At 38.8% G+C, this 72,089-nt stretch overlaps 2 protein-coding genes across 2 annotated transcripts; both read right to left on the reverse strand.

Annotated features, from left to right (window-relative positions):
- Positions 1–29,619: 29,619 nt before the first annotated feature.
- LOC111921473 (uncharacterized) lies at positions 29,620–30,958 on the reverse strand. The gene is made up of 3 exons (XM_023917053.3): positions 30,821–30,958; positions 30,426–30,462; positions 29,620–30,286 (listed from the first exon to the last, which is right to left on the reverse strand). Exons 2-3 carry the CDS (start codon positions 30,440–30,442, stop codon positions 29,806–29,808), a joined length of 498 nt encoding a protein of 165 aa, XP_023772821.1. The 5' UTR covers positions 30,443–30,462; positions 30,821–30,958; the 3' UTR covers positions 29,620–29,805.
- A 10,161-nt stretch (positions 30,959–41,119) lies between these two features.
- LOC111921416 (metacaspase-1) lies at positions 41,120–45,468 on the reverse strand. The gene is made up of 5 exons (XM_023916997.2): positions 44,942–45,468; positions 44,284–44,614; positions 44,033–44,153; positions 41,912–42,148; positions 41,120–41,382 (listed from the first exon to the last, which is right to left on the reverse strand). Exons 1-5 carry the CDS (start codon positions 45,315–45,317, stop codon positions 41,323–41,325), a joined length of 1,125 nt encoding a protein of 374 aa, XP_023772765.1. The 5' UTR covers positions 45,318–45,468; the 3' UTR covers positions 41,120–41,322.
- Positions 45,469–72,089: the final 26,621 nt, after the last annotated feature.

Below are 72,089 nucleotides of genomic sequence, written 5' to 3' on the forward strand. Positions count from 1 at the left end.
GCCTTCTTCTTCTCTTCAAAACTTCAAGATTCACACAAGAAATGCACAAATAACCAAGGAAACGATTAGGGTTTGCTAAATGATGCTCTGAGGGTGAAGGGGACGAGTTTGGGGGCTCATAAGGTTGTTTAAATAGGGTGCAAACCCGGGGATTTAGGGTTTCTACCTGGTAGGAAGACTCGCCGAGTCCCGAATACGGACTCGTCGAGTCTCCGACTAACACGTGCTCGAAATCCCGTCCCTACTCGACGAGTTGGGCCATAGACTCGTCGAGTCCCTCACAAAACCTCAAAACAAATGCCACGGAAGCAACGTACCAGGAATGGGGTGTTACAATTCTCCCCCACTTGTCTCAGACTTCGTCCTCGAAGTCTGCTACGTCTGAATCTGCAAATAACTCCGGGTAGTGCTCTCTCATTTCCTCCTCAGCCTCCCACGTCCACTCAGACCCCTTCCGGTGCTTCCACTGCACCTTCACTAGCTGAATTGCCTTGTTCCTCAAGGTCTTTGTATTTCGGTCCAGAATCGCGACCGACCTCTCAATATAATTCAGGCTGCTATCAACCTGAATATCTTCTAGGGGAACAACTGCTGACTCAATCACCAAACACTTCCTCAACTGAGACACATGGAAAGTGTTGTGGATCTGGCTAAGCTCTACCGAAAGATCCAACCGATAAGCAACCCGACCCACCCGGGCGAAAACCCTGAAAGGACCAATGAACCTGGGACCCAACTTTCCCCTCTTCTGAAACCTGATGACACCCTTCCAGGGTGAGACCTTCAGAAGGACCATATCGCCCACCCGGAACTCCAAGTCTGAACGCCTCCTGTCGGCGTAGGTCTTCTGCCGACTCTGCGCAGTCTGCAGTCTACTACGGACCTGCTGAATCAACTCGGTCGTCTTGAGCACCACCTCCGTGCTCCCAACGACTCGCTGACCAACCTCGCCCCAACAAATCGGGGTCCTACACTTCCTCCCATAAAGCATCTCAAAGGGAGGTCGATCAATACTCGCATGATAGCTGTTGTTATATGAAAATTCCGCTAACGGAAGATACGTATCCCAACTGCCACCGAAGTCTAAAACACATGCCCGGAGCATGTCCTCGAGAGTCTGAATCGTCCTCTCACTCTACCCGTCCGTCTGAGGGTGGAAAGCGGTGCTGAAATGAAGACGAGTACCCATCTCGTCGTGAAACCGCTTCCAGAATCTGGATGTAAAACGGACATCTCGGTCTGACACCACCGATACCGGAACTCCATGACGAGCCACGATCTCACGCACATAGATATCGGCTAACTTTTCTGTCGATATACTCTCCTGGATCGGGACAAAATGAGCACTCTTCGTCAACCGATCCACTACTACCCATATCGAATCTACTCCTCGTGCGGTCCTGGGAAGCTTGGTGACAAAATCCATGGTGATGTCCTCCCATTTCCACACGGGAATGTCTAACGGCTGCATCTTGCCGTGAGGTCTCTGGTGCTCCGCCTTGACCTTCCTGCAGGTCAGGCACCTCTCAACATATCAACCAACATCCCGCTTCATGCAGGGCCATCAATAATCGGGTCGAAGATCTCTATACATCTTCGTCGCCCCTGGGTGGATAGAAAATCGAGACTTATGAGCCTCATCCATCAACACCTGCCGTACCCCACCCCAGTACAGTACCCACACTCTCCCATGAAGTGTCAGCAATCCCCGACTGTCATAATCAAACGATGACACTCGGCCCACTATCCTCTCACACTTTTGCCTCTCCTCCTTGAGGCCCTCAACCTGAGCCTCCCTGATCCGTTCCAACAACGGAGTAATCACTGTCATCCTCAAACACAAATCTCTGATAGGGGCTGCCGACACCTTGCGGCTTAGAGCGTCGGCCACCACGTTGTCCTTCCCTGGATGGTAAAGGATCTCACAATCATAATCCTTCACCACATCCAACCACCTCCTCTGCCTCATGTTCAGACTCGGCTGATCCATAAGGTACCTCAAACTCTTGTGATCCGTGTAGATAGTACAACGGACCCCATAAACATAATGTCTCCAAATCTTGAGGGCAAACACAACCGCCCCCAGCTCTAAATCATGGGTAGGATAATTAGCCTCGTGAGGCTTCAACTGCCTCGAGGCGTAAGCTATCACATGGCCTCGCTGCATCAACACTGCTCCCATACCTGTGATCGAGGCATCACAGTAGACTACGAAGTCCTCTACTCCCTCTGGCAAGGTAAGGATCGGAGCCTCGCACAATCTTCGTCTGAGGGTCTCGAACGCTGCCTGCTGCTCAGGCCCCCAACGAAATACCACCGACTTCTTGGTCAGTCGGGTGAGCGGCACTGCTATCTTGGAGAAATCCTGAATGAACCTCCGATAATACCCTGCCAACCCTAGGAAGCTCCGAATCTCAGATGGAGACTTCGGGACCTCCCACTGCATCACAGCCTCTATCTTGGCCGGATCCACCAAAATACCCTTCTGGTTGACGAGGTGACCAAGGAACTGCACCTCGCGCAACCAGAACTCACACTTGGAGAACTTTGCGAAAAGTCTCTCTCTCCTCAAACCTTCCAGCACCTCCCTCAGGTGCTCCTCGTGCTGCTCTTGCGTCTTGGAGTACACCAAGATATCATCTATGAATACTATCACTGACCGATCCAGCATCGGCCTGCACACGCGATTCATGAGATCCATGAATGCGGCTGGAGCATTGGTGAGCCCAAATGGCATCACCACAAACTCATAATGACCATACCTGGTCCTGAAAGCAGTCGTCTGCACATCCTCATCTCTAACCCGCATCTGATGATACCCGGAGCGTAGATCGATCTTGGAGAACCAATACGCTCCCTGAAGCTGATCAAACAAATCATCTATCCTTGGAAGTGGGTAACGGTTCTTCACCGTTACCTTATTCAACTCCCGGTAATCTATACACTTACGATGCGACCCATCCTTATTCCTCACAAACAGGATCGACGCTCCCCTAGGCGAACTACTCGGCCGAATGAAACCCTTGTCTAGCAGCTCCTGCAGCTGCGTAGACAACTCCTGCATCTCAGGGGGAGCTAGACGATACGGTGCCTTGGCTATCGGAGCCGCACTAGGAATCAGGTCGATCCGGAACTCAACCTGTCTCTCAGGAGGTATTCCCGGTAAATCCTCCGGAAATACATCCGGAAAGTCTCGCACTATCGGAACATCATCAACTGCCATTTTTCCCTTCTCCCAGGCATCCAAGACATAAGCTACATAACCCGCGTAACCCTGCTGAAAATAGCGCCTCGCTCTCGCGGCGGAACAAAAGGTTGGTCCGCGCTGTGGCCTCTCGCCCTGAATCACTAACTCTCCCCCACTGGGAGTGCGAACCCTCACTAACTGCTGCTCACAATCAATCACCGCCCCATTGGGGCTCAGCCAATCCATGCCTACTATAACCTTATTCCCTCGCAGGGGAATAGGAACCAGGTCCACCGAAAGCTGCTCGTCGAACAACTGAAGAGAACACCCTCTATGCACTCTGGCGACCCTCACAGTCCTGTCATCTGCTATCTCAACCTCTAGTGGACAATCCAGCTCCCCTGGAGCTTTGCTAAATCTCTTGCTAAGCGCAAGTGATACAAATGATCGGGTAGCCCCCGAATCGAACTATACCATAGCAGAAATGCCGTTCACAGAGAACGAACCTATATAAAACATACAATCATAATCAATAATCAATCAATAATAATAAAGAGATGAAGGGAAGATACACACCCGTCACCACATCAGGAGTCGCTCGCGCCTCCTCTGCTGTCATCTGAAACGCCCTACTCTTCGCCACTGGCGCCTCGGCTGGGCCTTGCCGGCCATCGGTGATCTTCAAAGTAGCAGGGGCAGGTGCAACCACCTTCCCTACTGCATCTAAACTCGGACACTGGGACTTTTTATGTCCCCTCTGATTGCACTGAAAGCAAATCAGATCTGATGCTGCAACGGCAGTAGCAGGGGCCGTACAATCCCTGCTCAAATGCCCAGTCCGACCGCACTTGTAGCAGCCGGAACTCCCTGCCTTGCACACCCCATCGTGCAATCTCCCACACTTGCCTCATCGACCGTGGCTCTGCTGACTCCTGGATCTGTGATCAGAAACCTTGGGCTTTTTGCCCGAACTGCCTGCACCCGAAACCGCCTCCGGTTTCCTCTTCTTCTCCATCTCGAGATCAATCTCCCTCTCCCGAGCCCTAGCAATCATGTCATCCAGCGTTTTACAGCTGGACCGGCTCACAAACTGGCGGATATCGCTCCGCAACATCTCATGATAACGGGCCTTCTTCATCTCCTCATCAGCTGCATACTGGGGAACAAGAAGAGCCCTCTCCCTGAACTTGGCGGTGATCTCCGCCACGGTCTCTGTAGTCTGGGTGAGATCCTGAAACTCTCTAGCTAACTGTTGCACCTCAATAACTGGTGCAAACTCCGCCCTGAACCTGGTAGAGAAATCAGCCCAGGTCATGGCATCCAACGCTGCATCATCTCCAATGGTATGCCCGACCTCCTCCCACCAATCCCGTGCCCTGTCCTTCAGAAGACAGGACGCCAATCTAACCTTGTCCCCCTCGGGACACCTGCTCGTGCGGAACGCGTTGGCCACATCCGCCAACCATCTAGTGCTCGCTATGGGGTCCCGCTCCCCGTGATAGTCTGGAGCTCCACATGCCCTGAACTCCCTGAATGTAAGTGTGTGCGACCCCATCATGGCCGCCACCTCGGCACGGAAGGTGCCCAACCTCTTCCATCAGCTCTAGGATACCCTCCTTGATCGAACCGAAGATCACAGGAGTCTGCTCTAAAATGATACGAGTAATCTCTGAAGAAAGAAACTCTCTGGTCTGCTCATCCATGCGCTCGCTCCCCGAGCCTGATCCTGATCCCTCCCCGGCACCTCCACTGCCAGCTGCTGTCCTCGGACACAAAACCACCATTCTGAAACACATCATAACAACATCAGAAAACTGAAATATCTCAAGGGATCATTGATACTACTACTAGCTTCCTGGTCTTGTCTCGGCCTTCCTTGATTCGAGTACGGATCCTCTGCTTTCAGTAGTATGGGCCCATACTACCTTCCACATCTATCCGTACTTTCCTCAAGAACTGGATTGACTCCACCAAGTCACTTCTACTACTACTGATCTCTGCTGCTCTCATCCTAGGCTTGCCTTAGGGAAATCTCTGACTCAACTCAAACCAGTCCTCAGCTGCTGAAGGCCTCCTCGTAATGCTAATTAGCCACTACCTGAATATCATCACATGCAATGAGGCTCGGATAATCCTTCGAGTAATAGACTCGTCCCTACAATGGTTGGACTCAGACAAGAGCTGCGCAATAGGGCCAAATCCAGCACTCTGAGATTATTCAACCCTGATCACATGTGATGTGACGTATTCACCTAATGGTTAACTCCCACCACTCAGAGTCCCACAAATCACAGAGCAAGCAGCATTCGGATAAGGAAACATACTCAGGCAAAACTATTCTCATAACGAGAAACTATACTAGCATGCAATGCTAAGCTCGCGCTACCAGGCATAACCTAAACAGGCTATCCTACTACTGTCTACTCAATATTAGCATGCAATTCTCATAAAGCTGTAACACATATAGCAGGCACATAAGGCATCCTCCTAGATCCTTAGTCCTATACTAGCATGTTGTTCTACTGAAACTGGAACAATTAATCATAATAATAAAACTTGTATTGGTAATTTAGGAGTACTTACTTGAGCTCGGCTGATCACATGCACCACACCCTTTAAAAATTTTTTTTCTTTCTAAGTGCTTTTCAAAATTTCGTTCGTAAACATTTTTCTTTTTGAAAATCTTCTATCTTTCCCTTAGTTTGAGTCCAAATGCACCCGGAGGTGTATCCGAATCCCTCAAACCAAGGATCTGATACCAACTTGAAACGACCCAAAAATACTACCCAAAAATTTCGATTTTTATTATAACAAAACCATGAGACTGAGTATCACATAATAAAAACCATATGCTGCGTGTTCAAAAACCATAATAAAATACTGTGAGAAAGATGTATCACAACTGTATCCAAACATATCCAAAACTGAATCAACTCCCAGGACAAAACTATAGCTGTGGTGTGTGCGATGCCATCATCCCGAGCTCTTCCCTTTGCTTGTGGAAGTACCTGAAACCAAAACTGAAACTGTAAGCACGAAGCTTAGTAAGCTCCCCCAAAATACCACATACCATACAAAACATATAAAGCACATACTGGGCCTTTCCCACTGCATCGGACCGCAGTCCGGAACTAGCTGCATCGGACCGGAGTCCGGAACTGACTGCATCGGACCGAAGTCCGGAACTGACTGCATTGGACCGAAGTCCGGAACTGACTGGGACCTTGTCCCCTGCATCGGACCGAAGTCCGGAACTGACTGATCATAGCATAGCATAACACATATCAACTAACATAGACACATATACTGCATCGGACTGAAGTCCGAAACATATATCACACAAACATGCTCGAATCACATAGACATCAAGCATACTAGACTACTGCTTCGGACTGAAGTCCGGAACTATTACTAACTAAACGGACCGGCATTGTGGCCGTAGACCCGTTCCTACTGGAAGGAAACTCACCTCGTGAACTGGCTGTTGTGTGTATGGCTCTGGAAGCTAGCTGCTGCTGCTCCGGTATCTCCCCAGCTACAAATCCATAAACACACTCGATCAAAAGCTAATCACTGCACTGGGGTAAAATGACTCTTTTACCCTTGGTCAAAGTCAACTCTCCCGGTCAAAGTCAACCTACAGTTGACCTGACTCGCCGAGTTGGGCCGCCAACTCGCCGAGTCCCTAGTCTCACTTCTCGACCCTACTCGTGGCTACTCGTCGAGCATGGCATCGACTCGACGAGTACCCTCTCGATTCAAAAACTTAGATAATCTGCATCCGACTCGCCGAGTTATATGAACAACTCGACGAGCTGTTCTTTGATCTAAGAAGATTGTCTTGGACTCGCCGAGTTGTATGAACAACTCGTCGAGTCCCACCATAACTGAGTCTACCCTTCGACTCACTGAGTCCATCCTACAGCTCACTGGCCTCCACTCGGAATCACTCAAAGGGTCGGGGACTCACGACCGGACTCGCGGAGTCCGAAGAACGACTCGCCGAGTCACATGCATGCAGATCCTAAAAACTCGATTCTGATCAAAACCACCGCATACACTTTATAGATCTGAGCTTCCTTAGTCCGATTAACACGTAAAGATTCTATCTTTACGTGTCCAAAAGCATCAATGAAGATTATAAGGCTCAAAAAGCATGATAAAGGCTAGATCTAGGGTTCTTTTGCAAAGCAACCTCAAAAAGGCAATAGACCCGGGCTCTACAACTCATAAATGAACAGATCTAGGGATATCTCGACCTATTAAGGCATCCATACAACTATAAGGTTTGAAAATATATGAAACTAGCCCTAGAAATGATCTAATGGAGGTTTTAAGCATAAAGCAGGAGGATTCCGAGAAATACCTCAATGAACTCTGAAATGGAAGTAAGACCTTGGATCTTCTTCTTCTCCTTTGAACCTAGCCTCCTTCTTCTTTTCAAAACTTCAAGATTCACACAAGAAATGCACAAATAACCAAGGAAACGATTAGGGTTTGCTAAATGATGCTCTGAGGGTGAAGGGGACGAGTTTGGGGGCTCATAAGGTTGTTTAAATAGGGTGCAAACCCGAGGATTTAGGGTTTCTACCTGGCAAGCAGACTCGCTGAGTCCCGAATATGGACTCATCGAGTCTCCGACTAACACGTGCTTGAAATCCCGTCCCTACTCGACGAGTTGGGCCATAGACTCGTCGAGTCCCTCACAAAACCTCAAAATAAATGCCACGGAAGCAACGTACCAGGAATGGGGTGTTACACGAAGTGCAAAAGCTGGAGCAAGAACTGTGGAATCTCAGAATGGCAGGCTCCGACCTTACAACTTACACCAACCGATTCTGTGATCTAGCACTCCTTTGACCGCTATGGTTACCCCGGAAGACAAAAAGTTGGAGCGATACCTCTGGGGATTGTCCCCTGAAATTCAAGATAACGTACTAGCCTCAAGACCAACTACCTTCGACAGCGCCAAGGAGTTGGCACAACAACTCATCGACCATCGTGTCGGCCGTGGCACTACGACAACCACGCCAACTTTTGCTGTTCATGCTGCCACAACCCTCACCACGCCAACTCCCATGAAACAATACGCTGGAACCCTTCCAAAATGCAACAAGTGTAACTTCCATCACACTGGGGCTTGCCGGAAGATGCATTGCAAAAATTGCGACAGAGTGGGGCACACTGTCCGTTTCTGTAAGGCACCAGCACGACCCATCAACTAGGTCCCTGGATTTGGAGTAAGCCCAACATGTTAGAAGTGTGGAGAAACAGGACACTTTAAAAGGGATTGCCCAAGAACAAGAGATGCCAGTGGTGGTGGAAGGGTGCTTGCGATCACCGAGGGAGAAACCAACCCGGAACTGCCTGCAAATATTAGTACGTGTTTCTAACATCGACCTTTAAATTCTAAATTTTTTTATATGTTAAATCTAGCATCGATTAAAGCATGCATAGTAGTAATGCCAAGGATTAGACTGAGAGCGTAAATAATAAGAAATTCCAAGACCGTCATGTGACATCGGGCGAGTCATTTCTCACCATAATCAATTTCTTGTACTGCGAAAAGCTCCCCCATCTTTCCTCTGAATTCTTGGATCCCCATTCAAAGTGTAAATTTCGGGACGAAATTCCCTCTAACGGGGGGATGATGTGACAACCGTCAATTTTCTTTCAAGTCAAAGTCAACTAAAGTCAACAAGTCAAACCGGTCAACTCAATTTGCCCATGGGTACTAGAGTTTATGTTATGTAATTTCTAAACAACTCGCTATTCTAATGAGAGATCATAAATCGAAAAGTGCGTACATCTAGATCTCCTTAACCTAAAACTATGGTACGTGGCGAGCCAAACCGATAAAACAATGTTGCATACTCATCAGGAGTATGCAAGATCCTTAAACAAGGCTTAACGGGGTTTACGGACCTTGCATTGCGAAGCCGGACACTCACATTCGTCACACACGAAACCGCTCTCAATCGTTTTCACTCTATCTCTCTCTAATGTCAAATCTCTCGCAAATCTCTCTAAGTATGTGAAATCTCTCCCAAATATCTCTTTGTATGATAAATCTCTCCAAGTATGTCAAATATCTCCCAAATCTCTCTAAGTATGTGAAATCTCTCCCAAATATCTCTTTGTATGAGAAATCTCTCCAAGTATGTCAAATCTCTCCCAAATCTCTCTAAGTATGTGAAATCTCTCCCAAATATATCTTTGTACGAGAAATCTCTCCAAGTATGTCAAATCTCTCCCAAATCTCTCTAAGTATGTGAAATCTCTCCCAAATATCTCTTTGTATGAGAAATCTCTCCAAGTATGTCAAATCTCTCCCAAATCTCTCTAAGTATGTGAAATCTCTCCCAAATATCTCTTTGTATGAGAAATCTCTCCAAGTATGTCAAATCTCTCCCAAATCTCTCTAAGTATGTGAAATCTCTCCTAAATATCTCTTTGTATGAGAAATCTCTCTAAGAATGTCAAATCTCTCCCAAATCTCCCTAAGTATGTGAAATCTCTCTCAAATATCTCTTTGTATGAGAAATCTCTCCAAGTATGTCAAATCTCTCTAAGTATGTGGAATCTCTCTCAAAATCTCTCTCAACTTTCTATAATCACTCGGGGCATCCCGACCCTCGAATTTGGCGAAAACAGCCCAAAAACGGAAGTCTATGCGAAAAACGGACTTAAGGAGCCGAAACCCCTCTTAGGACCCGAAAGTCCTCTTAGGACCCGAAAGCCCTCTTAGGAACCGAACCCTTCTGAGTCGAAGGCTGCTGAACCGAACCCGAAAGGTCCTCTCGGGCCCGAACCTCGCATGCCTCACCCGAACCCGAACCTTCGGTCCATTTCGGGTCAAGGTTCCCTCGGTCTAGTTCGCTTCTGACTTGCTTCGGACCGAGCCTTCGGACTGACCGCTCGCCCTTCGCTTCTCGCTTCTGGTTCGCACCATTCGCTTCCGACTCGGCACCAGCAAGGACCGAACCTCGGCCTAGGACCGAGAGGTCTCGCTGGAATGGCTTTTTCTCCCGGTTTTCGACTAATTTCGCGTTTTAAAGCCCGTTTTTAATTGTTTTAACACGGGATTTTCACCCAAAACTTTATTTTAACATATAAGACCCCTTAATTAATGATTAATCACATTTTAAGGATAAAACCTTATCCAAAAGAGAGTAGCTGAAGTACAAGAGGTGGAGTGTTGACTTCCTTTATTCTATGACACAAGCAACCACTCCCATACCCACTCCATGTCACTATTCACCACCAGCCCATCCCTAGTTACTTCATAAGTCCTTTCTCATTATTTTGAACCATTCCCACGTTCTTAGGGCTGGAACATCCACCCTCTCTCCTCACACTTCATTCATTCTCTCATTTTCACCAAGAACCACACTCCAAACTCTCTCATCTTTCTCTCTCCAATTCAAGAACTTCAAGGCATACTCCAAGACTTATCTCCTTGAATTAGTAAGTATAATCATCTTTCTTATGATTATTACACATCCTCCTACTCAAAATCATAGATTGATTACACAAACATCATCACCTTCTTCTTAGATCTTCGAATCTTCAAGTGATTCTTCAAGTGTTCTTGGGTTGAACACTTCTCTTCTTCAACACTTACCTACTGAAACCACTTAAGGTGAGTTCATACCCCTACAATTTCATGTTTTCTCAAGTTTTTAGGGGGGGGGGGGGGGGGGGATACAAGTTAAAACACCAAGAACATAACTAAACTCTTCTAACAGCCTTCATCAGAAAAGTTCAACTCCATTCACGGACTGTTTTGGGCAACTTAAACATTTTTGTTTTCAAAACTGTTTTAGGTGAAAGTAGTTCCACTTCTTAGCTTTAAAATGACTACTTGTACATCTCCACACGATTTTTCTACAATTTATGGTGATTTTTACAAAACAGTCTGTCTTTTCAAACACAAATCCGGACCAGTCTGTGAATATGAGTATTTTAATATAAGTAAAAGGCTTCCAAAAATCATGATAAAATATATGAGTAAACTAGACTCATTTTAGGAACTCTCAGAATTTACGGATCTATTTTTCGACTTCGTATGATTTTTCTAAAACAGTGCAGAAAGGTTAAGAGTTAGTTAACAGCTTCTAACTCTCAAAACACTTTGTAACATGTTGAGCAAAGTGTTAAATCTTTGATAACTTCATATATTACGTGTCTTTCTTGTAGTGGTATATTTATATAATAGGAAATTACTTACTGAATTTATGAGAATCCTCCATTATAACCATTAGTACAAAACATAGCAAGATAAACATAGCTATATTGTACTATACTTTCGACTCACATAGAAAGGGTTCTTGTACACCACAAATAAATATACTAAACTATAATAAGTATAGTTAGGTTGCATATACATTTCAAACATCTTGATAAACTATAATAGGTATAGTTTATGATCATTTACATTATATAAGGTTTTCACATGAATAGGGTACATTCCAAAGTACCGGGTTTTCATATAAGGGGATACATTCCAAAGTACCGGGTTTTCATAAAAAGGGGTACAGATACAAAGTACCGGGTTTCCATACAAAAAGGGGTACAGATACAAAGTATCGGGTTTCTATACAAAAAGGGGTACAAATACAAAGTACCGGGTTTTATACAAAAAAGGGTACAGATACAAAGTACCGGGTTTTTATACAAAAAGGGGTACAAATACAAAGTACCGGGTTTTTATACAAAAAGGGGTACAGATACAAAGTACCGGGTTTTTATACAAAAAAGGGTACAGATACAAAGTACCGGGTTTTTATACAAAAAGGGGTACATATACAAAGTACCGGGTTTTATACAAAAAGGGGTATAGATACAAAGTACCGGGTTCACATAAAATAGTTATTATAATATTAAAACTATATTTCGTCTAGAATTGTTAGAATTCAACTATAATCGTTGAGCGTATATGCTTGAGTCATATAAGAATTTGGTCTTGATTGGCTTAGAATTGGTGGGGCCCGCCTCATCTTCTGTTCCTCGTTGGGTTGTGGACCTAGGGCAAACCCACTATATTCAACGTTTTATCTAACTTAAATCTTATATAACTTATATACGTTGGACGATTATAGGGGAAATCTACGGGTCATTCTAGGGTTCATTAACACATCATATATGAATATTCTGTTCACACTTAACTAAGAAAATATTGGATTTTCTGGAAATCAAACTCTATCGATTTGACAAGGAAAACGGTTTCTACTTCAAACAAAACTCTTATGAACTCACCAACTTAATTGTTGACACTTTTTCAAAACCACTTGTATTCTCAGGAAATCAGTGAAACAGGAAAAACTATAGCGCCTTGAGGATGGGACGTTAAACCGTCAACAATTTACTTTTGTCATCATAATGTAATTGATTTTGAAACATGTAAACATATACTTTGGTGTAACTTTTTCAATTATATTTATGATGGTTGTATTTAATTTGAGCACTATTATACTCGTTGTTGTGATACTGTACATGAAGTCCTCCACCCCCGGACGTTTCCGCCATCCTTGGTTTGGGGGTGTGACAGTGTCCTCTCATTTGGGACACACCCTCGGTCACTGCAAAGCATCTCCCCATTGCCTGTTCTATTTTTGCCATCATAGCTTTTCCGTGAGTAGGCTTCCTAACTTCATCATCCTCGAAATCTGTGGACCAGACCTCCACACCGCCAAACTCATCACTGTTATTTAAACCCTGCACAATTAAAGAATTCATGGTAGAGTTATTAACAACATATTTTCTTTTCTTTATTTCCTCCAATCTTCTCAGGAGGCTCGCTTCCTCATCATCTTCGTTTGTCTTTTCTTCTTTCTTTCTCAGCATGTAGTCTTTAGCAAAATGATTTTTGCCTCCACAGTAATGACAGTCGAATCCTGAGTCTCCTCCAACTTTAGCTTCCTTCTTTGACTCTTCAGACTTTGACCCCATCTTCGGTTCCTCCTTGATCCTTTTGGCGCTATAACTTCCCTGCCAGTTTCAGTTCTTGTTGGCTGGGAATTTCTTCTTGATGAATTTTCTGGGATTTGACACCATCATGGCGTATTCTTCGCAGGTTAGATCAAAATCTGCAAGATCTAATTCCTCTTCTTCTTCACCCGAGACCACATTTGTTTCCTTTGATAAGGCATTCTCATGGGATTTTAAAATACCCACAAGTTTTGCCAGAGAGTATGACTTGAACTGTTCATGAGCTTTGACAGTTGACACAACGGCCATCCATTCAGGTCTGAGACCGTTCATGAAGGTAACCTTTTGTTCTATTACCTTTCTTTCAATTCCATGCTTTATCATCTTACTCAAAAGATGATTGAAACGATCGAAAGTTTGGACAAGTTTTTCTTCAGGCTTTTGTTTAAAGTCACCAAACTCAGATAACAAGAGAGTTTGAATAGAGTGTTCCAGATCTTCATCTGTGGAATATAATTCGTTTAATCTATCCCAGATCTCCTTAGCTGTAGCATAAGAACTTACTAAACGAAACGTATCCGATTGCAGCGCAAACTTATCATTCGCAGAGCTTTGATGTTGCATTGAAACTTCTCTTTTTCATCCTGAGGAATGTCTTTGACATCATTGACAAGCTGATTGTATTCTTTCTGTGTTTTAACAATCTTTGATGTGCTTGAGTGAGCGAATGGGCCTGAAGTGATTGCTTCCCAGATTAGATACCCATTGTCCTCCGATCCAATCACGTAGTCTTCAAAGTGATGCATCCATACTTCATAGTCTTGCGTATACAAGATCGGTATTCTTGTTGTAGACCCTATGCTGTTGGAGATATTGATCGGATTGGTTTGTGAATCGTCCATATACATTGTGAATACTTTTGATCGATAACCTGTAAAAGATTAGACTTGTAATTTTTCGTTAGGGTTAGATTAACAATTAATGAGATACGCCAATAAAGAGTGACGGCTCAATAAATATCAATCAATGCGGAATTAAAACCCTATGAACTTCTTCGACATAAGAGGTGTGTATGGATTACACAGTCTCCTGATCTGATACCAATTGATAAGTTCAAAAACTCTTGGAACGATTAGATCTTTCACAAGAACGATAAAAGTAATGAAACAATTTAAGATTAATACGAGTATGAACACAAAACATAATTAAACTTATGCTTATGATTCAAAACTGTGTCACGCCTCAGCAAAGCTTGATGAAGAACTTCCGCTGTAGAGGCGAGCTAGGGTTTACAAACAATATCAAATAAAACAATGAAAGCGATATCCTCTAAGTATGCATGCATGCAACTTATATACTAAACCCTAATACAAACTAATGCACGGCTGGACAGGCCCAATACCGGCATTCAAACTAGGCTATGGACCGAGCCCATGATGCAATCCAATAGACTCTACAATAACTAATATATATATATATATATATATATATATATATATATATATATATATAGGGTTAGGTTATTTTGTTTTCACTATCTATTGTGTGCATGTATGATTGATTCTGAACCAATCATTTTAGTTATTTTAAGAAAGTAATTCATGCATATTACATGTTGAAGATATAATGGATATTAATTACATTTTCATCATTTAATATGCATTAATTACTTTCTTAAAATAACTAAAATGATTGGTCCAGAATCAATCATACATGCACACAATAAATAGTGAAAACATTTGAACCTAACTCTCTATATATACCATTTTTGTAAATTAAATAAGAAAAGCCCTAAAAGCTTTGAGGCTAGGCTTCATGCTTTCTCTTTGTCTCCCTCTCCGCAACTCTAACACTCTGTTCCCTAGTTGTAGCAAGGAAAAGAAGAGAAGAGAAAAGAAAGTAAGGAGAGAAAAGAAAGGAAAAGAAATTTGTCTAATGTGTTACCGCGATGGAGAGAAGTGGAAGGAAAGTTAAACATTTTGTTCTTTCTCTCCAAATCCTTCCAAATCGGAAGGAATGTTAGGAGGTGTCACAACTAGGAATTCTAATGTTTTTGTAAACATTAACAAGGATAACATCTGTAACTAAAACTTGAAAGCATGCATGATGCTTATTTAAGGACAACAAAATTCAATCAAACACTTTATACAAACACTTCAAATAGTCAACAAAGGATTTAAAAACCCTAAAAATCTCAGTTTAAGTCCAATATGGACTAGGATCTTCTTATTGGGCCTAATGGACCAATAAGCCTCCAATTGACTAATTTGGGCTTAGAACCCTTAATCGGGCTCTAATTCAACCCACATTCATTCGATTTGACATTTTGGGCCATATTGGGCCTAAAATGGAATAAACTAGCCTAATTAACCTTATTGGGCCATAACTAGCCTAATTAGCTTTAATGGGCCACAAACATATTCCATTATGCTAAATGGGCCGTGAACCATCCAAAGGAGCCTAATGGGCCGAAAACCTTTCTAGGAACCTCATGATTTCAAACCAAGGCTAGAAGTGGGCCGAATTAATCCGACCATGATTCTATTATTAAGCCCATTTCGGCCCAAGTAAAAAAAAAAGAGGAAATTAAGAGAATTAAGGAGGGTTAGCCACCTCCTTATTACATGATGGACTTCCATGCAACTTGACCGCTATGTAATCCCAAATCTCATGCACCTAGGTAACCATCACATCCTCTCTCTCTCTCCCTCTCTCTCTCTCTCTTTCTCTCTCCTCTCTTCTTCCTCTCGGCCGAGAATCACCAAAGACACACACATCTTCAAACATTCATCCCAAACACTCTCAAGCACATCCTCTTCTCCATCCAAATTTTCGAGATCTTGGAACATTTCAAGGAGGTTCTTTGTGACAACCGAAAATTTTCCGTTTGTTTTAACGTCGTAATTAAGTACGTCAAAAATTAGCCAAATTTATCCCAAAATATTTTTGACCGGATTTAAACCCGTTAGAATATTTTAAATAATATTTGTCAAGCGAACCAAAAATAAGGAGGTATAATTTAAAATTTGTCGTGTTTAACGGAAGTCGTGAAAAACCCCGTTTGCGTTTGGTGTTGGGTGGACCCCCACCCAGGCTGTAAACTCAACCCTATCTAAGGGTTGAGTGGGTTTCATCCCAACCTTTTTTCACACCTTAGACACCTCCTCTCTCTACTTTCTCTCTCTACAAATCGGTTTTTGGTCAAAAATCGCCCCTTTGAGCTTCAAAACGGTAAGTTAACCTTCCTAGCTTGTTGTTTAGCTTATCAAACTTGCAAATTCGTGGCTTAAACATCCAAAAACCCCAAGAACAAGAGTTTACGGTTTGGGAACATCCCAAAACCGTAAACACCTTGAAAGAGGTTTTTGATGCCCAAAAACCCTCCCAAAACCTTTCCAATGCTTAGCTAATGGCCCCGGGGCTTGCATGAATGATCTAAGAACCCCCAAACATGAATTTAAAAGGGTAAACATGTGTTTACAGTTTGGGGATCTCCCAAAACCTTAAACACCTTCTAAAGGGGTTTTAAGTGCCCTTAACACCTTCCAATGTTTGTTTAAGTGACTAGAACCTTGCCTACATAGCCTAGAACCACCAAAGCACAAAATAAATGGACTAACATGAGTTTACGACCGTAAAATCATGTGTTTACGGTCGTAAAATCCCCAAGGAGTGGTTCAGAAACCATAAACTCCCTAAAGTGTCCATTTTTAGCCTTAATCACTTCCATAGCCCTTGAATCAACTCTAGAACCCTCATTTGTCAAGCATGAAGCCTTAAAGCCCACAAATGCACCATTCCCATGAGTTTACGGACGTAAACTCATGGGGAATATGGTTCCAAAACCGTAAACACCCCTAGACACTACTATTTGAGGAGTAAACTCCAATGTGAGTCCATACTCTCCTTATATGCAACCCTTAGTACTCCTAGCACTTGTAGCAAAGTGTTTTCATGTAGTTGGACATCCTTACTTGCTTGATTAGTTATTAAATGACTAATTAGATACTTAAATGTATCATTACATGTTAATAGGATCCGAGTGTGTGTTCAAGTCCTCGCTTGACACCTAGCATCCTATACCGTCCATTCATCCGAATTGCCCACGACACGTGAGTTCATACCCCTGAATTAACCTTTTAAATGATTTTAACTGCTTTTATAGGGGGGAATACAAGTTGAACTGTACAATTATTAGATAAATCACATGTGATTAATAACTGTATAGCAAAATAGATTTTGCATGTTAAACTGTTTATCCAGATTAAAGGTTTCCAAATCATGTTTTCGAATCTTGTTAAAGTATGAATATCCTTTTTTTAGATCATTAAAGGTTATCCAAAGTTTTTCAAAGTTTGTTTACTTAAGAGACATCCAGCCGTGATTTCTTATCAAAGGTTTTCTTCACTTAAACCGTTTTATACAAATCATTTTTCAAAGTTGTTTATGAAAGGTTTTTCAAAGGATTTCCAAAGGTTTTCAAAGCTTGTTCTACAAAATGACATCAAGTCGTAAATTCTTATTTTTAAAGGTTTTCCAAAGGTTTTACCAAAGTTTTCTTCTATGCTTCTATTTCGTTAAATGCATGCCTATATTTGTATAGTTATATAAATAATGTTTAAAGGACTTAGGAAGGCTAGTTCGCTCTATTTCCTTTTACTCGTTGGGATGTGGTCTGGTGGGTATCGGTTATCCGTCCGAAGGTCGTTTAAACATTAGTTATATATCATGTATACATGTATGGACATAAAACCTCTCTCTCTCTCTCAGCCAATTCATCGCCTTGAGTAGTACATGCATCCTTCTATTATTCATGTTTCTGGAACCCTATTAACTATTATAGGAATAGTTAGGAGACTCTATCTCTATCTCTATCTCTATCTCTATCTCTATTTCTCTCTATCTCTCTCTTTCTCTCTCTCTTTCTCTCTCTCTCTCTCTCTCTCTCTCTCTCTCTTTTACTTTAGAATGTGACACACTATTTCCCTCTACGACGCTTCATTGTGCCAACGCCGTGTAACCAGAGTCTCCGGGAAGGAGAGCGAACATCATGTGTATAGATCTATACGGGACTGACACTCCCACACCCAGACTACTAGCTACAATCCGCACCGGTAAGGCCCATGGGTGACATAATGCCACTACCTCTAATGTCACTACCTCTACGCGTGACTTGGAGGGTCATCGGATGCTCTATCGTCGATCAGCATGGTTACATACGGGTTCACATTCACCCTTTTTGTTTTAGACTTTGCTAGCTGTATCGTTCACTCGATACTGTCTAGAGTCTGTATTTTCTTGTTTTAGACTTTGCTAGCTGTATCGTTCATTCGATACTGTCTGGATTCTGTACTTCCTTTTGTTAGACTGAGCCAGGCGTATCATTCATTCGATACTCTCCTAGAGTCTATGTTTTCTTTTGTTTTAGTCAGCAGTGTTACTACTGAGGTATATATATTATTTTCCCCTAGTATTTTCACTTATGATTTTCTCATTACTCCTTTAAAGTCAATTATGTATTTGGTAATGATAGTAATTTGGGGAAAACTACTCCTTAAAACATAAATCTGTCGGGTCTTGGTAGAAGACTGCTTTTATTTAGAAAATATAGGATTTTCTGGAAAAGACGCTAATACACCGTAGATTCTAAACTACTATCTTTCATAAAGTTATTTTGAATAAAAATGCGTACTTATACAAATGACACTAAATACTTATGGACTCACCAGCATTATAAAAATGTTGATACTCGCTTTCAAAATAACTTGTATTCTCAGGTCAGCGATAGACAAGTACATCCCGGGAGCTTTGTGAAGATAGCCTAGTACCAAGCTACATCTATATTATTCCTTGTATTACTTTGATGTTGCTACGAAATGTAAATTATGTAAAATTATTACTATTAATGCAATGATTGTTGTACTTTGATTACTATACTACATATGTTGTGATACTTGACCTGACGTCATCTACCCCAGAACGTTTCCGCCGTTCCGGTTTTGGGGTGTGACATTCTTCCATAAGAATCATCATCTTTGGTAAGTTGTTGTTTAGATCCATAACCTAGTTTCTTTATTTCATCAAAACCTCTTCCTAACTCATATAATTTTCGTGATCTACTCCTTAGAAGCTTCTTAAATTCGAAATCAACTCTAAGAGGCTTGCTAAGACCAAAAATGTTCTTTCATTCTTCTTCAAAACCGTGAGCAACAAAGCAAGGTGAGTTCATACCCCCTTGTTTTTGGTTTTTACTTTTTTTTTGGGGGGGGGGGGAGAGAGTAAAAGTATTATGTGATGATCTATGTGTGTTTGCATGCTATATGTGAATTCTTTGATTTTTGGTTGTGATAATATGTAATATTTGTTATATTTCAAGATCTATAACAAAAAGGGTCAAATAATCATAAACAAAAACATACTAAACAACGTACATCATAGATCTAAGGGTCCTTAAGTTTAAAAAGTGAAAAACAAAACCAAAGAACCTTACAAGTGTCATTTTTGCAAAAATAACAAAGATTGGGTGTAAATTATAAATTTTCGATTTTATGAGGGTTATAAGTTGTTTATTAGTATAAAATTTGATTTTTATGAAAACCATACTTTTCAAAGGGACAAAAACATAAAATTTGGCATATTGGGCTTTAAATTGGGCCTCACAAGTTTTTGGGCCCAAGGTTGCAAAAAAATGAAATCTTGAGGGGCTGAAATGGAAAACTTAACAAAATATGAGTCTAAAATGTAAATAAACTTTTTTAGGGGTTGAAAATGAATTTATTACTAAAAAGGACTAAAAATGCAAAGTTTTTGATTTTGGGGTCAAAATTGTAAAACTTACGGAAATTGGGCCATAAATATAACTTTTTGCAAATAAAGGCTAGAAATGACAAATACAATAGTTTTGGACTGAAATTAATATTCAAATAAAGTTGGGTGGAAAATGTCAATAAAAATGGTTTAAGGACCAAAAATGTCAATTTTCATAAAAATGGACTAAAACTGTCATTTTTATAGAAAAAGGTGCCACAATGGTTAATCTAAATGTTTTTGGCCAAATAAACGATTATAACTTTTGGGGTTAAAAATATAAAGTTTATAACGCATGGTTTTAATACATATATATATATATATATATATATATATATATATATATATATATATATATATATATATAATGAAAACTTCATTATAAATCAAACATTAAAATATTTCGTTATTGCGAATAAACATTTAGCATACCACGAATACCAACAATACGAACTTAAACTCGATAAAACATAAGCGATTCAAAAGTTGGGCTCAAATACCTTCTATATGTGCTATTGGGCCTTTGTGGCCCAATATCATGATTATTGGGCCCGATATATTCACACATGTTTATTGGGCCTCCTATGACCCAATTACATGCCTAAGGGACCCTCAATGGCTTTTACATGTTATTGAGCCTTAATGGCCCATTTGCATTGCTAGTAAGGTCCAAATCAAACATATGCATGATGGGCGAACGTGCCCGTCTCATACTTGACAGCCTATAATAACATACATGATTAGTGGGCCTTTGTTGCCCTCTTCTCTTCGTCTGTTAGGCTTATCTCTTTTATTCAAGTAAACATAAAATTAGGTTGTTAAACAAGGTTATTCAATTTCAGTAAGATTTAGTGGGAAATAACGGGTGACACTATTAAGTGTCGGTCGTAGTCTGTAGTTATAACCAGAGTCTCCTGGAGGGAGAGCGAGAGTTTGTGTGTAGATCTATACGGGGGTGACTCCCCCACACGTGAGCTGTTCGCTACAGTTAGACTCGGCCAAAATCTAGGGTGACAAAATCTTAATTTAATTCCGGCATTCGCTAGAATGCCAAGACAGACGAACTAGTCATTATTATGCATGGTTATAACGACTCACATAGAGATCCAATACCATCTAAGTAATCATGAGAAAGCATATTCAGACGCTGTGATGATACAATAATACCAAAACTATCATACTATTCATATCGGAAAACATTGGGGTTTCTGGGGGATCAACATTACTCACTCCTACTCTCAACAACTATAATACAAAAAATCAATTTTGAATAACAATCACTTTTACTTGTTTTGAAATCACATACACATGCACTTATGGAATCATCGCCTCTTTTTCGCAAACAATTTTTGTACAGAAAATATCGGATTTTCTAGGTTTTACAAACGATACAAACAAATTTTATATCAAACATGCTTATGAACTCACCAACATTATATATGTTGACGTTTTCAAAATAACTTGTATTCTCAGGTAACAGATAAGCTGAAGAACAATACCAAGTGTGTTAGGATGTTATGTTTTGTGATTCTCAAACAATTTATGTTATGGATATGTAATGTTTAAACAATGTACTTGATGTGAACAATGACAGTTGTACAATGTAATTTTGGTGATGTATGTGTTGTTCATGTATATTCATTGTGATGATATTTCAATTTAAGTCACACGAGCCCTCGGACGTTTCTGTTGTCTGGTTCGGGAGTGTGATAGGAGGGAAAGTGATCCTTCCACTTCCTTCCTTTAATGAATCTCGGGAACACCAATTTCTTTTACTTTCCTCTCACTTCCACTCATTTCCTTTCTGTTCTCTCCTTAAATTGAACTCGGGAACGGGGTGTAAACGTCAGCAACAACTAATCCACACTCCAAACACTAATAACACCTAAGCCGATTCCACCCCTTCTTTTCCCATATCACTATTTCCTCCACCATACGTTTCCCTGCTGGTGAAGATCACGTTCTAACCTTCCCTCTATCCCTTAACCATCACCAGTGGAGATCAAGGGAAATATTTAAGCGATCTCTGCCTTTCTCACGTTGGCATCTTCATTTTCAGTCTAGGGAAACTGCCACCCTTTCATCATCCGACAACCATTGCTCTTACCACCACAGGTCCATATTATCCTTATATTTTAATCTTTCATACACAGAGCTAAGTTAATCAAATCTGCAACAAGAATCAACAACAAAATGGATTGATTTGCAATAGATGTAATTTTGTGTTTCCAAGGATACCAAAACTCGAAGATTGAAATGGTTAGATTTGGGCATCAATGAATTAGTTTGATTTATAATAGTGGTGATTAGTGATGGGGTTGGTAGTGATGGTCGTAGGGTTGTTGGTGATGGTGGTGGGGCTAGTGGTGATTGGTGATGGGGCTAGTGATGACTGATGATGCGGTTGGTGGTGATGGTGGTGGGGTTGGTGATGATGAGGCTGGGACCGATTGAGATGGTGGTGATTGGTGATGGTAGTGGGGCTAGTGGTGATGGCGGTACGACTAATCATGATAGTGGTGATTGGTGATGGGGTTCGTGTGATGATGGTGGGGCAGGTTGTGATCGGTGTTGGTGTTGGTGGTTATATTTTATAATTTAATTAAATGTATAATAAATAAAAGTAAGCAAAGGATCATATGAGGGGAAATTTTGTCATTTCACATGTAATTAACGGAGCATCAACAATCTCAAGAATCATGAGTGTAAGTTTTGGAAACTAAAAATATCAGCCATGTCAAAATTCAAAACTTGTACTAAAAATACAAATTGGTGTAAACCACAAGAATAAAAACTATAATAAAGTTTTTATAGTTTCTACCCTACCAAATTTTATATAGAGTAAATTTCAAATTGGTCCATGTGGTATCCCAAAAAGTGAAGTTTGAGTCCATTTTCTTTCTTGTGCATGGTCGGTCCAAAATTGAAACTTCAATGCAGAATGGTTCCCTGACTGAACTTGAAATGAATCTTTTACCTTCACTAATTTCTTTTTCCATTCTTTTATTTCTTTATCTGTTTTTAGATTAAAAAAATATATAATAATCATGGTTGCAGAAATCGCTAATCGGTGGACTAGCAATTAGGGATTAATCGGCTAGGCGGGGATTAATCGGGAGATTAATCGGGGACCATTAATTATTAAGAAAATTATTCAAAAAATTATAAATCTAATTTTAATACTACAAAAAAAAGTGATTAATCGGCGATCAGGTCCGATTAGGTCTGACTTTGACCTGCGTTGACCAAACCTGATTAGGTTCGATTAGGCCCGATTAATTCCGAATTTGACCTGTATTGACCAAACCCGATTATAGTAACCAATTAACAATAAATCTCATCGGTGGAGGTCCGATTAGCGATTAATCGGCCGATTAGGCCGATTTCTGCAACACTGATAATAATAACACCACCCAACATACGACATTCTCTTTATAATACAACTACTCCATTTCTCTCTCACCCTTATTGCAGGAAACTACTTGCCAACGCTTGCAACCACAGACCACCTCCGAGAACCACTACCACTGTCGTTCTCGCCATTCATCTCTCTATATATTCAATGTATTGTTGAAAAATACTGCTATTCTCGTCGGGTACCATTTCCATCATCGAAAATACCACCTTCACCAGCACCATCAAGGAGGAATGTCGTGGGATTTGTAACACTGAAAAACTGTCGCCACCTTTGATCGATTTGGAACCACCAACACCATTGGAACATTGATGAATCGTTGTTGGATCTGGATTTGGAACATTGATATTGTAACTTAACGAACATGGTGGTATTATAATCGGCTGGATGTCAGAACCCTAGAATTATTTGGAGCTGACTTTGCCGGCAAATAAACAAAGAGCGGAATCTTAACTCTCTAGTAACCCTAATGTCGGTATGCTAGTAAGATCTAAAACCCTTGCTTGTGTTTTCATATCTAAGAGAGAAAGAAAGAAAGAGAAACAGAGATAGAGAGAGAAGGGTGGTGTTCCATAGAGGCGGGTGACATTTCGAAGAGGGTTTTCCAATCAGAAACAAAATTATAGGACGCATATTTGCTATCTACTGGTGGTGGTGTTGAAGTTCTTATTTTTCTGGCATGTGATGGTAGTTGTTCATATTTTCCCGACATATGGTGGTGGTTTTACGAAAATGGTAGTCCCACAACGATGGTGGCCTGACTGGAATGAAGAGAGAGAGAGAGAAAGAGAGAGAGAGAGAGAGAGAGAGAGAGAGAGAGAGAGAGAGAGAAAGAAAGAGAAAGAGAGAAAGAGATGTAGTCAATATGTTAAGAGTGAAGGGTGAGTGGATTAGTAGGAGGTGGCCAATGGGTTATTTTTTTTTAATTTATGTAATAAAAGAAATAGAAAAAGAAAATTTTTAAAGGAAAATTAGTATTTTCAAGTGTATTTAAATTTTTGATGGACCAAATATGCATAATATTTAAAATTTTGGACTTTTACACCAAAAAATGACTCAAAGTGCTCTTTTTTAAAAACCAAAAAAACAAACTTTATAGTTTACTCTTTTATATATTAACTTAATTTATAGAAACATAAAGAAGTTTAACTCAACATTACCTCGTAAGTGATAGTTTCATTTTATTTACTTTTTTTTGTAGTTCGAGCATATTTCATCTCATTTTAGTTAGTCTTCATGCATCTTTTCTCTTTTTGTTATTTTTCATCTTTATCGGGTACTTTCTAGTCTTTTGAGCTTAATTGTAGGATTTTTTTTGATGATTATTCAACACAGAGGATTGGGGGAATGCGGGGCCTTAAAACTAGAAGCTTATGGTATACTTGTGGACTTGAGCATGGAACACTTGGGCTTGGATTGCAAATAGAAGATGGAATTAAAACTAGGCTAATTATTTTAAACATGGAGCAATTTCTCTTTCAAGGATCAAAGAAGTTGTTGGATAATTTAGAGATGCTTAGAAGACATCAATTGGACTCTTGGTGGCCTAACTAATGGGCTGGACCAAAAGAAAAGATGAAGTGGAGGAAGAAGACAATTAAATGGGTTGATCATCAATTTAGGAGTGCTTGTGTGATTCGTGTGTCCTCGCAAACGATCTGCATGAGTGATGCAGTGGATAATCCAGATTTTTGCCTTGGCTTCTATTTGGGGAAAGTTGATTACCATGTTCCTGTCTCTCCCGTGAACTCGTTTTTTCTGTTTGATTTCCTTGGCGCCCGGTTTGATCATGAGTTTGTGCTCTATGACCTCCTTGTCTATTCCTACCATGTCCGTACTAGTCCAGGAAAAAACATGATTGTATTTCTTTAAGAGATTGATCAATTCATGTCTTGTCGTTGGGGAAGGTTGCCACCTATGCTGACTGGTTGGTATGGGTGTTCCATGTTGATGATTTCACTTCCGCTTGTTGGCTCCGCCTGCTTGTCGGCTGCATGATCTCATAACACTGTAATTCTCTTGGTGGCGTTGCCAAGACCGTCCCCGACCCTTCTATTGTACTAAAATTTATTATTCCATGCTTTCTCGATGGGATTGCTCCGAATTAGAGTAGGGTTATCCGTCCGAGGATGATGTTGTGTTCCGCTGGGTGCCAGATTACGACAAATCTATGAGGGTTGTCTTTTTCTTTTCCTTGTCATTACTGGTCAGCATGAACGGCAGGTGGATCGTGCCTAGGGGCCACAGCCTGTGCCTTGTGAAGCTTGCCATCTGCCGTGTTGCGGGTTTGAGGCTCTCCTTCAACCTATCTGGGAGGAGACATAAACAAGGCTCATATATAATATATGTTGAACTGTTGGTATCGATGTATATTCAGTTGATAGTAATGTCTCTGATGGACCCTTGGATTATGAGTAGGTCGTCTCCTCGCCAGCCTATCGGTCGGGGATCTTTTGCTGAAAACGTTAAGCCTTTCATGGATTTGGTGAGGCTGTCTACCCCGTCATGTTCTTCCTGCCTTCCCCGCTTTGATCTGATCATCATGATTTCATGAGGTTGGTCATGCTACCTTGTTGTATCCTTGGCATTCTCGGCATCGAACTTAGCACATAGACTCCATGCTACCTCTATGAGGTTCCCCTTTAGTTGTTTCTGGGACAGCGGTTCCGGTAGGAGGCCCCACGTAAAGGCACCTGCTATTAACCCTTCGTCATGCCCCAGTACGTCTAATGTGGTATTAACAAACCTACTGAAATATTCTCACGCCGTCTCTCATTCCTTCTATCTACAACCGATGATTGAGTGTGAATTTCCTTTGTATTTACGCAGTTGCATGAAATTTATCAAGAAAAGATACTTTAGTTGGCCAAGATTGTAAATGCTCCCTGGCCATAACGTCTTGAACCACGTTCCTGCTTGCCATCTAAGGTTGTCAGGAAATACTTACACCAGAATCACTCGTCCTGCTTTAATGAGGTCATTGTCCATTCGTAAGTATCGATGTGACTATCTAAATTTGTGGTTACATTGTAGGTCTTGAGGTGTGGTAACATCTTTGTATTTAGGAGCTCCTTGGCAAATAGAGATGTTACACTTCGCGATAGGCAATCTTGGTTTAGGATGGAGAAAACACCATCTAAGTTATATTGTTGGGATGTGAGGTATGGTTGCATTAGCATGTTGTTGTATGCCAAGTGATGCCTAGGGTTTGGCAGTAAAAGGTTTTCTGTTTAAATGGGAAGGTTAGTGTTTGGGTTGACAGGAGGGGTGGGTTTTGTACGAGTGAGCTGTTTGACATGAATGGCTGATGTTGTGGGATTGTGGTATAGAAAGGCATGTTTGCCACAAATGGAGGTGTTTGGAAAGCCATCGTTTGTTATCTCACCATTTGGTTTAGCGACGGTGTTTGGAAAGTCATCGTTTGTTCTATCACCATTTGGTTTAGTGGTGATGTTTGTGAGATAATCGACATGCCGCTGACGTTGTGCACCGTTGTTGATATGGTGCTGCTTGAGATCACCATCAGTTGTGGTGTTTGCATGGAGGCGCTTTGTGCCATTATGGCGGCGGAGGATGTTGGTCCTTCGGCGGTCAGCCCCTGTAATTCATTTGTTGGAGTAGTGGTCATCGTTAAGCTGCCTTGTTGTGATGTTTCACTGGTTCCAAATGCAACTAGACCAAGTTGTATGAGAGGATGTGGTGTTAGTATAATGTAAGTACAGAAGAATGACCAAGGTAAGACAAGTGAGTTATAGGGAAAGTCGTTGATCATTTTGAAGGATATGAAACATAAAACCTTGGGGGGGGGGTGATAATGATCACCTGCCTTGATGTTTTTTATTGATTTAAATCTGAGATTACAAAAATGATGAAGGTAATACGAGTACAAATGTAGTAATCCAGCTAATCATGTGTATGGTGTGCTAAGTACATGTGTTAATTATAGTCTAATGCAAGTAACAAGAAGTCTGATAATTTCGGGATCCTCTGAAACCTACATATGGACGATGTTTGGCTTGGTATTCCGGGTCTTTTTCCTGGTCGAGATGACTCTCCATTGAGAATGAGTCTCACGTTAAGTAGTTCTGTACATGTTAGAAAAAGAGAGATAAAAACACAACCGTTATAGGTGTTACGAAATATTAGTAATAATAATCAGGATCCTGCGATATATTTTAAGGATCCTGGGGTTTCAGCAATATTAAGGAACCTGAATATGATTCTGGGATCCTGGCCCTAACAATCGCCCCAAATTATACCTGCAAAATATAAATTTTAGTTTCTGGACATATAGAGGTATAATTTTAAAGTAAAAAATGAAGTAAAAAGTTCTAACTTATAGGGTAATTCAAAATTCAACGGATAGATTTTTAGCCGTTGGAATAGGTCAAATCACCCTTCTACCTTTCCATGATTCTTGAATAAATAAGGTATTTAGTCTTTCAATTTTGTCTCACTCTTTTAGCTATGACGTTGACTGAATATCATTGAAAGTACTACCCTTGTCTCTTTTTCTCCTTCTTCGTATTCTTTTAAATATGGTAAAAAAAAAACAGGAGCTCGCTCTCGCACAAACATCATTGCTATACCCGATGATGATTTCATGGATAAGAAAATCCTTTCCTACAAGGAAACGTGTACCTTTGATGACAGTATCAAAGCTTTGAATTTGCTTGGATCTTTTCCTGCTAGTATTTTTTTAAAGCTTTTGATGCAACGATTCAACTAGATTTCATTTCCCTCATTTGCGTTTGCTTTCCTAAGTACCCTTTCACCCTAGGCCTTTCTTATCCCTTTTCCGGGATTATCTCTGAATTTTTTGAAATTACCAAAATCTCATATATCCAGGCCATGCCAACGATTTGGAGGATCCTTTACTAGATTGATCATCTGAATCGTTCCATGGACCTTAACATTGGGTTAAACGAGTTAGCATACGTTTATGAACTTTTGACTTTCGGGAACTCTCGTTTCCTATTGAAATTCAAGACTGGCAAATCACCCCTTATCTTGAAGTAAAAACATAATGATGGCGCTTGGAAAGGAATATACTTTTTTCGTGAAACGTGATTCAATTCTTGGTGGAAATCTTTTACCTCAATCTTGGGTCAAAAGGGTAAGTTTTATGATTTCTATATTAACGATCCCGATATTCACACTTCTTATTTTGTTTGGTTTTTTGCAGCTTTCTTGTTCGACGAGCTAAGCCTTCCCGCTGACGATACTGAAGATAGGATCGAGAACTTCCTTGCTCTGCCCAAGATTGATAGGACATTTAAGCTTGATCCTTCCTGTCACCAAGAAAGTTCAACTGCTATTATCCCTATTGCTACTGGTAAGGATCCTTGACTTTAGTTCATTCCATACGAAGGATCCTAAAATGATACATGAATTCCCTATTATGCTTTAGGATCCAAATCTAACCGTTATGGCGCACGTTTTACTCTTGCTGACCTTGATTCCACCATGTACAATGACCAATTGGTGGTTAAAAAAGAAAAACCCTCTCTCCTTTCCAAGAAGGCTCCTATAGATTTACCCGTCAAGACTTCAGGATCCTAAAATATCAATAGAGAGTAAACCATATAACAAACCATCAACTATTATGAAAATGAAGTATGAAGGGGATAAATATCTACATTATATGAGTTTTGAAAACTAGCATCCAATTGTTTGTCTTTTTTGGGATTGGCTATCTATTAAGTATACTTCTATATTTTCTTGCTAACACATACTAACTGTTCATTAATATGTCATTGATGATTTAGAATTTAAGTTGGACTTGAAACTTCTCCTAACCACAAAATATGTTCATACAAACTATATTAAAATCCATCCATTTAATAGTGAATAAAAGATCTATAAAAATAGGCCCTTAAACCAGGAATAATTCACATGATGTTTCATAGTTGCAAGACATAAATCACCAATTATAGCAATGTACTTTCTACGTACATTGGTATAGATTGCTTTTATTATTAAATTACAGATTACCCTTTGAAAGTAGGATAATATTTAATTTTAAAAAGAAATATGTTAGCTTCTTTTGATTTTTCTTACCTTTTTTTTTCTTTTGAATTTGAAGACCAAACAGAGGTTGGTCACCCTGTATGTGCGATTCTCTCAAAATAGCTAATCATACTTGGTATGTTTTATGAAAAAAGGGTTTAAAGGAGTCTACTCCCCTTCATTTAACATGAATCTCCGAATAAAGTTGTAAATATCCTCCGAGTTTAGTCATTGCTAATGTTCCAGAGGTTTCAATCCAAATATTTTCAACCAAACAAGCAAAAGGATTTTAATTTCCTTAAATTCCAAATACATGCAATTCCATTTCATATTTTCATTTGCTAAATTCCAAAACAGTCAAAAAGAAAGTTTGAACCAAACACCCCTTACATTGTTGAGTAGTTTTGAATGCTAACTAGTTGCAACCAAATCAAAAGTATAATATGGTTAGTCATTCTTAGGAGGAGGAGACAACCGTGTCCTTGTTGGAAACCAAACAATCTGAAGAAAAAAATTGAACGATAAACATCTTCTTAATCTCTCTCCACGTAATCTTATCATTGTTATCGATTCGCTGGCTTAGCTTTTGGATTTGTTCCCACCATGGGAAATTCTTTGGGAATGTCTCGGCTACAAGTTGTCCTTGTATTTCGTATGGGATTTCACGACCCTCAAAACACGAATCTACACACTTCTTCCACTTACGAAAGACTTTAACATCTTTAAAATTCTCAGGGAAGTTAGGTAGATAAAAGTTTTGGTAGTTAGGTAAGCATATGTCTTGGGGCTCCTCATCTGAGATAAGAGGAAACTCAGGTTGATTTTTTTGAACTTTTTGGAACTCCTCCTCCATATGTTGTACACGACTGCTCAGATGTTCGAGCTTGTTTGACATGGACTCAGCCCCTCTCAGAATTTTGTTTATATCGTTGGCCACACTGAAAAATAAACCATTGATTGTCATTCATTATAATTATTAATTAAGGTACCTTACTTATAGGAGAATAAAAGAGTCCAATCTTGATCAAGTAAAAAATAACTAGTTATTTCCTCTAATGCCCAAAATATATACCTAACCTTTGTTGTTGATCCATGTCTTCTTGTATCAACTTCGCTGCATCAAAAATTTTAAATTCATGAGAAGTTGTGTAACTGGTTTAAGCTTTTTATGGTATGTATGTACACATGTGTGTAAACGTTTGTAAGTTGTTAATTGTGGATGCCATCACATGTTAAAGGGATGATTATGCATGCAAAGAATTTCCTACATAATTTAATAATAGCAGAAAACATATGTTAACCAGAATTTCTGCAATACACGTGTAAAAGAGATGTCTATCAATATATTCAGAATCAATGAATCATTAAAACTTATATCAGAAAAACCAAAATAGCTTTATGACAAACCCCAGAAAATAACTAAACACAACTGAAAACCAAGCAATCAAATAAGTTGAGTAAGAAGAAATTACCGGTATCAAGTGAAGCAATCGTCCTGTCTCCTCGTCCTCAAGGTATCGATTTCTGAAATGGCCTGAACCTGATTTGCTGGCTCCCTTCCTTTTCACCGCCTCTCTACGCTTACTGGACCCTGAGGTGGAGGTGGATCAATTTTTTTGACCCTAAAAAATTATAACATCAATGTAGACATGCATAAAAAGACCGATCTTGGATTGGATCCGAAAAATAACCAAGACCGAATCAGTCTAAAACGAGACCGGACCGGAAAAAGACCGGTCCTAAAAGGATCAGACCGAAAAAAGACTGGCTCGAGACCGAAAAAAAACCGGACCGTTTCGAGACCGGTTCCAAATAAGACCGGATGGTTCCGAGACCGGTCCCAAAAAATATCGGACCGTTCCGAGACCGAACGAGACCAGTTTGGAAAAAAGACCGGTAACAAAGCTTTATAAATATATCAAATTTTGTTAATTATACAATTTTTAATCACAAATTATCTAACTTATTTCATTTTTTTCCCTTTATTAAACTTAAATTGTCATATTTAATAAATCTTAATTTATCATTTTGGTGTTAATCACATATTTGTTACTGGAAAAAACTTAGAAGCGAAAATAAAAGAATCGAAAAATACCGAAATCGAACAAAAAATACTCGTAAATCAAACCGAAAAAGGTGCATGGAAAGACCGCGAAACCGGATCAAAAAAAGACCAGTTCAAATGAAGATGACTGGTCCGAAAAAAGACCGGACAAGAAAAAGACCGACGAGGACCGGTACGAAAAAAAAAACTAGACTGTTTCAAGACCAACCTCGAAAAAACAGGACCGTTTCGAGACTGACCCAAGACTTGTCTTGGACCGCCATTCTGCAGCTTATATCAATGTTGTCGTGGGTGGGCTGTGGCCCAGATCTTAATTGGTTTTTTTTGTGTAAGATTTTTATCTTATTGAGGTGTATATTAAAACTAGATTATAACACGCGTAAAACGTAGGAACATATAAAAAATATATATAAAGTTATAATAAGGTGACATAATAAAAAAAAAGAAAAAAAGATAAAGTAACATAGAGAGACTTCGTGTTATTGATTATATCGAAATGTCCAAAAAAAAAAATAATAACATAAATAGACTTCTGTGTTATTAATTATGTGGAAACCACGGGTAAAAGATCAATAATGAGAACAAAGTAGTTGTCAGAAAATTTACACAAGTATAGAATTTGTTTACATATACCAACCGTATATATCAAAATCAATATAGCAATGATAGTGACTCTCATATAAAAGGTGAGTTTCTGAATGATTCAATCATTCGTATTAATTACCATTATACCTCTGGTCATTTTTGACTATATAAAGGATGTAAAGATTAAATCAGCTTCACTGATATGGACGGAAATGTTTAGCGATATCATTTTGTAATAATGTTTTTTATTCTCAGTTGAAGTTGTAGATCCATGATTTTTCTTGGTTGGGGCCTAATATTTAGTTACATGAACAAATGTTCATGGTTAAAATTTTTCAAAATCAAGTCGGGTTGAATCAAAATATCTAGAATAATATGGAATGGGAAATTCTCCCATTGCCTTTCAAAAAGAGATACATGAACAATATATACAAGAGTAGATGGGTTAACCTAAGGGCCTAGATATACAATGGGCTATGAACATATATGGACAATATATATATATATATATATATATATATATATATATATATATATATATATATATATATATATATATATATATATATATATATATATATATATCACTGTTGTAAAAATCTCAATTAGGTCCCGATTAATCTCCAATTAATCCCTAGGCGCTACTCAACCGATTAGAGGGCGCCTAGCGATTAATCCCTGCATACATAATGAGTGAAACAATAGAACTTGAAGAAAATTTAACACTATGAAGAAGTTATATCTCAATAGAAACTATTTAAGGTATAATTAGTCTTTTATTAGTCATATTAACCTATTTTGTTATGATATTAGTGGTATTTATGAACTTTTATATGATATTACCCATATTTAATTTTTTTAAATTCAACAAATTAACAATTAATGGTCTCTGATTAATCCCCCGATTAATCTCCGCCAAGCCGATTAATCCCTTAACCCCAGTCCACCGACTAGGTAACGTCAAGCGATTTTTACAACCTTGATATATATATAACCCCACAGTTTGATCGGAAGATATAGATCTAACGTTCAGACTATATCGAAATCATAAAATAGTGAACTCTTGAAGCCCTTGGTGAAGATGTATGCGTACAGCGATGTGCCGATGTCGAAGGGACATGAAGAACTTGAATGTAATTGAGAGCCACCTTGCCACAAATAAAGTGTATGTCAATATCGATATGCTTTGTTTGTGGATGTCAATCATCATAAAATACTAGCTATTATATATTTGAAATTATTTTGTGTTGGGTTATTTATCTGAATTTAATGATATCAATGTGTTATGATTTATACTAATGTCCCTGTTACATGTAATTTTTATGGGTTTTGGTCAAAACTCTAAATTTTTTTCGGATTATTGGTTCTTTTAAGCTAGTTTCGTTGTGTATTTGGTCCCTTTGAAAATTAAAATGACTATAATATCCTTCGTGTATTTATTTTCCATTTTTCTTTCATTTTTTAATTTAATACTTATTTATTTATGTTAATAATTAAAAAATAAGAGAAGCACGCGACTCACATTTTTCGAATTATATAAAAATGAAATATTTTGTTTTATTAGTTGATTAATACTTTTAATCTTGAATGACAGAATCCAATTGAACTTTTTCAATAACTCCACTCTCAAAATATGAAAGGCGGTGAGGAGTAAGTGCAAAGCATATTAAAAATCAAACTCATTAGAAATCAAAAAGACGTCCTTAAACCATGCATTAGAGTGGATAAGTCTAGTCTTGATTTAGCGACACAAACTTTTATTAACATGTGAGGACACATGTGTTATTAACGTTTTATGTAAAGTAAATAATACTGTATAATAAATTTAAGCTTTTAATTTATATTCTTGTCTTATTAATTTAATTTCTTTATTAAATAAAGTTCAAGATAATATTCAAATTTGAATTTGATTTAAATAATATTCAAATATAATTAATTAAATATTCAAATTCAAGATTAGAATTAATTAATATTTCAAATTAATTATTGAATTTAAATATTCAGATTTATTCACTTAAAATTATTTTTTAAATTTGAGGTTTATCCCTCGATTTTCGAAATCGGCAAAAATCCTGAAAAACCTAAAAACCGGATAGGCATGCCACCCCTACGATTAACATATTTGTTTCAATTTTTGTTTTTCATGAAGTTTTGTACCATAAGTAAAGCAATTATGCTCTGATACCATAGTTGGGGATTTTAAGCATCAAGTGCACATTATATAGTTATCGGAAAAATCCAAACTGTTATACCTAAGTGCACATACAACCTAGGATCTATGTTTTACTATTATAGCATCCTACTTTGAAAAACGACATAAGTAAGGAATTACTAACCTCTTGTTGACTTCCTTGTAATCTCGTGCATGCCAACTTATTTTCAAGATAAAGGATCCAAAGGAGAATCCCTCTGATGGAACTAGACCAATACACCAAATAACAAAAAGGAAGAAACCTAAAAACTAGAGTTTATTCGAAATCAAGACCTTATGAGAGGGGATGAGAATTCAGTTATGGAGATGGAGAGACAGAGGTTGGATGAATTTGAAGAGACGAATAATTGGCACTAAGGTTCACCCTAGCAGTCTATTTTATAGGTAGCTCTTAGAATCTCATATGGATACAAACTCTAGGGTTTATCCTTATCTGATTCAAACCAACTCGATCCTTATCCATAAGGCATCAAGGAACGTCCATTCTAACTTCGAAGAGCCTCCAATATATTTTGGAATATTCCAAATAATCCATATGATTAATTAATACTCAACATCTTTTAATTAATTAAATCCTTTTAATTAATTTATTAATTTCTTAATAAATTAACACATTATTAAACTCCATTTCCTTATGTTATTGGGGTCATGAGGCCAACCCAAAAGGACTCTGCTATTATGAGAAATATTACCAAAATAGTTAATGACAATGGACACTATTTCCAACACTTTTGTAGTGGTTGAAGTAATCAGAGAAGAATGAAAGGCGACATATTTGTCTATGGAGATGAAGGTGGCGAGCATGAGGAGGAGGAAAAAGAAGGAAGACCTACAAGCCATTGATCGGAGATCGGGATGGAAATGCTTAAATCTATGATGGTAATAGTTGTGATTCTTCCTTTTCTTGATGATTGGAGTTGTTTTTCTTAACTGAGATGGGAAGACGATAAAGATACTAAGGAAAGAAAAGGGTATACATGGTTGGGGGTTCTTCTTTTATGCATTTCCATGGCAATTTATCATGATTTTTCTTAATCCGGGTTGGACTTCTATAAGTGTGTGTTTCTATGCATCATCATTATTATGTGTTAATTTAAACCTTAATTAGGAAGTTAATTTATGAGTTTTGTTAGGATTGGAAAATCTATTTCTAGGTTATAAAAAGGAAGTCGTTATGAGTTGTTTAAAACTTAGATCGGGTGACCAGAAAAGATGAACATGGACCTGAGACGTAGTTCTGGTAGGGATGAATTCGTACATGGAGAGAGAGAGAGAGAGAGAGAGAGTGAGAGAGAGAGAGAAGAGAGAAAAAGTGGGCCCTCTCTTATATTTTTAATTATTAAAATAAATAAATAAGTATTAAAATTAAAAATATGAAAAATAAATACACCAAGGGTATTACAATCATTTCAATTTTTGGAGGGACCAAATACGTAATAAAACTAGCTCAAAATGACCACCAATCCAAAAAAGTTGGGGTTTGGACCAAAGACAAGAAAAAATGCATACTACCGGGACATTTTTGCAATTTTGTGTATTATAAACTCTAACATTTTACATGTTATTTTTTAATGTTCTTAAGGTCAAATCTTAAGAACGGTCTTTACCGTGTGCTTAGCGTGCTTCTCCATGTTTGGACACGAGTACATGAATTATGTAACTCAAACTTACGGGAGACACGACACCACCTACTCTTTATTTTTCTTTTTCTGTCTAAGGTTATAAGGAGTGGAGTGGGAACCGGCTGTGGGGACAGAAACCCACCCATGCACATAACACCGGAGTTGCGGTTCGTCGAGTGTTGGATCAGAGTGAGTGAGAGGAGGCTACCTCGCCCCCCTCTCTTCATCTCATTGGTCCGATTTTTTTGTTTTTGGAAAAATCCTCCATAACGGTTATATTATGAAAAAAATACTTTTTCATTTTTCTTTTAAAAAAATTCTAATGGTTAGAATTTGAATATATATAAATATATATATATATATATATATATATATATATATATATATATATATATATATATATATATATATATATATGTGTTATTATGTTTTTACTAACTATTGTATGCCAGAATACATAAAGCTGGACCACCGGATGGAATAGAATCAAAGGTCATGATTCGAGGGTCTATAATATTACAATAGGGTAACATGTACCATATAATCATACAAATTTCAGCATAGGGACATTTTAGTCAATTAACCTATATTAAAAAAGGAAATTTTTGGATTTTTGGGGATAATTAATTCCTTTATTTTTTAAAATCTGAATATTTTAAATTAATTCAAATTTAAAAGTCTGATTTTATTCTGTCAGAATGATAGAATGTCAACCATAAACTAGTAAAATATATTTTCGATTTTATTCTTGCAGAATACATTTCCAATGTAGTTATATTTTATAATTGACCTGATTTATGAATAAGATATTATTCATATACATCCAACTTGGGTCTATGATTTTATTCTTAATATACATTCGAAATTAAATACAGATTCATACATATTCTTACAAATTAATATCCTTATACATTTTAATATAGTTATACATATTCTAACAGAATATCATCAAAAATGAATAAAATTCTTAAAAAATAGCATTCTTGAATATACAATTATTGAACAAATACATTTGGTCCTCTTTAATGGTCCATATAATCAACTTAATCTTCACATATATACTTGTTGAAATCGATTCCAAATATTTCTCTTGTATGATCAATATTGAATTCCTTCTCCATCCAATTCTGAAAGAATAAGATACATTACTCGTTAGTATTACCAGTTAAACAAATATACTTGTTGTTAACAAACATTCTCAAATACATTCTAACAGAATGCATTTATATAAATAAATTCTAACAGAATACATTACAGAATGCACTTACATCATAGTCTTTTTTTCTATATGTATTTTGTTAGAATTACTAGCAACACATGTATTATGTAATATTTATATTCTCATAGAATGAACATGTGTTTGCATTCTAATATGGAAAAAAATCCCCAGCTTAACCCTTTTCATGCAAATTCTGACAGAATGCCAGCTTAACCCTTTTCATCAAAGACAAATTTAGAACAATCAAGTATCAAGAAAAAATGGAAAATCAAGAACAATCTATCATTATTTAAGTCGGATTCTAAATTACAAAATCAACTTGAATGATGGATATTTAAAATTAAAGAAGAATGAGAGCACAGTGGGTATACTAGTGAAATCAGAAATCAACAGGAAGGATAATCGGAAATTAAAGAATCGAAAATCAGTAAATAAATCAAATGGAAAATCCATGTGAAGAATTGTAAATCAGTAGCATTCAGAGGAAGAATTGCAAGCAATCAAGAAGTAGAAGAATCGAAAATCAAATATTACAGTGAAAAAATCGCAAAACCTTTCATGGGAACGGGAAAGGTCGAGACGTATCCATTAGCTATCCAGGTTTTACCCACTTACTGTCTCATCCTGTAAATGAAATAGCTTCATAAACTTGATTTTGTATCGTTTTGATATGAAATTAGGGCTTCCACCTTCGTTGCCTTCCAAGTCGCCTTAGTTGCCTTCCAATTTCTACGGGGTTTGGTGCAGAGTGCATCTCTGCCCCTCATCTCTTCCAGAACCACAGGGGGATCACGGGGGAAACCACTGCAGAGGAGATCACACTGTGTTTGTTGGCTTTGTGTGGAATAATAGACTATGATGGGTCGATGAAGAAGACAACCAGCGAGACAACAGAGATGTAGAGGAAGAAAATTGAAGACGACAATTGAAGGGTTTTTTCTACAGGTTTTGACTTTGACATCCCATATTTAAAGGGATAATAAACATACTAATTATCTACCATAATTAAATATGTAAAGATTACTATAATACCCTTAAATTATTTATTATTTCCTCAATTCTCATTGGTGTATACATGCACGCAATAGTTGCTAAAAACATTTGAACCTAGTTCTCTCTCTCTCTCTCTCTCTATATATATATATATATATATATATATATATATATATATATATATATATTAAAATCATAATTAAAAGGGTTGGACCACCTATAAACTTTTAAAATGTTTATGAATAGTTGAGAGATTTTTTTAAACGGCAAAAAGGCGACATAAATTATGGCAAAACTAGCAAGGAGCTAGCCAAAACAAAAGAGTACAAACAGACAAAACAAAAAAGAAAAAGGGAAAAACACCAAAAGCAGCCAATAGGCTCAAAAGGACCACCAATCCAAAAAGTTGGGGTTTGGACCAGGAAAAAAAATACATACCACGAGGACATTTTTGCAATTTTCAAAGACATTCTAACAGAAAATAGAATTTTTCCAACAAATATATTTTTTGTTAAACAAATGGGTTTTGGACCAACAATATTTGTTTAACAAAAAAGTTGGGATTTGTATCAATAGGCTCGATACACCATTTTTCCCAGCAGCAAAGAGAGTTTTTCTTTCTCCTATGGTTTATCCAAGTAAAAGCCATTGCTATAGTTTGGTCGATAACTTTCACAGGATAAGGTTTCACCTTTTCAAAAAGTGTTTCGTTCCTTGATTTCTAAAGATTTCATAAAGTCGCCATTAGAATCGTATGATTGAGTTTTATTACCTTTTGGGTTTTGTCAAGAAAATTATCTGCACTGAATAAAGATCTCATATCCCTTGGGTTTAAACAAGTGAACTCACAGCAACTACGAATTCTATTACAAACCTCAATTGCAAAGTTACATACCAAGAGCATTGCATCATAAGCTATATGGATATTTATAAAAGGTAAAAGTTTATAGGGTGATAATGTTACATGAAAACTGGTGATACAACAAACTTTATATAGTGATTTTTAGTATACTTGTAATCAATAAATTTGAAAAGTGTCTAAAACTTATATATTTGTCTTTGTTTAAACATAGGTTTATATATGGTTGTTAATATTGTATGTACAAAAAACGATTATGTTCACATCAGGATCTATTTGAAACAAAATCTATACTAGTATTTCAAAATTGTGATTTAAATCATAATATGAAATTAGGGCTTCCACCTTCGTTGCCTTCCAATTTCTACGGGGTTTGGTGCAGAGTGCATCTCTGCCCCTTATCTCTTCGAGAATCGCAGGGGAATCATGGGGGAAAACACTGCAGAGGAGATAACACTGTGTTTGTTGGCTTTGTGTGGAATAATATACGATGATGGGTCGATGAAGAAGACGATCAACGAGACAACAGAGATGTAAAGGAAGAAAATTGAAGACGACAATTATAGGGTTTTTTCTACAGGTTCTGACTTTGACATCCCATATTTAAAGGGATAATAAACATACTAATTATCTACCATAATTAAATATGTAAAGATCACTATAATACCCTTAAATGATTTATTATTTCCTCAATTCTCATTGGTGCATACATGCACACAATAGTTGCTAGAAACATTTGAACCTAGTTCTCTCTCTCTCTCTCTCTCTCTCTCTCTCTCTTTATATATATATATATATATATATATATATATATATATATATATAAGTGGTTCAAATGAGAACCAAAAAAGGTTAAGAACCGTAAGAACCTCTAACTTTTGATGTTTATAAAGGGTTTAGGGTAACCCTAAACCCTAAACCCTTTATAAACATCTAAAATTAGAAGTTCTTACGGTTCTTAACCTCTTTTGGTTCTCATTTTGAACCTTTATATATATATATATATATATATATATATATATATATATATATATATATATATATATATATATATTAAAATCATAATTAAAAGGGTTGGACCACCTATAAACTTTTAAAATGTTTATGAATAGTTGAAAGATTTTTTTAAACGGAAAAAAGGCGACATAAATTATGGCAAAACTAGCAAGGAGCTAGCCAAAACAAAAGAGTACAAACAGACAAAACAAAAAAGAAGAAGGGAAAAACACCAAAAGCAACCAATAGGCTCAAAAGGACCAGCAATCCAAAAAAGTTAGGGTGTGGACCAAAGACGGGAAAAAAATACATACCACGAGGACATTTTTGCAATTTTCAAAGACATTCTAATAGAAAAGAGAGTTTTTCCAACAAATATATTTTTTGTTAAACAAATGGGTTTTGGACCAACAATATTTGTTTAACAAAAAAGTTGGGATTTGTATCAATAGGCTCGATACACCATTTTTCCCAGCAGCAAAGAGAGTTTTTCTTTCCCCCTATGTTTTATCCAAGTAAAAGTCATTGCCATAGTTTGGTCGATAACTTTCATAGGACAAGGTTTCACCTTTTCAAAATGTGTTTCGTTCCTTGATTTCTAAAGATTTCATAAAGTCGCCATTAGAATCGTATGATTGAGTTTTATTACCTTTTGGGTTTTGTCAAGAAGATTATATGCACTGAATAAAGATCTCATATCCCTTGGGTTTAAACAAGTGAACTCACAGCAACTACGAATTCTATTACAAACCTCAATTGCAAAGTTACATACCAAGAAGCATTGCATCATAAGCTATATGGATATTTATAAAAGGTAATTTATAAAAGGTAAAAGTTTATAGGGTGATAATGTTACATGAAAACTGGTGATACAACAAACTTTATATAGTGATTTGAAACAAAATCTATACCGGGATTTCAAAATCATGATTTAAATCTTAAAATCTTACCCTAATCCGATCCTACATCTTTCGTTTTTAAAATAATATAAGTCGAGATTCAAAAATTCGTCAAGCTAACTTAAAACGAAGCATGGTAAGGCCCAAAAAGTCTATCAGACCATTAATACTTCCCTCATTCATCTCGAATTAGACAAAGAACCTTTACAATCATGTTAGTTTATGATCTTACGTCTTTAGTTATACATACTCACAATTATTATATTTCTTTTTCTACTCAAGATAGTTTCTTTCTATAAAAATCAAAGAGTGTGTCTCGGGTTTTTACAATAAAATCATAAAATAAATTAAATTTACACGAAATCATCCAAACCCTTAAAACAATAAATAATCAAAACATATGAAATAAAATCCTTAACTATCACAAATTTTAAACCCATCACCAAAATTTTATAAAGAACCCGAACCTCTTTTTTCATAAATGGGTCAACTGTCAACTAATCAAATAATCACACTATCATAACTTACATTGAAAACGGTTTTGCATACACATCAAAAGGCTCACATGCTGTCAATTGTGGCTCCTACAACAAATCAAACATACAAAAAATTATCACTTACCAAAAAAAGTAAATTACACGAATGGTCCCTATGGTTTAGGGTAATTTGCACGTTTGGTCCCTAACTTATTTTTTTAACTCGGAAAGTCCCTACTGTTTGTTTTTGTTACGCGTTTGGTCCCTGTCTTACATAAAAAGACTATTTTGCCATTGATTTTTTTAATTTATTTAAATTAAAACACCCCCAACCCCACACCTTCACCTTACCTTACATACCCCACAATTTTTTTCTATTTAAATAATAGTCTTTTTAGGTAAGACAGAGACTAACCGTTTAATAAAAACAAACAGTAGGGACCTTCCGAGTTAAAAAAATAAGTTAGGGACCAAGCGCGCAAATTACCCCAAAGCATAGGGACCATTCGTGTAATTTACTCAAAAAAAATCATACTTTCATTTCCTCCTATTATAACATTGTATTTTGAAATATTGTTTATTGATTTGAGTTGTTTTAGAGTTTTAGAAGGTGTTAGAGATGAGATGAGATTGATACCTGGCTTAGGCCACCACCGGATAGACCTCCGGCGAGACTGCCGCCTGTTAGTAACATAGAGAGAAGAGAAGTCACCGCCCCACCACCACCGCCGCCGCCGCCCATGTCGGTTCTTGCACTACGGATGGCGTTACGCATAGAAGCTAATAAGTGTCCATAAGTTTGTGCATTTCCATGTTCTATAGCTTGAATAAAACAAAAAGTCATGGCTCCTGTTGATGTGATCTTTGATAAAGCCTGTTCCCAAAAAAAAATGTTACTTTAATTGTTTTTCTATTTTAATAATTAATAAATATGATAATGTCAGGACAGGACAGGACAAGACAAGACAGAACAGATTGTGTTGTATTTGGTATGCATTGAACAAGGCTAATGTCAATGAGACAAAAACTATAGCTTTTGTCTGTGCAAAAGACGTGAATGCCCTCCTCAACTCCATCATCAGTCTTGTGTCACATACGCCGCCTTAAAAGTTTCTTTCCTTTTTCTTTATACGTATTGAAGGGTAACATGGTCATTTACACATATTCTGACAATTCATTTATCCATACAAAACGTAATAGAAGAAAAAGAAAGAAACTTGCTTTAAATGCATGTTTCTTTTTGACTTAAAGGGGATAGATATATGGGGGCGTTTCTTTTTGACTTAATACATACAGAAGGGTAAAATGGTCATTTACACATATTCTGACAGTAAGTTTATCCATATAAAACTTAATAGAAGAAAAAGAAGGAAACTTGCTTTAAATGCGTGTGTTTCTTTTTGACTTAATGGGGATAGATATATAGAGGCGTTTCTTTTTTACTTAATACATATTGAAGGGTAAAATGGTCATTTGCATATATTCTGACAGTTCATTTATCCATATAAAACTTAATAGAAGAAAAAGAAAGAAAGTTACTTTAAATGCGTATTTCATTTTGACTTAATGAGGGATAGATATATAGGGGTGTTTCTTTTTTACTTAATACATATTGAAGGGTAAAATGGTCATTTGCATATATTCTGACAGTTCATTTATCCATATAAAACTTAATAGAAGAAAAAGAAAGAAAGTTACTTTAAATGCGTATTTCATTTTGACTTAATGAGGGATAGATATATAGGGGTGTTTCTTTTTTACTTAATACATACAGAAGGGTAAAATGGTCATTTACACACATTCTGACAACTCATCTATCTATACAACACTTGATAGAAGAAAAATAAAGAACTTGCTTTAAATGCATGCTTCTTTTTTACTTAATGGGGATAGATATATAGGGGAGTTTCTTTTTTACTTAATACATACATAAGGGTAAAATGGTCATTTACACACATTCTGACAGTTCATTTATCTATACAACACTTGATAGAAGAAAAAGAAAGAAACTTTCTTTAAATGCATGTTTCTTTGTGACTTAATGGGGGGTAGATACATAGGGGTGATTCTTTTTTACTTAATACATACAGAAGGGTAAAATGGTCATTTATTCTGACAGTTCTGGTTTATCCATACAAAACTTAATAGAAGAAAAAGAAAGAAACTAGCTTTAAAAGCGTGTTTCTTTTTGACTTAATGAGGGATAGATATATAGGGGCGTTTCTTTTAGACCTAATACATACAGAAGGGTAAAATGGTCATTTACACACATTCTGACAGTTTATTTATCTATACAACACTTGATAGAAGAAAAAGAAAGAAACTTTCTTTAAATGCATGTTTCTTTGTGACTTAATGGGGGGTAGATATATAGGGGTGTTTCTTTTTTACTTAATACATACAGAAGGGTAAAATGGTCATTTATTCTGACAGTTCTGGTTTATCCATACAAAACTTAATAGAAGAAAAAGAAAGAAACTTGCTTTAAATGCATGTTTATTTTTTACTTAATGGGGGATAGATATATAGGGGAGTTTCTTTTTGACTTAATACATACAGAAGGGTAAAATGGTCATTTGCATATATTCTAACAGTTCATTTATCCATACAAAACTTAATAGAAGAAAAAGAAAGTAACTTACTTTAAATGTGTATTTCATTTTGACTTAATGAGGGATAGATATATAGGGGTGTTTCTTTTTTACTTAATACATTCAGAAGGGTAAAATGGTCATTTTAAAAGTTTTGTGGAACTTACAGATGTATCAGCAGATGTTTGATCATCATCACAACCACTTATGGAAATGACTTCACCACCATTGGTACCTTTATATATACCTGACCGAGGTCGATGATCTTCCCATACATATTGCCCACTCCTATGACACCAAACATAAGGTAAAGATTATTCCTACAATCATCTTAACTCCTTAATTTCTTCAAGATTAATATGAATAACAAGATTTATGTCATAATTTACACTAAAAAACCAGAAACAGATAAACTAACCTGTTCATTCTGCAAAGGAATGGAAGATCCAATACAGTGCCACTATGGCAAGCATCAATAATTGCATGAAGTTTAACCCCAAATGGAAGAGGTTTAACAATACTTGCATTGATTTCATCATCAACAATCATACCCTGTGTCTCAAAATCCAGAGGGCATAAGGTTTCATCATATCCATCAACCTCGTCACCATTGTAGTTCCTTTGTCGTGAACCATGACCAGAATAATGAAAAACAAGTGAGTCGCCTGGTTGACATCCTTGAACTAACCAGAAAAGTGCCATCCTCATGTTTTGTTTTGTTGGAATTTTGTAAGGGTCTGTTTGTTCCTCTGCGATTATAATCCAAATATGTGTTGGGAGTTAGAAAAAATTTAACCTAGTGGTTGTTAAATCATAAATTCATAGATATAGTTCCCGGATTAAGATCAAAATCAGCTGCATGTAATACAGAATTGCATATTTTTCAGAGATTTAAGACGGATTTGTTGATGAGAATCTGTCAATCAAATTAATTGCATAAACGATCAAGCATAAACCAGATTGTCGGCGCTTTAATTGACTCTATCATGTAATGTGATTACCAGAAGATTCAACAAATGTAAAAGGATAACGAATTTTAACAGCTGGATAATGAAGGTTTGAATCAGGGTTCTTACCGGTAAGCATTATAATAGAAGCTTCAGGAAATTTAAACTTATTAATCAGAAGATATTTCATGCAGTTAGCATCATTAATGCATCCTTTAAGTTCATGCCTCGAGAATTTATACGATATGCCTACGATCACCGCCTTCTTCCTGCCATGTGCAGACGGCGGAGGCCCTGGCGGAGCGTGGTTGTAAGGCGAGGGTTGATGAGGAGCATAAGAGGATGGAGAAGGTCCCGGATAACCACCGGTATGAGGCCGCGGAGCTCCGACACGAGGATCGTTAAGGTGGGTGATGGCTTGACATATGGCGCATCTTATCGATGTAGCTCCCGGCGGAGGCTGCAACGGCGTGTGGCAATTTGAGCAAGACACGAGATTCATCATCGTTGAAGAATTGGAGGGTTTTTATAACGAAAATTGGGGGAAATTACAGGGTTTTAATGACGAGAATTGTGGGGGATTTGAGGGTTTCATCAGAGAGAGAGAGATTGATGAAAGAGGAGAAGCAGAGTCAAGGAGATAGAAACCGGAGAATGGATTAATTGACTTACAATTTTACAAAATACTCCATAATTAGCTCCTTGTGGTTATTAATAATGACATTTATTCCCTTTTAGTTTCGAAATGTGGCATTTTACGCCCCTGTAGTTCTTATATGATGCATTTGGTCTGGTTTAATTTATTTTTATTAAAAAAATATTATAGCATATACTTTTTTATTGAACACATTACAAATTAATTATATATTGTTAATTTAGTATACACTATAAATTAATGACATTTACTAATTTATTATAAATTTATTTTAATAAGTATTTAAATAGTTATTGAATGAAAATTAATGGAAATTAGTAAAGTTTAAAGATCATTGCAAATCGGACTTTATTTTGTTTAAAACAAAACAAAAGGAACAACAGAAAAACATTAAGAAGATCCTCTCCTTATTTGATTTGGTTAGATTAGACGAATCCAGATGCCTACATCTACTTTCAATTAAACTCAAATAAAATAACCTTTTAAATTATTATTTTTTTTCTAATTTTTGGTTCATTGTTGCAAACTTTACAATGTTTTGTGATACTTTTGCAAAAAAAATAGTGCTTAGCTTGCATGCCAAAAACTTTTAAAAGACCAACAACTAAAGCATTTAAAGACCTACCACCAAAATTTAATAAGTACATGACAAAAATAACATATATTTTTTATGGGAATAATTCAAATATATATATATATATATATATATATATATATATATATATATATATATATATATATATATATATATATATATATATATATATAAAGAAAAAAAATAGAAACAATGACACGATAATATTTCATCTAAAAAGAGGGAGAAATGACAAAATTGGAATCTGATAGGGACGTAATTACGTAAATATATAGACTTTTGGTATGAAAACTAAGAAAAAAAATATCTCAAATATCATTTAATGTCTAAGAATTTCACTTATAGAAACCAACTTGATTATAATTTTTAATTCCATAAATTTAAGAAACCAAACATTCAGGCCCCGTGCGGGGCAATTCGCAAGGACCATCGTTCCGAAAGGGCCCAGGAGTGGTTCATGTGCTCCAAGCCCTAGACGACAACAAAAATTAGCGAACGTGGGCCTCAGATACGGTGATTGATGGCATTTCCCTGCTCCGTCTCAAAATTTCTTCATTCTCGATTTACTGTTTACCCTTTTTTGATTCTTAACTCAGCTCCTTCAACCTCTCAATCACATATTCTTTCCAACCTATCCATGAAAACCCACCGTCTTCAGATCCAGTTTATGTTGATGCTTTACACTGCCTCTCGAAAACACTCTATACTCTTCCAAACGACTATTGTAACAACACGTTATTTTTCTAGTCAATAAAAGTCAAACCTTCTTGAATAAAATTTCAAGTTTTATTTATTGCATTAAGTCCACCAGGGTTTAAAATGATTTAAATTATATAAATGATACTTTTATATAAGAATTTAAAATAAAATACACTAAAAATCAAAGTTTTTCCTTTTGGAACCGAGAACCCTCGGACTGAAAACCTTCCCACCGAAATCAGGTCTCGGACGGAAACCGTTTTCGGCCAAGAACCCTCTTTCTGGCCAAAAACTCAACCGCAATATATATATATATATATATATATATATATATATATATATATATATATATATATATACCCCCAAACAATAAGTCATTTTCTCACTCTTTCACTCGAAAACACTCTCATTTTTCTCTCAAGTATCATACAAGGATCTTCATATCTTTAAGAAAAATCCTTCAAATCTTCATAATTTTCACCAAGAACACCAAGAACAATCTTCAAATCTTCAAGCTGGCCAAAAACATCTAGGACCGAGAACTTGTTTATGATCGAGAACACCTTAGAACCGAGAACCTGGTCCTCGGTTGAGGATTTAGGACCGAAATCAAGGATTGTGGTGGAGCCTTGACCGAAAACCCTCCTCTAACGCTTCAATACAATTTTCGGTAATCCTTGCAAGAAATTCCTTACATAAATCAAGTGTTGTCTAACACTTTAATGTACTATTTCGTTAATTTAAATACGATTACATGTTTAAACAATTCTAAGATATCATTCTTTCCACAAACGCTAGCCCGAGGATCATCTCCTCAAACACGCTATCCAAACACGAACACGTAACGGATGTGAATTTTACCCCTACATTTTCACTATTTTCAATATTTTTAGGAGGGGGAATAGAAGTAAAACACGATGACTCTTGTGTTAACATTCAAACGATTTCAAAACCTTTTTGCAATTGATTCAAAATGATTTATCGCTACAGGTTATAAAAATATATTTATGTATATTTTTAACCATTTTGTAACATGTCGAGCAAAATGGTACTTTTCACTACTTCATACATCCAGTTAAATTTGCAAAGGATTTCAATGCATCACAAAACATTACATTTAAAATATAATTGGTATAGTTTGTGAGCTCCTACACTGTTTTACTAAGTACAAGAAACAATACAAGAACATACATTCAAACTATAATAGGTATAGTTTGGGAAACACTACGCCCATACATTGATTCAAGGATACACTACTAAATAATTATTTAAGGATAATTATTTTACATTACAAAGTACACTACTACAAAGTAATACATACAGTTTCCAAGTACAAGAGAATTGTAACATCCATAAAATTCGAGCCCAATTTAAAACCTTTTAAATCATTTAAAGCCATTCAGTTATTACAATTTGTTTTCAAAATAGTTTAAACATCAGAGTTCCCAAAAATCATAATCATCAATCGATGAAGTGTACGATCACGCCTTCGCCTTCCCGCGGTCATCCGCTGAACCTGAAACAATAAACTAAAACTTTAAGCTCGAAGGCTTAGTGAGTTACCCTCAAAATACCAACGTCGTACCGATATAACCATAACATATAACATATAAGTAAACAGAACAACCATGCATCTTGAGTCTACAGTGTCATTGATTCGCCCGCACGAGCCTTCAGTCCACCTGGTCCACTCTCTGAGTCTACAGTATGCATAATGAGCCTTCAGCCTGATTGGACCACCTCGCAGGCCTTCAGTCTACTAGACCGCTCTCTGATCCTTCGACACATCTGGACCGCCTCGCAAGGCCTTCAATCTATTCGGGCCGCTCGTTGGGCCTTCGACCTGACTATGTGCCCTCCTAGGCCTGCAGTCTATCCGGTCTGCCCTGGGTATGTTGGCTTTCAACACATAGCAGGACCGCCTCAACCAAACCCTCAATCAAACAACCATCTGCACATATCACAGATAATCACATAACAGTCTATAGACAACAAACCGATCTAACAGATCAATAGCATAGCAACACCCTATAACCAGGATATCGACCTAACCGGTCACTAACATAGCATCATCCTATATACTAGGATACCGACCTAGACCAGGTCACTAAACATAATACCATCCTAACTACTAGGATGCAGATCTAACAGATCAATAAGCATATCAAGAAAGTACCAATTACAATCCAAAAAAGGGTCGGCCTTGGTGCCTTAGACCCTGTTGATATAGTGAGGATAACTCACCTCGCACTGTCGATCTAAACTGAAGAGTCGAACTCCCGAATCGTTGCCTCACCAACAATCCCGAATAGTTGATCTCTCGACTCCCAAAGCTATCAATACCAAAATATCACTTAGTTCAAAACAATAATCCTCCTTAGGGTAAAATGACCATTTTACTCCTAGTCTAACTTGGTCCATATCTAAGGCTCAAAATTATAATATAAAAAGCCCAACACCGGATGGGCTTTTCAAATCCACTAGTGGACCACTAATGGCCCAATTTGCTAAATTGGGCCCAATCCCTCTTATGGGCCTTAACCTAAGCCCAAACATCTTCTTGGCCCACATTATCTGGCCCTTGATGTCCCACTAACACCCAAAGGACCAAAATCCCCCTACATAGCCCAAACCGAGGCCTAATATCCATAAGGCCCAAAACTGATGAGTATGTTGGGCGTACTCCTATATACGCTAAGCGTACTAGCCAAATGGTGTGTGCATTGGGCGTACCTACTTGTACGCTCAACGTACTCCCCTGTTAAGTCATTTTCCCATTAAGTGCTTAATACTCAGATTCAGGAGCTACAATCACAGATCCAAGTCCTTTCTAACGTCATAATCCATAAAGTCACTAACTTGGTGAATTTGCATGCTCCAAACAAGTCCAAACTCCAAAAATGATATTCTACTTCCATGAAAGTGGTCTTAACTCTAGCATGAACCCATTAAGACCACCAAGATGACAACTTTCTATTTTAGGGAGTCATTTAGCACTAAGGGTGGCAACCCTTAGCCTAGAAGCCGGATTTGGACTAAAAAGCTTCAACCTTGGACCAAAATGACTTCAAAACTAAACCACACTAGATCTAAGCACTCTTAGATAAAGTTTATAGCTTTATACCTCCAAGTGATCTGAAATGGAACCCCAAACTCGGATCTACTGCGTCCCCTTTGATCCACCATCTTAATATACTCTTTACTTGCATGGAAATGGCTTCACAATCAAAAAATGCTCTTTAATGACCTCCAAATCTCCAAGAACACTCAAGGGAGGGTTATGGTTTCCTGGTGGCTGTATAAAGATGAGAGGAAGGCTAATAATTGGAGTGTTATATTCTTTATATAGCGGTGTGCTCTAAAAATTAAGGTTTAGGGTCTCTGAGAGTACGCAGGGCGTACTCCTCCCCATACTCGCGATCATTTACTCCACTACGTTGGGCGTACACCAGCTTATGTTGGGCATACCCAGCCGGACACGTGCATCCTTCTCTTGCATGCATGGTACTTGCTTGCCAAACATTTCCATTAGGGACCATTTATGCCAAACGCTTTAAAGTGCTATAACTTCTTCATTCTAAGTCCGTTTCCGACGAACTTTATATCCACGAAAAGGTGGTGAGAAGCCCTACGCTTCTGACCACACACCCAAGCCTTAAACCTTCTGAATAAATCTCGTGACCCTAAAAGACCGAATCGCTCATATCATGGGCCTCCGAGACCGCCACAAAGTGTTTTTCAAAACAGGGTGTTACAACTCTTCCCCACTTAAATTAGACTTCCCGTCGAAGTCCACTATGGCCAGCTACCCCGTAACCTCTCACGGTGCTACAATACGTTTGGAAATCCTTGGTGCTGACAGGATAAAGTGTCCTTCAGCTCCCAAAATATCACACTTAATCAATCCACTAATAAACACGAACACTCATTCCAGAGAAGACGATTCCACAATCCCATGCGGCACACAACCCTTTACCACCTAAAACCCGAAATCTGGAAACCTGGATTCGGTCTGACTCCCTAGCCGACCACTCATACTATCCATCACTATCTCTCTTCTCATTACTACAAACAAACTATACAGCCCTGGGAACCTGAAGTTCCTACCCGAAATAGAACAATGGGTCATAATCTATTGAACCCCTATCCCTACGAATCACCGTTGGCCCACACCGGCTATCTTGGCCTACTACATAAAGAAGGACCGCCTCAGCCCGATCAAGCACAACATGCCATCTAATTGACCATTAGAATAAGATGTCCACATAATACCGACGATAATTTACCATGTCGTTCCTTACCATCCACCACTTCCATAGAATACAGTCCTGCAAGCGATTACCATCAACAACATACCTACCACTACCGGCCAACCAGTACGACATTCATATCTAGCCCATATCACCCTTCGGGTGGGAATACTAATATGCCAAGTCCAAATGATCATAGGGTCCGGTCATCCTCGGGATGGAATACCCTAGATTGGAATACCAACATGTCGAATCAATTCAACAATCGTGCTGAAATTCTCAAGGTTTGTTGGCCTACCGCCTCAACCCTACCACTTCTCCTAAGCCTTCGTGCCTACGAATTTCAGTCGGCCCGCACCGGGTATCTTGTCCTACTGCATAGAGCAGGACTGCCTCAACCTTATCCACAAACGTGTCACTATAGACGATCAGGAGAAAGATCTAACCCGAACGCGCTTCTACAATAGACATGATCAACACAATCCCTATGCCCACATCTTATGACTGTATTACCCTTACATAGTCCTCAACATAGGTCTGGATTGCCTCTGAGCCCACATCACGAGTTTGGTATGCCCACTCCGCCCCTCAGCTCATGACTGGAATGCTCCCAATAACATCCATTAGCATGTTCAATAATTGTTGACAGACCTACTGATTGCTATAGCATAGTAGCATACTCAATACCCGTACGTAGATCTACAAACACATACAAAGTCTTCAGCATGATTGTTCTCACCCACCGGGGGTTCGAAACTCCTGATCTATTATGTGGACTCTAAACCCCGACCTAACCCTAGGCCTCATGTCGATCGTCCACCCTCTCGGAAATCCATGGTTTGTTCCCCGACCCGTGTGTCTACCATATATGCTAAATAACCTGCATAGTCGTGCTAAAACTACTGTCGAGCCCTGGTAGCCAACAAAACCCTCAATCTATCAATCCAAAAACCCTCAGAGTCGAGCACACCCTCGACCGAATACTCGAACTAAACTCAATTCATTACTAGAACTCCAACCTGTTTCCCCGACTTCTGCTATCAAGCACCAAGAAGACATGATGCACATGCTGGGGAGTTTTACCGAACTCCCAACTCACATAACCCTCAAACCAAATAGCCACTTGGGTTGTCTTCCTTCCTGACAACGATGCAAGACTTATCCCATTTGCAACACTTCTCCTGCTTCTGTATCCTGGAACAATTCTCCCCCACTTAGCTTTGACTAAGTCTTTAAAAGACATGACAATTTGGATAATTCCCAATCCTTCTCACTTTTCGACGGTCAATCCGATGACAACCATCTCTTCCCAACTAGTGCTCCATTACTAGCCAATCCCAATGATCACACACTTCATAAGAACTGGATGAACACTTCCTGAATACCAGTAAAACTAACAGCCACTAATGCTTGAATGACCCCACACTCAAGCCCTGAAGACCAAAAGATAAATGCTCCAACTAATACCTCGGTGACAAATTACTTCCCTTGGCGCTTTCGTTCGTCAATCACTAACGGTTGTTGAAACCACTGAATCCTGACAATGTCGGATAACCCTTCTGTGGGACCCTATCCGCAGACCTCCCACATAATACCCCTTTTCCCAAAGGTGCTCCAAACAAGTTTCCCACTCTCGGGCTCTAGAAATCATTCTATTCAGGGATTGCACCCTGACTCACTTACCAGCTCAAATGCCCACAGCTAAACTGTAGCAGCTGAAGCAACCTCTACCTTAAATCGGGCTACAAACTACTCCTAAGACATAATCTACAATCCCAAAAGTGCAATAGATCGCACAATAAATCCTCACCACCCGATACAAGAGATCCAAGGCAAACCAGACATCACAAAATACTTATGCCACATCGACCCACCTGCGCTCAACGGCGCTAAAATAATATCGCCAATCCCTACAACCAACTGACCCCGAGTTGGAATACAAACTGATCCTGGGATCACAAGCCTACTCACTCCTTCGAGCTCAAAAAACTGAAAGGGCACAATCCTTGCCCTATAAAATGATAGTCCAATCCATCAATTAACCATTCCGCTTCCAGCTGCAAAACCCCAGCTGAACATAATCATCACTCCTTTCCAAATTCCCCGCGACTCGCATTCTGGCTTCGAGCAAACCTCCGAGTCTCAAATCTAGAAACTCATGTGCCACTGTGCCAGCCTCTCCCGCTCAACCCGCGGAATGCAACGAGTACAGAACATATCCCTGATCTCAAGTAACTGCAGTCCTCTGCTCATCAGAATATGTCCCAGCAACAAGTCCTGATACTGGAAAGCTCAACGAGCTCCTCCCCCTGTCGTCGTTACAGCTGCTGCTGCAGCCGTCTCAGCAAGGGTTGCATAGCGCTCGTAGAAATACTCAACCATGGAGGTCTTAATAGACCCTAACATCTCCGGCAACCGTCCCCGGACAATCTCGATCACCTCCTCCCGGATGATCTCACTAACACGATCCTCTAACAATACTGGCCTATCCTGGTTGCCAGCTTCCGATCCTAACCCGGATCCGGTCTCAAGACGTCTCGTAACCACCATTCTGGTAAGACACCAGAAGATCTATGATAATCCATATAATGAGAGGGGACTAACTCCCTACCCAACCCAGGGGGTTGTGACTTCCTAGCTACGCGTATGGGTCATGTGCTTTCAGTAGTACGGGCCTATACTACCTTCCACACCTACCCATATTTGTCTCAAGTATCATAACAACACCCTAATAATATAAATAATCATAGTGAGCACTCAATCCTCACTCCTAGAGGAATGCTAAAATATCTCATAACTAGCCTCCCGGCCTCACACAACCCACCTATCCATGAAACTTCCACCAACCCTGCAACAATAATGTATGCTAGCGATACATAACGTTGGGCTCTATAGACTTTCGAATATCTGATCCTACCCTAAGCCCCTAATTAACAAGGATAGAACATAAGGCCAAATCAAACATTCTCAGGCTATAAGATCTTAATTATGTACACTCGTGATACATACACAAGCAAGTACAGTAATGATGTCAATCTCATATAAGGAAAACCCTAGGCTAGCAGGCATCATGTAGTCATGTAACTCTATCATGTAATTCCTGAAGATCCCTAGCCTAGTACTAGCATGTTGTTCTAACATATCACATAGTCAAATAACTTCATGGTATTTTGGGGTCTACTTACTGGCTCCGACTGATTGTTCACTTTGCATCCTCCTTTCTTATTTTGAAAACCATTTAAAATCATTTTGAAAACATTTTACTTAGTTTGAGACTGGATTCACATGAGTGTTCCTCCAATTCACTCAAACCAAGGCTCTGATAACAACTTGTAACATCCATAAAATTCGAGCCAATTTAAAACTTTTTAAATCATTTAAAACCATTCAGTTATTACAATTTGTATTCAAAATAGTTTAAACATCAGAGTACCTAGAAATCATAATCATCAATCGAGGAAGTGTACGGTCACGCCTTCGCCTTCCCGTAGTTATCCGCTAAACCTGAAATACTAAATTGAAATTGTAAGCTCGAAGGCTTAGTGTGACATCCCCATTTTCACAGCCAGAAAAGACCGCTTTTATTTATGCTTTATAAAAATCAGAGTACCCGCTTTAATAAAAATGTTGTGGAATTTGTTCCCGGTAAACATGATAAATATGCTATCAAAGCATTTCCGAAGAAAATTATTTTTATTCATTTTAAAACATTTGGGATGTCATTGTCAATACAGAAAAATAAATATAAACAGAACTTACATTCATTATCACTAGTGATTTATATCTCCTTAATCTCTCAGTGTAATGTGACTTCAAATCAACACCTGTGATATTAATAAACTGAGTGGGTCAGGTTGGGAAACTTGATGAGTACATAGGGTTTTCAACCCACAATAATATAATTATTATGTTTTGTCACACCCCCGAACCAGACGGCGGAAACGTCCGAGGGCTGTCGTGACTTAATTGAATATCATAACATTGAATATATATGAAGCATAACATCATTCATCACCATGCATTAATATAGTACAACTGATAAAGTTTACACTGAGTACATTGTTTTAGCATTACATTCCTAAAAATAAATTGTTCGGTTCATAGATAAACAAACTGCAAGCCATCACTGAGTACATTTTCCTTCGGTTCACTTATTACCTGAGAATACAAGTATTTTGAAAAACGTCAACATATGAAATGTTGGTGAGTTCATAAGCAGTATTTGAAAAGCAACGTTTTGTATTGTTTTGAAAAATTACCAGAAAATCCGATATTTTCTGAAAAGAGTTTATGAAAAAGTTTGTGAAGATTCATAAGTATGCTTGTTTGTTTCTATAGTTGTAAAAATTGTTCATTAAACTTGTGTACATTTCGAAAACCGTATGTATTGAAAAACCCTAGGAAAACCCGATGTTTTCCTAACACTTTGAATTCCATGTAGTTGTAGAACCATCGCGGCGTGTGAAGTCATTGATTCCAGGCGACGTCGGATTATTGCGCATGGTGAATTGCTATAAACACGCGTTACACAAACGACCTGTTTACAACTATACTAACGATCCCGTAGGCGTCGTCCGTACTATTCATGCAATCCAACCGCCCTGACTTCTTGTAGTCCCACATCCGAAGAGAAAGAGGGCACGAAGACCTCGATAACTCCGTTAGTCGATTGGGGATAAAAAGAGTGCGAAGGGCCCTTGACCCGACTCGCATTTGAATAACCAACTTTACTAGCAGTACCAAAGGACCCTTGGGGACCAATAGTATAAAAGCCATTGAAAGTCCTTTTACGTTGTGTTGGATCATGTAAGACTCAACAACTCGTAAGGTTGAAGTCTTCGGGCCTAAAGATCAAGTCATTGGGCTAGCTAGGCCCAACAAACAAGATTTTACACTTTTGGGCCCAAAGGTGGTGCGTCGACGTCTGTGCACTCTCACTTGTGTAATGATTTCCCAAATTTTCCGTGTATGAGTCGAGTTATCATCGTGTTAGTAGTTTCGGGTTTGTTATTGATTCGAGACCGAATCAATTCGTTTGATAACGATTTTTGGTGTTGTTGTGTAATATAATTCGTCGGTAGTCGTAGTGCCAGTGTTTGATCACAACGGATGTATTGAATTAACATTTCAACTTTTTTGTTACAGCCCCTCTTTTTGTTGTAAATTTACTTTTTCAATCCTTTAAATAAATAAATTTCCGGTTTAGTCCCTAAACCATTTTTCTTGACATTTTAACACCAAAATTTACTGAAATTGATATCTTTCAGCCTATTTTTAGTTGAAAACAGTTTTAGTCCCTGAAAATACAGTTTTCTCGGTTATAACCCCTCTTTTCGCAATTTTTACACTTTTGGCCCAAATTGGAAAATTTTTGCAACTTTGGTCCTTTTTAATTATGAAAAGCATTTTTAACCTTTGAAAAGGATTTATAACATTAATAGTCCACTGTTTTACCGAAAAACATAGTTTCAGCCATCCAAAATAGAAAATTTCGGATATTGGGCCCTATTGGGCCGAAAATGTCATTTTTAGCCCATTAAGCTTGAAATTTATATTTTTAATCCTCCAAATGAGTATATTTCCAGAAAATATTTTATTAAAACTGTTTTGACTCCTCACATCCATCAGAATTCGTAATATGACAATTTGAGCCCTTTAACTTTATATTTTTAACATTTTGTGTCCAAAAATTGAGTTTTTAGCCCAAAGAAGATGTTATCAAGTCACTTAGCCATTTTTCTTGGAATACTTTGTATGTAATAATATAAGTATGCTAATATCATTTAACATAAAATATATCTCAATTTTTAGGAGTTTATGGCTAGATCCATCATCATAATCACACAAAAACACACATTTAAGCATAGAAATCATACAAGACATACAAAACACATATAGATCTACACTTTCACTTGTATTCCCCCCCCCCCCCACAAAACTTATAAAACAGAAAATAGGGAGTATGAAGCTCACCTTAGGGTGTGGTTTCGGTTTTTGAAGAAAAGATGGAAGAAAGTTTGGTGATTTTTGGCCTTAGCACCCTTTGATGAAGATTTCGACCTTGAGGTGATTCTAGGATGCAAGATCATGATTTTTGCATGGATTAGGAAGAGATTTTTGATAAAACAAAGAATCTAAGTCATAGATTCAAGCATAACCTTACCTTAGATGAAGAGTTTGTGGAAATATCCTCTTGAAAACCTCCTAATTTTCGAGATCTTGATGAAAGATGGAGGGAGTTTTCTTGAGAGAGAGTTGTGAGAGAATTGTGTGTGTGTGTGTGTGATTCGGCCGAGAGTGAGAGAGGGAGAGAAGAAATGGACCTTGAGTTGATGTATTCATAGAAGTATGAGATGTTGCATGGAGATATGTGGGATATTAGTGAGGTGGCATGCATTAAGTCAACCCCTCCTCTTTTCTTCTTGGATTTGGGCCTTGGGCCGAGAATGTGAAAGGAAAAAGGGTTTTTGGGCTTTATTGCCCTCAAGCCCATATAGAAGTTAAGTTGGATGAGTCTTGACCTAAAAGAAATATAATATGATTTTCACACTTTTTTGGGCTAGTTTAGGTTAATCATGGTTCAAAACTTTTAATTTATTTCATTCTAGGCCCAATATGGCCCAAAATGTTGAAATAATTTAATGTGGGTCCAATTAGAGCCCATTTAAGGGTTCTAAGCCCATGATAGTCAAATTGGAAGCTTATTGGTCCATTGAGTCCAATAAGGAAGTCCTAGTCCAAAATGGACCTAAATAAGAACTTCTAGGGTTTCCAATTGCTTGTTGACTATTTGTAGTATTTGTAGGATGTATTTGATTGAAGTTTTTGATGTCATAATAATTGGTATCACACATGCTCTTAAGTTTTTGATTCAACATTTTACTTAAGTATAGTGATTACAAGACACAAAATTTCTAGTTGTAACATCATCCCCCCGTTAGAGGGAATTTCGTCCCGAAATTCTGTTTGAAAGCTAGATTTGAGAATGCTAGAATAAGTGAGGGTACTTTTGCTTCATTTGGTCTTCGCGTTCCCACGTGAATTTTGGACCACGCTTTGCGTTCCTCCGTACTTTCACGATCGGGATGCGACTTTGCTTAGTATGCTTCACCTCCCTGTCCATGATTTCAATTGGTTCTTCAACGAACAGGAGATTCTCGTTGATTTCGATTTCGTCAAGAGGAATGACGAGGGTTTCATCTGATAGGCACTTCTTCAGATTAGAGACATGAAACACGGGGTGTACACTGTTTAGCTCCGTGGGTAGTTGCAGTCTGTATGCTACCGGACCTATTCGGGCAACGATCTCGAAAGGTCCAATGTATCGTGGGTTCAATTTTCCCCGCTTCCCAAAACGAATAACTCCTTTCCAGGGCGAGACTTTTAACAGTACTCGATCTCTGACTTGAAATTCTAAGGGCTTTCGCCGTTTTTCGGCATAGCTCTTTTGTCGGTCGCGCGATGCTTGCAGTCGAGCTCTGATTTGAACGATCTTTTCCATGGTTTCACGAATGATTTCCGGTCACGTTAGTGCCTGATTCGACGTGAGTGCTTTTGCTAGCTGGGTGTCACCTACTTCAGCCCAACATAACGGTGATCTACACTTACGCCCGTACAGTGCTTCGAAAGGAGCGACCTTAATGCTTGAATGATAACTGTTGTTATACGAGAATTTGACTAAAGGTAAATGGGTATCCCATGACTTCCCAAAGTCTATCACACATGCGCGAAGCATGTCTTCAAGCGTTTGAATGGTTCGTTCGCTTTGACCGTCTGTTTGTGGGTGATACGCGGTGCTCATGTCGAGATGACTTCCTAGTGCCTTATGGAGAGATTGCCAAAAACGCGAAGTGAATCTACTGTCCCTATCCGAGATAATAGACACTGGTACTCCGTGGAGTCTCACGATCTCTCGAATGTACAAACGTGTCAATCTTTCCATCTTGTAGGATTCTTTTATAGGCAGGAAATAGGCAGACTTCGTCAGTCGGTCGACTATTACCCATATTGTGTCTAGTCCGTCCGACGTCTTGGGTAGCTTGGTCACGAAATCCATAGAAATCCCCTCCCATTTCCACTCAGGGATTACCGGTTGTTGTAACAATCCTGAGGGTTTCTGGTACTCCGCCTTTACCTTGGCGCACGTAAGGCACTTACTAACATAGGTCGCAATTTCCGCCTTCATGTTAGGCCACCAATAGTGTTGTTTAATGTCCAAATACATCTTGTCTGAACCGGGATGAATGGAGTATCGTGTCTTGTGGGCTTCCTTCATAACAACCTCCCTAAATCCTCCGATTTTAGGGACCCAAATTCGGTTCATGAAGTAGTATACTCCATTCTCCCTTGCCTATAGGTTCTTCTCCATCCCGCGTAATGCTTCGCTTGCTCTATTTTCCGTCTTCATGGCCTCTGACTGGACTGCTGCAATTTGGGTGGCCAGATGAGATTGGATGGTTATCGAGAGAGTTTTCGCACGGCGATTAGAGTACTCCTTCCGACTTAATGTGTCAGCTACCACGTTGGCCTTGTCTGGGTGGTACTTGATCTCACACTCATAATCGTTTAGCAATTCAACCCATCTTCGTTGTCTCATGTTCAGCTCCTTCTGGTTCAGGATGTGTTGGAGACTCTTGTGATCCGTGAAGACGGTGCACTTCGTACCGTAAAGGTAATGCCTCCAAATCTTTAGGGCAAAAACTACAGCTCCTAATTCTAGGTCATGGGTCGTATAATTTACTTCGTGCGTCTTTAGTTGGCGGGATGCGTATGCTATCACCCTTCCACGTTGCATGAGAACGCAACCTAAACCCTGGTTTGACACGTCACAGTAGACTACAAATTCTTCCATTCCTTCTGGTAGAGATAGTACAGGAGCACTACAGAGAGCTTGCTTCAAGGTCCGAAACGCAATCTCTTGTTTGTTTGTCCATTTGAATGGTACGCCCTTTTGCGTAAGCGAGGTAAGTGGCTTGGCGATCTTAGAGAAGTTTTGAATGAATCTCCTATAGTATCCTGCTAGACCTAAGAATTGACGAATTTCTGTGGGCGTTGTCGGGGTTGCCCATCCTTCAACAGCTTTGACCATAGAGGGATCCACATGAATTCCATCTTGGCTAACTACGTGACCTAGGAAGTTCACACTCCGGAGCCAGAACTCACACTTGGAGAGTTTTGCGTATAGCTTCTCCGATCGCAGCTTTTCTAGGATTTGTCGGAGATGTTGTCCATGCTCTTCTTTGCTTCTAGAATAAACGAGAATGTCATCAATGAAGACAATGATAAAGTTGTCGAGGAATGGTCGACAGATTCGATTCATTAGGTCCATAAATGTTGCAGGGGCATTTGTCAGACCGAAGGGCATTACAACAAATTCATAATGTCCGTAGCGGGTTCGGAAAGCGGTTTTTGGAATATCCTCTTCCCGGACTTTGAGTTGGTGGTATCCGGACCGTAGATCTATCTTAGAAAAATAACTAGCTCCTTGGAGCTGGTCGAATAGATCATCGATTCGTGGGAGTGGGTAGCGATTCTTGACAGTAAGTTTATTTAACTCACTGTAATCGATGCACATCCTAAAGGATCCGTCCTTCTTTTTGACAAAGAGCACTGGAGCTCCCCATGGCGAGTAACTAGGTCGGATAAATCCCTTGTCCAGAAGCTCACTGAGTTGGCTGGACAATTCCTGCATTTCAGCAGGAGCCAGCCGATAGGGTGATTTAGCGAGAGGAGTTGCTCCTGGAACGAGGTCGATTCGAAACTCAACCTGTCTCTCTGGGGGTACTCCCGGAAGATCTTCAGGAAACACGTCTGGAAATTCACACGCTACCGGAATATCTTGAATGTTAGTTTCTTCCTTGGTTTTATCCACTATGTGAGCCAGAAATGCCGAATCCTTCTTTCGTAGGTGCTTTTGTGCCTTGATGCACGAGATGAGGCGAAGGTTCATGCTAGGTTTGTCTCCGTAAATTACTAGGGTTTCGTGATTTGGGAGACGAAGACGAACGACCTTCTCGTGGCACATAATTTCAGCATGGTGGGGGCTTAGCCAATCCATGCCGATGATCACATCAAAACTCCTAATTGATACTGGCATTAGGTCTATTCGAAAGACGTGTTGATTAAGGGTTAGGGTACATCCGATGTAGATTTCCCCAGTGGATTCGGTTTTCCCATTGGCCATTTCCACCGTAAAGGTTTCATTTAGCTTTTGGGGTTGTTGTTTTAATAAATGCTTAAACTTATCGCTTACGAAACTTCGCTCCGCTCCGGTGTCAAATAAGATGCATGCATAAGTGTGGTTTAGGGGAAACGTACCGGTAACAACAGAGGGGTCCTGAATAGCCTCACCCTGACCCATGGTCAGCATCCTTCCTGTTCCTCCGTTTCCTGAATTGTTGTTGTTAGGGCAATCTCGGCGGAAATGCCCCGTCCTTCCACACCCATAGCAGGTGTGGCTAGGCCCTGCACTGCTGCCGCCGATGATGATGTTGTTGTTGTTGTTGCGATGGTTGTTATTGTTGTTCCCCTGATTTTGGTTCTGGGGAGGGTAAGTCCTGTAGTACCTTGCAGTGTGTCCCCTTCGTTTGCAACTGGTGCACTGAAAAGCCTTCCATTCTCCATTATGATGGAGACCGCACTTATTGCACTTGGGAAGATTACCGGAATAAGGTCTTGAAGCATTTGAAGCAGCTGAGGCTGGAGCATGTGGTGTGGCTGGAACCGGTGCGGTGACAGCGTTAACCGACACTGTCTGCTGCTTTTTAGAGGTCTCGGGGCCCTGGCGCCCCTTCCTCTTATTGTTCTTTCCCTTCTTGCCATCACCTTCCTTCTTTTTCTCAGCCTCCACTGGCTTCTCGCCCTTCTTGTTGTTATGGTCATACAGCTTCTTTGCCAATTTTTTTGCACTGTCAAATGTTTCAAGGTTCGCAGCTATCACATTCCCTTGAATTGGTGATGTTAGTCCCCATATGAATCGCTCAATCTTCTTTCCTTCCGAGGTGATCATACCCGGGCACAGCAGAGATAGTTCACTAAATCTCGATATGTAGGCATCGATATTCGCATTCTGCACAGTGAGGTTCCATAGCTCTTGCTCCATCTTCTGTATTTCGCCTCGTGGGAAGTACTCAACCATTAACATTTCTTTCATCTCTGCCCACGACATAGAGTTGGCTACAGGGAGCGCCATGGCTTCCACGTGTCCGTTCCACCAAGTGAGTGCTTGGTCCACAAAAGTGCAGGCCGCAAACTTCACTTTCATCTGCTCAGGGCAATCGCATATCTCGAATACCGACTCCACCTTTTCGATCCATCGCTTCAGGGTGATCACCCCTCCAGTGCCGTTAAAAGTTCGTGGTTTGGCGTTTGTGAAGTCCTTATAGGTACATGTTTTGGTGGGTCGTTGATTCATTTTGTTGTTCGAACTTCCGGCTCCTTGCCCATTGACTCCTCCATTGTTCCCTTGATGAATTTGCGCAATCGCTGCAGTGACCACAGCAGATACAGCTGCCTGGAATGCGGCTGAGTCAACTTCGGGTGGAGTTGGTCATGGGTTTCCGCGAGTGGGTCGGAGAGGCATCTTTCTGTCACGAAACGGAAAGATGTTGAGTGTATGTGGTTTCTGTGAGGTTGTGATCCTACTGACTAGGTGCATGGTACGAACTTAAACACTACTACCATTGAACATACAATCATAACTTCTCAACACATAGCAATTTGTAATATCATAACAAAGCACATAAAAGTTTATTAATATTATCTGCATTTGATACAAGAAAATTTTGCTCGTAAGAGCATACATGAGTGACACTAATTCGATAGCATAACGGCTCTATGAGTAGTGTAGTCACTTAAACATAGAGTCGGGGTACATAGCATAGTTCCTAACAACATACTAAAATAAGTCTATCCCTAACCGCGATGAGCTGCGTCCGGAGGTGGTGCCGAGGATGTGGATGCTCCCTGAAGACGAGCCACCAAGCGTTCCGCGTCCTGAAGTCGAGACTCCCACCTTACCTGCCTCATGTGAAACTCCCGAAGGACGTCACGGTCTCCTGTTCCGCACGCTCGACCCTAGTCCTCAACTGGCGTACATGATCAGCAGTGTCCTGGGCAAGGTCGCCCGTGTTCCGTAACCGTCTCACCATGACTGGAAGGGCTCGATCATCCGGTCCTCCATCTCTTAGGTCAAAGAAATCGCGTGACATGTCGTGCGGGGGTCGCTGTCCCTGCTGTCTGCTCCATCTCCAAAGATCAATACCCCAGGGGGTGTAGGACCAGTAGGGCCTACACGGTAAGCAGGCACCCTGATCGGGTAAGGAGGGTCGATGACTTCGGACTCCGCGTCCGAAACACCCCCTTCACTGTCATCTGTTTCCTCTTCGAAGCTTCCTTCATCTTCCTCGGATTCGACAGGCTCGCCCTCGACTCCTGCCTCCGGTTCCCCGTTAGATTCCTCTTCGGGGTCTTCCTCTGGCTCTTCCTTAGGCTCCTCCTCCTCTAGCCACCCGTTGTTTCCCTGGTTAGGGAAGTAGGGATCTCCGGGATGATGGAAACCAGCCATGCTGTCTGCGAGTGTGTGTAAATGCGCTAACATTATTCCTAAGGTGCCACAACTATTGCATAAGCTAAACAGGCGTTCTCTTTTTGGTGCTAAAAGGGTATAGTTTTAGGTTCCCTAGCTATTCCGATCTCATCAAAACGTGTGTTAGTTGTACTTTGGAGAGAATGTAGTTGATCAGGCTACATCCATTCCTTGGTACCACTAAGAACAGTCCTGAATTAACCGAGATACTAGCATTATTTTGTTTGGTTCGGCGTTATGTTCTTATTCCTAATGCAAGCAAGGGTGTTTTATTTACTCGTTTTGTTCAGAGTTATGTTAGTCCCTCTTTTTGGTTTATAGTTGCATATCAATGTGTGGCTAGATATGCTAGTTCACTATAATACCAACCTGTCACACCCCCAAACCAGACGGCGGAAACGTCCGAGGGCTGTCGTGACTTAATTGAATACCATAACATTGAATATATATGAAGCATAACATCATTCATCACCATGCATTAATATAGTACAACTGATAAAGTTTACACTGAGTACATTGTTTTAGCATTACATTCCCAAAAATAAATTGTTCGGTTCATAGATAAACAAACTGCAAGCCATCACTGAGTACATTTTCCTTCGGTTCACTTATTACCTGAGAATACAAGTATTTTGAAAAACGTCAACATATGAAATGTTGGTGAGTTCATAAGCGGTATTTGAAAAGCAACGTTTTGTATTGTTTTGAAAAACTACCAGAAAATCCGATATTTTCTGAAAAAAGTTTATGAAAAAGTTTGTGAAGATCCATAAGTATGCTTGTTTGTTTCTATAGTTGTAAAAATTGTTCATTAAACTTGTGTATATTTCAAAAACCGTATGTATTGAAAAACCCTAGGAAAACCCGATGTTTTCCTAACACTTTGAATTCCATGTAGTTGTAGAACCATCGCGGCGTGTGAAGTCATTGATTCCAGGCGACGTCGGATTATTGCGCATGGTGAATTGCTATAAACACGCGTTACACAAACGACCTGTTTACAACTATACTAACGATCACGTAGGCGTCGTCCGTACTATTCACGCAATCCAACCGCCCTGACTTCTTGTAGTCCCACATCCGAAGAGAAAGAGGGCACGAAGACCTCGATAACTCCGTTAGTCGATTGGGGATAAAAAGAGTGTGAAGGGCCCTTGACCCGACTCGCATTTGAATAACCAACTTTACTAGCAGTACCAAAGGACCCTTGGGGACCAATAGTATAAAAGCCATTGAAAGTCCTTTTACGTTGTGTTGGATCATGTAAGACTCAACAACTCGTAAGGTTGAAGTCTTCGGGCCTAAAGATCAAGTCATTGGGCTAGCTAGGCCCAACAAACAAGATTTTACACTTTTGGGCCCAAAGGTGGTGCGTCGACGTCTGTGCACTCTCACGTGTGTAATGATTTCCCAAATTTTCCGTGTATGAGTCGAGTTATCGTCGTGTTAGTAGTTTCGGGTTTGTTATTGATTCGAGACCGAATCAATTCGTTTGATAACGATTTTTGGTGTTGTTGTGTAATATAATTCGTCGGTAGTCGTAGTGCCAGTGTTTGATCACAACGGATGTATTGAATTAACATTTCAACTTTTCTGTTACAGCCCCTCTTTTTGTTGTAAATTTACTTTTTCAACCCTTTAAATAAATAAATTTTCGGTTTAGTCCCTAAACCATTTTTCTTGACATTTTAACACCAAAATTTACTGAAATTGATATCTTTCAGCCTATTTTTAGTTGAAAACAGTTTTAGTCCCTGAAAATACAGTTTTCTCGGTTATAACCCCTCTTTTCGCAATTTTTACACTTTTGGCCCAAATTGGAAAATTTTTGCAACTTTGGTCCTTTTTAATTATGAAAAGCATTTTTAACCTTTGAAAAGGATTTATAACATTAATAGTCCACTGTTTTACCGAAAAACATAGTTTCAGCCATCCAAAATAGAAAATTTCGGATATTGGGCCCTATTGGGCCGAAAATGTCATTTTTAGCCCATTAAGCTTGAAATTTATATTTTTAATCCTTTAAATGAGTATATTTCTAGAAAATATTTTATTAAAACTGTTTTGACTCCTATCATCCATCAGAATTCGTAATATGACAATTTGGGCCCTTTAACTTTATATTTTTAACATTTTGTGTCCAAAAATTGAGTTTTTAGCCCAAAGAAGATGTTATCAAGTCACTTAGCCATTTTTCTTGGAATACTTTGTATGTAATAATATAAGTTATGCTAATATCATTTAAAATAAAATATATCTCGATTTTTAGGAGTTTATGGCTAGATCCATCATCATAATCACATAAAAACACACATTTAAGCATAGAAATCATACAAGACATACAAAACACATAATAGATCTACACTTTCACTTGTATCCCCCCCCCCCACAAAACTTATAAAACAGAAAATAGGGAGTATGAAGCTCACCTTAGGGTGTGGTTTCGGTTTTTGAAGAAAAGATGGAAGAAAGTTTGGTGATTTTTGGCCTTAGCACCCTTTGATGAAGATTTCGACCTTGAGGTGATTCTAGGATGCAAGATCATGATTTTTGCATGGATTAGGAAGAGATTTTTGATAAAACAAAGAATCTAAGTCATAGATCCAAGCATAACCTTACCTTAGATGAAGAGTTTGTGGAAATATCCTCTTGAAAACCTCCTAATTTTCGAGATCTTTATGAAAACCTGGTGAGTACATAGGGTTTTCAACTCACGATAATATAATTATTATGTTTAATTATCAGACAGTTAACCCAATTACCCATCCCCATTATCTTCTTTACTCTTAAGGATCTACCCTAAGAACCAGTTATTTCTCATTCATTCATTCCTAAGGATTATCCTAAGGAATATGTATGAAGTCTATCGTTGTCAATGACACAGCTGTAAAGCACAGCTGCTAGTTCTATCACTTAGGCGCAGCTGCTATAATTGTGACATTCTCTATGAGGCGTAGCTGCCGGTATTGTCCTTCGGGCACAGCTGCTAGGGTTATCTCGTTTATTGATAGTATCATTTTCGAGAGTCCACTCGCAATACATGTCAATAGGTTTTTGGAGTACACCAGTGAGCACATTGTTCATAACACCTACAGGTTGCGAGCCTGCTAGTGTTCCATTGGACTATCTAGAATAGTCTGTGGTTGTCATCCATACTCTGCTAGATGATGGGGCCAGCATTTGGGAACAAGGCTTCTCACATCATCCACCTCTCACCCTTACCTCATGGTCTATATCACCTCTCAACTCATCATCCAACTCATATTTCATCTACCCATATTTTACCCAACATATTATGTAGATATAAATACACATACAGTTTAAATCATAAAAAACTTGTATAAAATCGTTCATCCAGCACAGATAGAAAGTATACAGATAATATGCGCACATAGCACGTAGTGTATATAAAATACTTCATATCTATGTGTAAGATGAAAGGGACCATGCACACACTTGAAAAGGTGGTGACTCGGCACTCGGACGGCACTTCGTTTACATTAAACAACTCATTCGACAGAACCTAGTAACATTATCACTAGAGTTTAGTCTAATTCTCGATGGGACTAATTAATAGTCTAACTATTACTACTATTATATGCGTTAACACAATACTTTTCACCCACTATGTACAAACAAGAGCCAGACATAGAACACCGGAGGGCAGGATCATTTTGGCATATAGCACTTCTGAAATCCAGCAACCCAAGTGGCCCTCCAAACCAGATTCCCCATACTGCAAGTGGTTAAAAAGATATTATAACAACACTTATATAACTCATAATAATAGCCCAAATATTTATTATAAGGTCCTAATAATATTACTATATTTAAATAAAAACTATATTTAAAATAGTGTAGTCGTATCTTACCTACGAGGGGGTTTGGCTAGAAGCCTAGCTCTTCAGGGGCAGAACTTCCGAGCCGAAAGCTCTTCTTCTCGGATTGGTCGAGCGCACCGGGGCTTTCTTCTAGCGCTAGGGGAGTTTTGGGAGGTTTAAAGAGAGTGTAGAGAGAAGAAAGAATGGGAAAGATGTGAAGAAAAATAAGGGTGGGAAGGTTCTATTTATAGGGTGAAATATGGTTGAACTTGGTGCCACATGTCACCATCTGGTGGCAAGACTTGGGGAGAAAGCAATGGCCAAGATTGTGTCACGTCACCCATTTTCGCATAGCACACTTCCTACTTCTAAAATCCGTAACTTTTGCATACAAGCTCCATTTTTTATGTTCTTTATATCCACATGTAGGTAAAAATAAGATCTACAACTTTCATTTTGACTCTCTCGACTAATTCTCGACCGGTCTTAAATTTAACAGTATGAAGAGATTATACTATTAAACGACCGTGAAAATTTCGTAACTCTTTCATACGGACTCTGTTTTCGTCTGTCTTTTTATCGTTGACTTCCTATTAATGAGATCTTCAACTCTCATTTACGTTGCCTAGGCCAAAAACCGCTCAATCTAAAATTCGAGTTTCAGGTCTTGCACAGCTATGCCAAACCTTAGAAAATTCATAACTTCCTCATACGAAGTCAGATTTGGGCGTTCTTTTTATGCACGCTCTCGGATTAATGTATAATACAAATTTTGTTTAGATTACTAAGGCTAAAAGTCCTCTATCGTAAATTCACTATTTATGTCTCCCGGTGGTGTGTCGGTTTTGGCGTGAAACTTCGACGGGCCATAACTTCTTCGTTATAACTCGGATTTCAGCGTTCTTTATATGTACGGAACCCTTGTAACATATACTACCACTTGGTTAAGATTAATCCTTCTAAATAATATGCCATCAATAACTCATTTTTTATGCTTATTGTCTCTAAATTGACTAGCCTGAATCTGGGGGCGTTATAATTATCTCCCCCTTAAGATGATTACGTCCCGGAATCATCAATAAAACAGGGTTGTATAATGACTCCATACGTTATCTCTTCATCCTAGGTAATAATCATAACTTCTATGTTTCTTCGCATGCGTATCTAACTCCTAGTCTTCTTGATTGCAAGCGGTGCTTGATCTTGCACCCGTTCTCTATGTCTTGTTACACTTTCAATCATGAACTTCATGTCACAAACCTGCTCTTTATCAGAGACTCCTTCTTCTTCTTAACAAACTTAAGATAAGTTTATTTGATTTCCATGATAGACTGGTAGGTCACGTTCTACTGAACTCTTATCGTATGTTGCAATGCTCAGACTCAGGTCTCTTAAAGTCAAATTTCGGAATGGAATATACTTTCCTTCATGTTCTAATGTGATATAATCACATTTTAACATGTAGCATTTCTAGCTACCAACTTCTTTAACTAGCGCAATACTTCTATTGACCGCTTCGATTATCTTTCACTTCCATCTTCTTGCTTAAGTTAGATGCTACATCGAACTTGGTTCTCTGAACCACGTAACGTACTCATCTTAGTCGGACTCAATTTGATATGACCACTAGGGTCGAAGCAGCAATCATCTTCTTAATCATTACCGAAACGATGGTAACGACATACTTTAATAAAACGAAATCAATTACTAACTTCTTAGTAACCTTGTGACTTTCTTTGATCCAAGTGTGAGTCCTGTGCTTCCAGTAGTATAGGCCTCTACTACCATTCACACCTAGTCATACTCGTACCAAGTATTGTCTCGTAATTTTCCAAGTCATCATACAAGAAAATCACATAACAACTTAACACCCCAGATAACAAAACAAAGGCTTTATATTATTCCTTGAAACGATTACATTGGTGTTCAAGTTCACCCAAGACTATGCCTCTAATAGGCTACACCATACGATACTATCCACATGGCTACTGTGTAACTCGATCTTTGGATATGAAGTCCTCATCCTTGATTCCTCGCGTTGTTTTCTGCTTCGTCGAGGATCATGTGGAATGCTCTTGCTTTCGGCCTTGGTGGCATATTTGGCTTTGTAGCCCCTTCTCTCTTTGGGAAATCTTGCTTGAAGTGCCCTTCCTCATTACATTCATAACATACCCTTTTGTTGAATGTACATTCATTGGCGTAATGCCCATGCTTTCCACACTTGAAACAAGTCACCTCCTCACTGTATTTTCCATAGTGTTTCTTTTTGCACTTCTTGCACCATCTTGCTTCACATCTGCTTCCTCCTCCAGACTTCAGGAATTTTCTCTCATTGTTGGACCTTGAAGATCCTTAAAACTTCCTTTTTTCTCCTGCCTTATCTTTTTCTAGACCTCTTTCTCTTATCTGGGTCTCTACATTCTTAGCTGCTCTAACAGCTGTTTTCAAAGTATCTGCCATTTTGACCGTTGGGCCAAAGTCTGTGGGCAGTCCGTTAGCAAACCTATCTATCTTGGAGAGTTCAGTAGGCACCAAGTAGGGAAACAGCTTCTTCCTCTTGGTGAATACGGTGACATACTCATCGACACTCATCTTCCCTTTCTTTAGGTTCTGAAACTCATTGTTAAGGTCTATCAGATCTATCTATAAGCAGTATTGCATTTTCAGCTGCTCTATGAATGCTTCCCAAGACATCCGCATGGGTTTTCCCCGTGGCATTATATCTACCAACAACTTTCACCAACTTAAAACACCGGTCTTTAGTTGTCTGACTGCAAAGACCGTCTTTTGCTTATCGTTACAGTCGTAGCTCTCAAATAATATATCCATCTCGGATATCAGACCATAATTTCCACTGGTTTTGGGCTTCCAGCAAGACTTGGTGGTTTGGCACTCAAGACGTTCTTATACATGCGCCCATCCTGGTCAATCCTTCTGTCCGGGTCGTTTCTCTTGACTGCTCGGGGTCCAACTTGACTCACTGTATGGCTGTAATTTCCCTCTTTTGACAACTCTTCATTTAGTTCAGGCTGCTTGTGACATCCCCAATTTCACGGCCAGAAAAGACCGATTTGTTTATGCTTTGTTTTATAAAATCAGAGTAAATCCTTTTGATTAAAAGAGTTGCGGAATTTGTTCCCAAAACAAAATATGATAAAATTTATCAAAACGTTTCTCAAAGCGAATGTATTTTTATTAAATAATAAAACCTCAGGATGTCATGTTCCGATACAGACCAAAAGCATAAACAATATAAAATAGACCTTACAACGGTTATTTAGAACTACTAATCTATAATCCAAAACCTCTCGTCAAGTCCACCAACTTATACTCTTGTGTCATTACCTGTAATGCAAAGAAAACTGAGTGGGTCAGGCTTGGGAGCCTGGTGAGCATATAGGGTTTTCAACCCACAATAATATAATTATTATATTCAATTATCAAACAATCAATCCAATTACCCACCCCCTATTATCTCCATTTATTTCTTAAAGATTTATCCTAAGAACCGACTATCCTTCATTCATTTATTCCTAAGGAATTGGCACGAAATCCATTGCTGCCAAAGTTTATTTATCAAGTACTAAATCCATAGTTATCAGGCGCTAACTCCATAGTCACTAAGGTTCACTTAACAAGCGTTAACTCCATAGTCTCCAAGGTTTACTCAACGTGCACTAACTCCATAGTTGCCAAGATTCATCAACTAGGCACGAAGTCACATCGTTGCCAAGGTTTATACGATAGGCGCTAACTCCATAGTCACCAACTATCGCATCTACCCAAGTTCTACTCAACATTTTCGTAGATATAAATACTTACACCGTTTAAATCATTTAACACTTGTATAAAACATCAATTCCACGTCCATCTCAAATAGACAAATAATATATAAACACATAGCACGTATTTCATAGCAAATACTTCATATTTATGTGTTAGAAGAAAGTAACCACACACTCACACGTATAAACAACAATATATATACACATAGCATGTATTTTATAAGATACTTCATATCTATGTGTAAGATGAAAGTGACTATACACTCACTTGATCAGAAGATGATCGGACAACACTACGGCTCTTTAAGTAGATATTCTTCGGTGAAACCGGGATCACTTCACACACTGGGTTTCTTGCGGGCAGAGCTTCGGCTCGGAAACTCTTTTCTTCTCGGGATCTTCGGGCTTCAGGACTTGCTTCGGGTCTCGGGGTTGATACCGGGGCTTCGGGGTACTTCTAGCACGCAAATCGAGGTAAAACAGGAGAGAGAGAAGAGAGAAAATAGCAACCCTAAACGACTGGCCCTTCAAATCTATTTATAGGGCAAATTTGGCCCTTGCCACGTCGTGGGCTTGGTCGTCACTGCATGCGTCATCCCAAGTTGCATATGGGGGCCTCTCGGAGGTGTCAGGAGATTTGCCACGTCATGGCACTGCTTGCCACGTCGTGGTCTCTGACAGTTTTGGGGTTTCGCGCCCCGAACTTCAGAAATTCATAACTTTCGCATACGAACTCCGTTTTCGACGTTCTTTATATCGCCGCGAAGGTGAGATTATGCTCTACAACTCTCGTTTAGACTCCATTGGCTAATCTTGACTTTATTTTTAATATATTATAAGTATATTACTTATATATTATCTTTAGTAGGCCGGGACAGGAAAACTC

This window comes from Lactuca sativa, chromosome 1 (genome assembly GCF_002870075.4).
Source record: "Lactuca sativa cultivar Salinas chromosome 1, Lsat_Salinas_v11, whole genome shotgun sequence".
NCBI classification, from domain to species: Eukaryota; Viridiplantae; Streptophyta; class Magnoliopsida; order Asterales; family Asteraceae; genus Lactuca; species Lactuca sativa.

Bases quoted from the DNA above. Each gene is read 5' to 3' on its own strand.
- LOC111921416 (XM_023916997.2), bottom strand. From the start codon at position 45,317: ATGATGAATCTCGTGTCTTGCTCAAATTGCCACACGCCGTTGCAGCCT. The intron at 44,154-44,283 runs GTTAGTTTATCT...TTGGTGTCATAG, and splicing joins TTCCTTTGCAGAATGAACAG to GAGTGGGCAATATGTATGGG. The intron at 42,149-44,032 runs GTAAGTTCCACA...TTTTGGGAACAG, and splicing joins AAACATCTGCTGATACATCT to GCTTTATCAAAGATCACATC.